Here is a 63142-nt window from a genome sequence, read left to right on the forward strand (position 1 = left end):
CCTCTTGCACTTCTTTTACAGACCGTGACCTGTCATGCACAATAGGAGATATTGCCTTGGGGTTCCCAGAGTATTTTTTTTCCTTCTCATATTATTACAGCAAGATATATCTTTCTTTTTTTCTGTCCCATGAATAGTTGTTCCAGGAATAGTTTTAAATACATTTAATTTCTCAGATCACTTTTTTTAATACCTTAGCCCTCCATCTGCAATTTGTGTTATATTACACTGCAGTATGTTAAGTATCTTTGTTTCTTTGTGTGGCTTTTATCAGAAATGGGGGAAGGGAAATATTACAAATTCATACCAGATCAAGCTGTAGCTGTCCCATGAATAGTTGTTCCAGGAATAGTTTTAAATACATTTAATTTCTCAGATCACTTTTTTTAATACCTTAGCCCTCCATCTGCAATTTGTGTTATATTACACTGCAGTATGTTAAGTATCTTTGTTTCTTTGTGTGGCTTTTATCAGAAATGGGGGAAGGGAAATATTACAAATTCATACCAGATCAAGCTGTAGAGGCCATGGGAATAGCTAATTATGCTGCTTCTGATCTATTCAACAGTTCAGGGTGTGAGTGCCTCGTGGGGCTCTGGCATCTACTGTTTCAAGGGCTGGCATGCAGTGCTGAAGTTTGGGATCGGTGGATAATTCACAGGATTTTTATTTTTTTTTTTCCTTTTTCTTTCTAGCATTGGCAGATGGACTCTCCACTTTATTATCGAGCAGGTCTGCTTTGTGAGATTAATTTACATGCAAGTCAGATGAACTTTAAAAGAGGCAGGTGTAAAGGTTATTTCAGCAGAATAAACTAACAGAATGGCAATATGCCTCGCATTCCTTTAAAATTATTGATTAAGAAACCGTCTTGAAAATGCTCCGTTTGTCTAGCCACTGTCCTTGTTACTAGTTTGCCTCGGGGACTCTCCTTTCTCTCCCACTGTGCATGTTATTGAGCTTGTTTAATTACGGGCATAGTTCTACCTTGCTGCTCTACAGTTTCTCTGAAGAGGGAGCTGGATAACCCCCAGGAGACTGACTCAAGCTACCACCCATGGCTTGGTGGCACAGCTGGAGGAGGACTTCTGTGTGGGCCTGCTGATAACAAAGGGACCCCCAGATCCTTTTAATCTGTGGGCTTTCCACTTCCTGTGAAGTGTAAAAAAACTTATTTAATGCTCTGGAAACTGGAAGGTGCTCCTATTCAGGAGGTAATGAGCAGATAAACTCTTCTCTCCCCTCTCAGTTTTATTATCTTTAGGCCTGGTTGCTCTCAGCTTAGTCACTTGTGAGTCAACCTAAGTCTTTTTGATCTTCAGTCCTCAAACAGTCTGATGATATTGTGTATAAAGGTCACTAGAAATCCTGGACATCGTGTGAAGTACACTTAATTATCTTAGTCACTGTTGCTTAACTGTTTTGGAGGTTTCGGGCTTTTCTGTGGAACATGAAAGACCTGAAACATTGTTTAAAATAGTGTTAGACAACTATTGCTGTAGTTTGGGATAAACGTTCATGGAGAGGAAGCTGTAAGTGAATCCGGGAAAGAACATCAGTCGTGATTCTGTTATGTTGCTGGACACGTTAAAAAGCAGAAACCAGTCTTCCGCTTGCTTTTGCTATTTGTTTTTTGTTAATCATTAATATTCTGGATCTTGCTGATGGTGTTTAGAGTTAGTCATGCGTGTGTCCTCACCAGTTGTTTCACCATAGCAATGGCATTACGTGGACGTTGAACCCAGCTGTGTATAGAGGATGAGCCCTTTGGTTTTTGTTGCTGTGGTGTGAATACCAAGAATTTTATTACTGAGGAGATAACATTGTTTCTGTACCAATTTCTTCTATGCCACAGTGATGCTTCTAGATCTTAATATGATGTGATCCTCTAATAGATGGCTGTGTGCAGTGCTGTTATTTGCATCTATTTTAAAAAGGAGGCTTAGGGGAACACCTCTTGCCCTTTTCTTGATTTTTTTAAAATCCTACTCTTACATCTGTATTTCATCCTTTTGCAAAGTAAAGCATATACGTTTTAAAACCAAACATGTACCGCAATTATCTCTTGTTCTGCCTGGTTCTCTTGACTACGAAATTGATTCGGGAAAACCTTTATCTGCAATGTACCTGGATTACAGTCACAGTGCCCAAACTCAAGCAAGAACATGGATGCTTTCACATTGCTGACTTGAAAGCTTCTGATGTTATTATTTTGAGATGCTCAATATCAGACATCTGGTCTGTAAAATACTAGCTGCTACGGATCAGAGTATTTAATAAAGAGAGTGGAAGCTGCAGGGAGGTTAAGCCACTTGTTAAAGGTCATGCAGTGAGTTCAGCCTGGGATTTGGGAGACCCGTAGAGTCAAATCAACTGGTACATTGCGGTACAGCAGGAGTACAAGTCTGTCACATCCAACGTAAGTATTAAATGATCTTGCTTAAAGTAATTACATTGCCTGCACCCCTACTTCTGTAGGGTTAACCGTGAACGGGGAGAGAATCTTGATGGCAGTTCATTCTGTTCCAGGCTTGAGAGCAGTCCCCAAAAGAGGTGCTTGTTCATAAATACTTTATGTGTCTGTAAAGTCAGTGCTCCTGTTTCACTGTTTAAGGCATATCTTGGATATAAGAAGCAGCATGTGGGTTAGTGTGTTGTTTTTTTTTTTTTCTTTTCTTGTTGTTGAATAAGTTAGATTTTCCTTGTCTTTTGATACTTTGTGGGGCGTAAGTGCTTAAGGAGCAGTTTAGGTCTAAGCTTAGATTACTAGTTTTCTCTATTGCAATAGAGTGTTAAATCCCATTGTTTCTTTAAATTGAAAGCTAAGGAAGAGTCTTGGGAATTGTGTATTTTTCTTACCTTCGATTTCCTTCTGTCCTTTAAAAGAGGAAAATCCATATTTTCTTAAATTTTCTTCAGCGGGTTCTTTTTTAATGCTGTCACTGTTACGCCATTTGAGCTCTATGCTGCATCAAACCACCTGTGTGGTATGGTACTCCAGCGGAGTCGCAGCCTGCGGGTCTGTGAACGTGTCGCAGCCTTGCAGCGTGCAAATAAGGAGCTGGAAGCCTACACGTAAGCACTGGTGTAGAGTATCCTTCTTGCGTTCTCAAGGTGTGGAGGCTTGGCCTTCTGCAAGGTGACTGTCCCCTTCTTGGGTTTCAGTAGCCACAAGGCTCTTCAGCAAGACACAGGGATCTCGCCTCCTCCCTGTTCCTTAGTTTTGCTGGACAAAGTTGAAGTTATGAAAATTGGCTGGGCTAGCAAATCACACAAATGCACAGGAAAGCTCTTACTCCTTATTCAGCTGTTTCTGTCATATCTGTGCACTTATAACTCAGTGGTAATTTCCTTGTTGCTTGAGAGTGGTGACTTGTCTGGTGTGCTTTTTTCTTTTTTTTTTTTTCTTTTAAGTGTGTCCAAATACTATTTTTTTTTTTTTTTAAACTCTGCTCTCCATCATACATAAATCAATGCTGCCCTGAATGCAGAACCTCACCCAGATCAGTATCTGGGCCATGCAGAGCCATTGATGGCTCCTGACCTGACTTCTCCAGGAAAGTGAAACCCATTCCTGCCATCTTTGGGCATCTCAGGGCTGGGAAAACCCTCTAAAGGGTGGGATTCCTAGAATGTATTTGAGGTTTTCTTGATCTCAACTGTGCTAAGACTGTGTGTGTGTCTTAACACAGTGAAGTGTTCAGGAAAAACTGACATAGTAGGGAATGCGACTGATTTCTGGCTGCAAAAGAGGGAGGGAGGTGTTGCTGAGTCATGAAAGGCAGGGTGTGTAGGGGCCAGGGAAAATACTCCAGAACTCCTTGGAGAATGCCATGAAGCCGTCTTGTGAAATACCAAAAATGACAAAGGGACTCTGCCACGGGTCATGTGTGAGCGGTGTTTCTCAAGAGCATTGCCTACTTACCGTGCTGCCCCATAGCCACATTATCAGTGACAGCCACACTGTGCCTTCCAGCCTTTTGAGAACAAGTTTTACTACAAGTGAGGGTTTGTGTGGGGAAGCTAAGAAAATGGAACTGCATGCTTCTTGTCTCTGCATCATTATTCCTATGCTATTGTACGTAGGTCTTGCCCACAAGGCCTTCCTGCAGTGTGGTTTCCCAGTGTTGCACAAAAACATTGTTATTTAGAGTGCTTCTCTTGCAAATAGCAGTTAGTAGGGTTGGGTTAGAGAAGAAGTTTTCTACCTCCAGGGAAGCAGAATGAGTGGCCAAATAGTAACAGGCTGAGGGGGACAATTTCTAGAGTTCTTGGGGCAAAAAAAGTTGAGGAGTCCAACATAGTATAAGGGTTGATTTGGTTAAACTCTACTCTGTTTAATTTATTTAAAATAGCTGTGGTGTCACCTCCGTGACCACCATTTCACATGAGACCATCTGCAAAGATCACTGTCGTGACTTTGCTGGTGACAACACGCAGAGCCACCCAGCACGCCTGCTGCCTTACTCTGATGAGCTGCTCTCCCTTCCTTCGCTTCTCAGCTGGTGTGCCTGCACGGAGCCTGGTATTGCCTAGAAAGAGCTCTGGGGAGTGAGCGGCGCTTAAATAAAACCTGTCAGACAGTGATCAGCTGTACAATCTGCCACCCTCCTGCAGCTTCTGTTGTAGTAGCTGAATGTTTTCTGATGAAAGTTAAAGCGTGTAGAGCTCCGCATTACAGGAGCAAAGGTTAGATCAAGCGGGGTGTGTGGTGGGCGCATGGTCTGAGTGATGGGGCGAGATTTCTCCTTCCCAGCTTTGCTGTACATCTGAATGTACATATCCCATTATAATGTGGTTGACGAAGACCATCTGACCATCCATCATTTCCAGTGTTGGAATAGACCCACCGGTACCTTTTAACTTGCAAAACAACAAAACCAATCCATCTGTTTTGGTGCAAAAGCTCAATGTGTCTTCTGTGCCAATAGAACGCGTGCTGCTGTGGCATAATATTCTTCAGTATCTGCACAGTTACTAATGACTTCCTGTGTGTTTGCAGCCCAGAAGCGGTAGGACAAACCCCCTTCTTTATGGCTTTGAATAACAACTTCAGCTGTTGTCAAATAGATACGATCACCAAGCATTGGCATTTCGTGCCGGTTGTCTTTTGCATTGCTGATGGCTATGTTGGTTGCCTGCATTGCCGTGCACAGGCTGCTCGCTGTCAGTGTGCTGGCAGTCATCTGGATCTGACAAGCGAAGGTCATTCTTTAAGGTACGCTTCTATTGCAACAGGAGTGTGTTCCCACCCAGAACCAATGGTGAATCGGAAAGAGCTACCCTTCTGCAAAGGTATGGTGTGACATTACACCTAATTAATTTAATAGTAGGATGCTGCTCAAATGGATGGTCTGTTCCTTTGGTTTTCATCCCCACCCGAAGCCACGTGTCTTTTGTAGCTTCCCCTTGAATTTAGTAAGCAGTTGGGTGACGGCTGGGAGGAAATGCTACCTACAGTAAAGGCAAAAAGCAACAAAAAGGCTTATATGGTGCAAGTGATTCACCATGTGGCTGCATAATCAGACATAATGGGGAGGATTTGAGAAGAGCATGGCTTGCCTTCGTCAGCTCACTATTTAGGTCAGCTAAGCTGTAACAGTCAGATGATGTCTTATGCTTTCCTTAACCTCCATGTTGTCTTGAGAGATGGTAATAGAGGGGAACATCTCCACCATCTTTGGATATTCTCACTCACTGTGAGGATTAAGTTGGACTACCACAAACATATTTATCCCAGTGAGATTGAGATGCTCATGCAGCAGGAGGCAAGTATATAGGAAGCCAAAGCTGACCTTGAAAGCAGTAAAGCGTGCAGACTGTGGTGCTATGTGGTCTGAAATTTTTGTTTTGGGTTTGTTTCTCTTTTGCTTGTCCTGAAGATAGATGGCTGAACGGCATGTTCTGGGGTTGCAGCGTAAAGGAGATGTCAACCTGTGGTGTGCTAGAATGCCCCTGAATTTCACATCATAGTAATGCACTTTAGAATATCAGACTGGTCAGCCCGTATCACAGAACAGCCCAAACAGTATGTCCCGTGACTTTCCCCACACTGGAATCGCCCACGTAGTTAAACATGTGTCATTGTTTTAGATGCCAGAAATGGTGTGTCCTCTGACCTACCTGTGCAGGTCATCAGCATTTTGGTTTGTCATAGGTCTGTTTCATGGAGGTAGGACACAGGTTTTGGCACCTATTTTCCCGGAGGGGTGACTAATGTGATCTAAGGAGTTGTATTTTCTAAAATGTTTGGCATTGAGCTCTGTGAAGTTGCTGGGATGGAGTAAAGCAGTGTTCTTTGCTTTTTTTCCGACTTGCTACGTGATTTGTGTTGCTATTAAATCACAAAGCTTCTCCTCTCTTGTTCTTTTTTCTTTTTTAAACTGTTTGAGATAGGCATTGGCTCACAAAAAAAAAAGTCCTCCTCTCTACTTCAATGCTCTGCCTCCCCCGTGGGCGCTCCCAGGAGCACGGCCCGCTGTTGCCAGTAAATAGAAAATAATACATTTGCTTGTCAGGCACTTGTTGCGTGATAAATGTGGATTTTACTTGCATGTTCTGGTGGGCTGAGGTCGAGTGCTTCCTAATGTGAGTGTTGATCATCTTTTTATTGGTGAGATTATTTTAAATTGGCTGGAAAAGAAGAAAATGAGTATTTTTAAACCCAGTAAAGAGTTGATATCTTAGCCAGTGGGCGGTGTGGTGTGGGTGGTATAGGTGCCAGTTTACTGTGATAGCCTGTTTTGTTTAGGTGTGGGTTGTGTTAAATATGCTTTCATCCCTGACACGGGTGTAACTTTGCTTTTCTCTGTGAAGGGTCCTGGCTCGTACAAAATCTTTCTTGATTACCAGGAAAAATACTAGGCTTTCTTTTCATTGTAAGAATATACATGCATCCTAAAGCACTATTTTGAGAGGTGTAATTCTCAAGTGCCCCAACAGGCAGCACTTAGTATGGCTTTTTATTGGCCTCTGGCCATCTAGGAGGCTAAGACAACAATAACACTTATTCCCAATGGGAGGAATGCAAAGCTCTAGAGCGGCAAGTGCAGCTTAGTTTCTTTTTTATTTTCCTTTATTTAGTTGTTTTTTTTTTTTTAAGTACAAAGACTGCCTCTGGGTTTGACGCAAGTACAGAAAATTGAGATGATTCAGGCTTAAGCTTGGGTTCATAACCCTGCTCATTATGCTTGGTTGTTGCCTTGGCTTTAGGCTCTTGTTAGGTGCAATGTGTGTTGCGATACTGAAGAATGGGAGGAAGAGCAGCTGTAAACCCCTGTGGTTATGTTGTGTGAGTTAGACTGTTATCCTTTCCCAGAACATAGTACCTATTGTAAGAATTACGTGGTTATCACTTTTTTATCTGCCTGAAAATTATTAATTGCTTTCTCCTTGTGTATCAAGTGTTATAACCCAGTGCTGAACACAGAAGATGAGGCAGAGTCTGCCTGCAGGGGCAAGCCTCCAAAGACCCCATTCTCCTTCGCTGACTCCAGGAGGAGGAGGAGCACGTTCCGAGTAGGACACCAACAGTACAAGTTCAGACACCGTGTGTAGGCTTGCTTTTCTGCCAGTCAGCTTGCAGCAGGTTTTGGTGAAATGTCCAACAGTGTAAAAGCCAAGGCTATAAGGAGCCACAAGGAAGGATCTGGGAAGAAAGGGGAAGAGTACTTTGAGGGGGAGCATGGGGGGGAACGTGTGGAGGAGAGGAGCTTCACAAACAGCAATGGGAAAAGGTCTGTGAACATGCTGCCATGCAGTACAATATGAAGAATGTGTTCAGGGTTTGTTTACCCTGAATTCCTGCAGTTGTTTAACTAAATTGGTGCAAATCCAGGTGTGGATTCAGGTCTGAGCAGAATGAGCTGTACATGATGTGTTGGCAAATATGAGCGCTCAGTAAAAGGCTGTGGTTTCCTACTGAAACCAATTTAGTTTATATATCTTAAAAAACAAACAAACCGGCCTATATCTTTTAGAACATTTTCTTCTATTTAATGCTGATGTTGCAATAGATACCCACAGTGCAAAAGTATAAGTGGCTTTAAAAGCCACACTTGATTTGAGACATTCTTGCCTTCAGCGATATGTGGTAGCTCAACCAAGGAGTGTGGAGTGCGTTGCTCCTGTGCTTAGCGTTCATCCAGGATAGTGAGCTTCATTTGCATAGACCTTTCTAGTGTCTGACTTATGGGGAGGACTTTTGCTCACTTCTTGTATATGAGAATGACTGAAAAAATTCTCAAGTTGAAAAATGTAACTTGGGTTCAAAGTAAAAGTCTTTGGAAAGATCTCTTCTTAATGACCTTATGTGTAGTACCCTACTAAGAGAGGGGGGATGTAGGTTAGGAGTCCTGTATTTATCAGTCCTGAGCTATGCCTGGCAGACTTTGCAAAACCAAAGTGGCTAAACCAAGATGATGATGATTTTCTGTAGGGTTTGGCAGGAAGATTGTAATTGCACCTTCCTCATTTGTAAGTCTGAACTGAAGCACTGAGTTCTGTCTTTGAGATTGCAGCCCATGAAGTAGGAGGGTTGCAAACCAACATCCATTAATTTCAGATGGTAACAAAGCTTGGCCGGAACTCAGACTGTTTTACTTGCAGCTCTTCAGATTCCCCTAATGATGATTCAGATGCATGCCTGCTAGTGGGATGTAATGTGGTGGTTGTGCTATAGCGTTTGCCCAGTTTAACTAGTGTATATCAAAAGCAGATGGCTTTCATTCTGTTCTCTCTACATTAAGGATAAAAGGGAGAAAAAAAAGGAAGGGGAAGGAAAAGCTTCCTCTTTGCTCTTTCCAGCTCTTTGTCCCCACCCCCCCGCAAAGTGCATGTAGATGTATGTTGTATTTTAAGTCCTGGAAAAAACTGACATTTTTACCAAAGGCGAAATACAAATACATGATAAACTTATCTTTAAAATAATCTGTAAAAGCAGAAACTAACATGCCTTTGAGAGTAAAGGCTCAGTCTTGTTTTCTCCTGTGATACAATTGAAAGGGAAAAGGGCTGTGCTTTATATAGATTGGGAATAATCTGAACAATCCCACGGTGCTTCCTACTGTACTCCACCTACCTTGCATCATAACTTCCTTTCTCATATTTATGGCCAAAAGCCAGTACAATATAAACGGAGTAGTGTGTGCAGCGGGTGAGACGGCAAGAACCTAACTCCTTGCATTTGGGTGGGGCTATAGGCAAATATTAAACTTTACTCTGCATTTCTGTTGAACCTTTATTGAACAGCTGAATATGAAAAGGATCGGTAATAGCAATCATCCCGTGTGTCTGTCTTCTAGTAAGTCTATTATAATCTTTGCTTACCTTAATCTTCAGGTACAATAAGTGAGCATGTTGCCTGCTGAAGGACTGTTTTAGGGTTCTGAGGGACTTGATGTGAAAGAATTGCTGAATTACTTTATTATTGAGATATACTTTGCATTAAATGGAGAGCTGTAACTCTGCACCAGCTCAGAATGCTGCTTATCAGGACAGGAAAATGTGCCGTTGGGGAGGCTGTCTTCTGTTGTTTAGAAAGTTGCATCAAGTCAGCAAAAATATCTATTTTCGCAGCTGATTTCTTCATGGCTATTTGGGAAGGTGCAGAATCAGTGTTCCCTCTAGGTAAGACGCAAGACTTCCATTTAAAACTCTTTGTTTGGCAGGATTTTATAGTTATCAGGAAAGACCCATTTGTGGTTAAAACTGTGGGTATCAGGTCTGTTGATGGAAGAGGTTATTTCTCATTTCTGTCATCTGTACTTGAAATTTGATAGTTAATCTCTTCATTCTAAAATTTTGCGTTGCTAGTTTTTTGGCTAACTAAAATTAACTTCTAAAAATATATTTTAGCTCAGGATGTAAATTACATTGTTGCAATTATTTTCTATCCCACGCAGTGTTTAAAAAAAGCTATTTCAGATACTTGTGAAATAAATTTTCTGTATTGATGTATATTGCTGCTGTGTAACTACACTGTGTAGAAAAGTCATTGAAGGGCATGCTATAAGCTCCTTTTTGGAGGCTTGTTTGTACAGCACATCAGGTGTACATGCTCTCCATGATGTAGGAAGATATATTGTCTGTGTTGAAACATTTGCAGCCTGATATAATAGGTATAACTCAGACAACAATAGAGATAATACTACTGCAAAACATTGCATTGTCAACCTTGAGTGACTTTTAATGCCTCCTTAAAAATGAGAGCTAAGAAAATCTGTTACGCAAGCTAAGACTGTTACTTAGCTGTGTTATGGAAATATAAAACCCCCCAACTCTACTATTGTGTGGTTCAAGGGTATTAGATTTCAGTCTAAAATGCAGAGAATATGGAATGTGCTACAGAATTATATTATTAGATCTTATGCAAGGTAATGAAATGAATCATGATTTCCTGAGGCAGTGTGCTTGTTTGGCTACCAAATAATGTTCTTGTCTCTGTCATTGCCGCCTTGTGTGCCTCAGTTTCCCTGCCTGTAAAGTAGGAAACTGCTTGCTTGTGTCACGACTTCCTGGTCATAAAATGCTTTGAAGATGAAAAATACTATGTGAATAGATGCCATAGTTTGTATTGGGTATTTCACGCTGTGCAGGAAGACTGCATGAAGTTAGGAATTCTGCAAATAGTGAAAACTGGGGTTAAGCCACGGATTTTTTTTTTTTTCTTTAAATAAATTCTCTACTTGGTTATAATATTTTTATAAGGGACTGAGTTTTGCCCTGAAATATTGTTGTCTGTTGTTGAAATCTTATGTTCCGAGTTAGATCTTTCACTAGAAACTGTTGCGGGGGGGAAAAGTATGTTAATCCTTTAAACTCAGGTAGTTTCAGGAATTAAGGAAGTCCTTGTATTTTAATATGCATCATGCACAACAGTAGAGTTTTCCCCTGAATAGCTGAATACTATTAGTATATTAATTAGAAAACGTGCAATTTGACAGCTTTTTAATACCTAAGATGTGTGATGCTGGTTTTATAGTAAGTAAGGAGTAAGAGAAGCCTGATCCTTACAGAAACACCATCAAAGCTGAAAAGTAAATCGAATTTATATTTTTCCCCCCTTTTAATCAATAATTGAGGTCTTCTGATCTAAGGAGAAATTGGTATGAGGTCTTTGATATGAAATGATGTCTTGTTGGATGGATAAAAGGCATGTGTTTGCTCAGGTTTGTATTCCAAACAGGTTTGGAAGCTGGATGTTTGTGTGGGGTGTTTTTTTGGGTTTTTTTGTTTGTTTGTTTGGGGTTTTTTTTAGTGCAACAAAGCAGGAGCCAAAACGTAGTGTGGTCATGGCCTAGCACTTTCAGTTGAAAATTTATTTGCAGATGTTGAGTCCTGTAATGTTGTACTTAATATCAGTGCAATTGTATGAAATGATACTGTTGATGGGCTTAGCAACAAATGGGTCACATTTGCAGACAAATGTAAGGCTATTTGGGACTGACGTGCAAAGGAGATGGATTATAAAGTGGGGTGTGACTTGCTTTAATTGATGCCCTCTTCTGTCCTCCTGTTTGGTTGCTTTTCTTGCTACATTCTCTTCCTGTTCCTGGGCGTGTTACAATCCAGACTTAGTGGCTGTATTTGGAAGTGATGCGTAAGTAATATGGGTTTGAACAAAATGATCTATTTCATGCTGAGAGGACTCAAAGCAGTAATTCATACCAATTTGGATTTTCTTAGATTTGCCTTAAGTGGCAGGCTTTTTTGAGGCGTAAAGTCCTTTATGTTTGGTAGTCTGCTTTGCCATTCAGTTGTTTTTAAGTCGTATGTTGTAGTCATTCCTTGCAAAAACTATTTCTCACTTTAGCTCATGTGTCCTTGGTCGTCCCTTTGATGCCCTTGGTGCATCCGATCGAACTGCCTCATTTGGTGGCTCCATAACTGCAAACTTTTATTTTCTAAGCTGTAGCAGAGTCAGCTGAAATCTGTGATGTGATTTTTAAAAGGAACTGCTTCAGTAGGTACACAGCACATCCCTGGTTTCTTGCAAGTATGCCACAGTATTGCAATGCTTTTACGTTTTAAAGCTTTTCAATACCTATAAACAGTGAGTATATCTTGGGAGTGGGGTGGGGAATGAAGGGGAAATCTATAGTTTAGGACTTATTTAGGGACTTGACTCCTCTTTAAAAGAGCTCAGCCGGTGTGCTGGGCATTCCTAAAACTGAAATCTTTAAAAGTCTAGGAGAGGAAAAAACCCTGATCTGAAGTTGTCAGATATTCCAGTATTTGCCTGGATGCTGTCTTTAAAAGAAGTGCAAGGTTTGACTGAGATCTGTCTTCCTCTCTTCTTTTAATCAAATCCTTCATTTATGCCTAGCTTGAAACTGAATTTTTGCATGTTGTTTTTTCTTTTTTCCCTCTATCTTAATTCCTGGATGCCTATATATAACTCTCTTAACATCTTTGGTTTCAGGTAGGAGCAAAAGACCACTTTACACTGTAGCTTGATGCAATCCACAGGATTCAAACTTCTGAACAAGGTGTCATGAGAGTATTCTTGTTTCCTTTATTTTTCGCTGCTGCACAGCAATCAAACAGCAATATAAACTAGCCGGTAGGGTGGTTAATAAATGTTGCATTTGAACTCTTCCCAGGGGAGGGATGATTTCTTGAGATCCCAGTGCGAGGTGATGCAAGCCACAGCAGCCACCAGGGGTTACGAGCAGTGCCAAGAAGCCACAGCAGGTTTTTGGTTCATACCAGCTTCTTCACCTTATCCAGCCCTCTCTGGGGAAAGAGACATCTCTGTGATGGATACTCTGCTCAGTACTTGCCCTAGGCTCAGACATGGCCAGGCAGACCAGGCTACTCCAGGAGACCTCGCAGGTATGCAGGCAATAGAGCAGGCAGGACTAGCTCCTTGCCTCTCCCCTGCTAGGTGATAGATGTTACAGCCATTTGGGTGGGAGAGGAGGGACACAACTGCTTAAAGGACTTCTGAATCATTTCACCATTGTCCCTGGAGCTAAAGGGAAGTGAGATGAGGCAACTGTGAAGGTCATGTCAATTTTGTAGCCTTTTAGTTGCTTTAGACTCTTAAGCCTTTGAGGTGTGTTTTTAGGGAATTTGCAGTTTGGTTGCTTTTTTTTTTTTTTTTTCCCCCTCCCAGGTCCTAGAATATATGGGATAGAGATAATGCAAACAGTACCAAGTCTCAGAAATGGCCCTCGCACCAGGTTTGAGTGCTCTTGGATTAATGTATTAGTAATTATCCTGAGTATTGTGGACAGAAATGGCAGCTCGTGATCCTTCCTGCGTAGTTGTCTGTATTGGTAAATCCTGAGGATTAACAACTGGATATAAACAGGCACACTGAAGAGTGAACAGCCCTGCTAGGGTCAAATTAGGTCTGCTTTATGTAGAATACTGTGTTTTTTATAATTTTCTTTTAATTCCATCTATGAGATCATCTTTTAAAACTAACAAATGTTACTGCAGATACACTGCTTGTGCGATTTAGTGTTGTTCTGAATGCAAGGATATACAGCATTATATGTGAAGTGTTGATGTGTTTCACATACCTCTATAACACTGCTGTAAAGCTATTTGGGAGCTGCCTTTTTATTTTATACTGTTCTGCCCCAATTTTTGAGGTTAAGTGGTATTCTCACCTGGTTGCACATGGCATCCCTCACTGTCAGCCTCCTCTAGAAACACTATATCTAAAAGATAGTGTGTTCAGTGAGAAAAGATTAAAGCCGAGCATCAAGAGTTCCTGCTTGGAAGGCTTTGTCTCTTAATTTAGGTCAGTACTTCAATACTCTGTGCTGTAAACAGCACAACACTTGCGTCCGTCTTCAGCTTACCACATACGCTTATTATATAGTGATCCTACCTGACTGCCTGCTATGCAGCTCTGGCCCACGCAAAGCATACTGGAGAGGGAGCAGCCCTAAAACAAATTCCCTGCCGCCCGTGGGTGAGCAGCTGTGACCCTGGCTGGCAGGCGGGATGCTCCCCTCCAAGAGCAGAACTGCGGAGTGAGCAGCAGCCTTGATTCCAGCTAAAATCCTCAAGTGCTGGGTGTCCCGCTCCATCTGTCTGCCTGTCCTCCACGGGATTCACCGGCTTCCGTCGGTCGGTAACCGGAGTTTTGTTGCTGCCTTTGCATTTTCCACATTCTCTCTCCTAATTCCTTGCTTTACAAGCTCCAAGTGTTTGTGGTTTACTATTTTTTGCCATAATATGACAAGGAAATGCTTGAGGGATCTGAACATTTTCTTAAGGATTACTGGCAGTTTTGAGCTCTATTTCAGCAGGCTTTTTCCACTTTGAATATTTGTAGAAGGTCTTTAGGAATTTATCAGAAACTATTGTCTTGAGGAGCTGGGCAAAACCAGAGATCAGGAGCTCTGCTTGCCCTTGATGCTGAATCTGGTGCGATCCCAGGTCCCAAAATACTATTTGCAAGTGTTTGTACTGCCACAAATGGGATGAATACTTAGACTCCATATAACAAGACATGCTGAGTGTGGAGTGTTTTCATAGAAGTTTTTAAAAGAATAAAGGCAGCTTCTCTCATAGGGGTGGAGGGGATCTTGGCACTCAAAAGAGCTGCAGAGAGGCTTTGGAGACCTCAGGGATGCCTGTGTGCACAGTTATGTCGCAGGAGAATCCCCAAGCAGGGGTTCCTAAAACTGTGAAGAAGATGGGGCTAAATTTCACCCTGCATCAAAAATACTCATTCCAGAGTATTCACACAAAATCACAGAAATAATGCCTTATGGTAAGGTTTTTTGTTTTTAAATTTAGAAGGATATTTTTACCTCTCTTCTTGCCTTGTTTGATTTTGCCTCTTTTTTTTCCTTGAACTTAGAACTGCTGTTCATAAGGATGTATACTTCTTTGCCTGTTCTCATTTTTAGAGAGTAAAAGATTTGTGTCTTTTCTTGCAAAACCAGCTTTTCCAGCTGTATGAAAAAGACTGAATTGTATAGGCTTTTGATAAGGTTTCTATTGCTTGAAATACTTAGTGGAGTAATTGGTTTCTGGAGACATTTGACTGATTACTTATTTTCTTTTTGGTGTTGCTGGAAGTCATGCGACTAGCAGCCAATTGTTACTGAAGTTGAGAATAGGTCTCAGAAGAGAATTGACATTAATTTTTAGCTAGCAGCTAAACTTTGATAGCAGTTTAATATTAATAGCATACTGTGAGGTGGTGTTCAGAGGCAGTAATTATCAATATTTTCTATCCAATATCAAATAAGGCAACTAATTTTTAAAATGCTCATTTTCTAGTTGTGGCAGGAAAGACATGAGCCAGAATAACATCTAGCTGTGTGCTGTGTTTATACAGAATAAAACCAAAGATCAAAGATCCCTCTATAGCACGAAGAGGAAGCCAAGTAAAATATCCTTGCTTTCCTGTGAATGGCATTTGTTGGGGGGGCGACCTTGTATTCAAACTGAGACTAAGGGCATAGCAAGTCGACTTGTGTTTCTGAGAAACCTTCCTATGAAATGTGTTATGGAAATGCAAATTACGTTTCTTCTTCACCGCCTAAGTAGCAACCTCCAGTCTTTTTTTTCAAACAAATGTAATTACCATTGTTTTTCGCTCTAAAGAATATTTCTGAACTCCAGATGACTGTTCCTCCTGCTGCGTCAAATGGGTGCAGTGCATATGTATAGTAAGGTGGGAGGAGTTCTGACACATCACCTTAACACAGAAGGAAGGAGCAGTAGGTCCAGATTTGAAACCAAACAATCCTCCGGCAGTGTAATTTAATTGAGCAGAGAATTACTTCCGTATTGTCTCACTTGCTTGTACCTTGAAAAGAAATTCTGCTTTGTTTTGAAATTCTGTATGCGGAGTGCTTGATTACAAATGATACAATTGTGTTGAAAATAACGCATTTAATGAGAGGCTTGTGACTCTGATGTGCAGTCTGGCTTTGTGTTAGAAAGTAACCGTGTGCTGTTGCCTTTGTCTTTTCCAGATGTTTCTGACAGTGTACCTCAGTAACAATGAGCAGCACTTCACTGAGGTGCCAGTCACCCCCGAAACAACCTGCAGAGATGTGGTGGAGCTGTGCAAGGAGCCTGGTGAGAGTGAGTGCCACCTGGCTGAAGTGTGGTGTGGCTCAGGTAGGTTAGCCTTGCACTTCGTGCTTCCAAGAAGGTAGCATGCAGAGACCTGACAGATGGGGTCCTGTCCCAGAGGGTTTCTTCCTTAGTTATGTTAATCTCTTCATCACACCTGCTGTATGGTAATGCATCTACAGTACGGCTCACGCATGCAAAAATGAGTTAAAAGTGAAAGAAGGGGGACTCAAGTATGCAATGTTCTTGTGTGTATGCAGCCCTTCTCTGGCTCAAATGAGTCTCTGAAGGGTGTAGGGGAGTTGTCTCTTCCTTCTCCTCACAGTGGGATCCCAGTGGCCTGTGTGGGGTTTTTGAAGTACTAAGTATCAGTAGTTCTGTGATGCAGAGAGAATAATTTCTTCAACCCTAGAGCTGTTTTTGCTTGCAGTGGCAAAGGAAAACTTCCTTTTTCTGATGACACCTTCATTGTTCCCGATCATGTTAATCGAGTTTGTAAGGGAAGGAGTGTTACCAGAAGTAGTAGAAGTTACCTGATGTGAAGTGTTCTAAAGAAGGTGTGTGGTGGGTGAGAGGAAGGATGTAGAAACTACTTTAGACTGTCCCCTGTCCTTTTAAGCCTGTGGAGCCTGCAGAGTTTTATGTATGTGGTCGCTTGTGGCTTTTTTTTTTCCCCTTCTTCTGTGTTCTTGCTGATTTTTGTCTTGGAAGTTCCAGTCTCCCTAGCTTGCAGTGCTCCATTGGAACTGGAGAACATGTCAACAAACAAATCGAAAGCTAAAGTGTGGCTAACTTTTTGTGGCTTAAATGAGAAAGGACTCTTGACTATCTCCTGTCTCCATGGCACTAATCAGATACTGGTAGCTATCCAGCAGCGTGAACTAGATGAATCATGGACAGGATTTTAAGTCATGAAAAATTATGATATTTGACCCAACTTTTTTGAGACACTTCAACAAAATTATAAGAGTTAGATGATGAGGGCTTAATGTTCCTGTCACCCTCTGCTGTTGGTTCAGGCTCATACCTGTTCAAAGAAGTCTTTGGTGAGCTGGATTTTTGTTTAATAGTGTGAGATACCTGAGTTGTCTCTTGATTTTTACCCCTTTCTGACAGAGATGTAATGTTTCTGGTATTTCTGAGTCTAAAAAATGTGGCAGAATTTTATTTTCTTTTTCTCCCTAGAAAAGAAAGCATTTTTTCTATATAAATGACAGTAAAATAAAATCACCAATCCAGCATGGAAAGAGATCTTTTAGGAAGGTGTTTTTATTGTATATCTTTGTCCAGCTCTGTCTAAATCAACACAATACCGAAGTCTACTGTGAAAGACAAGTAAAATAAAAGTTTAGGCAAAACCACTGAATTTATAGTCAGCCTTAGCCCCACGCCCTGTTAAAGAGCACAGGTTGTGATGGTGAAGGACAGGGTTGTCCTGTCATTACCAAAGTTGGAGCCCTGCTAGAGTGGGCAGCTCTCCTCTCCTTGTGTTTCCTGAACCTGTGTTCTTGATTGGCTTTTGAGATGTTGGTGTAGAGCATGCTAGAAAGGGCAGCGAGATTGCCCTGAAACGGAGGGAGAGCACATACACCGAGAGGTGAGTGAAGTCTGCCAGTATTTGGTGTCCTAATGGTCTTGTTAAGCTGAAAAGTGAACTTCTGGGTGAGTGGGACCATATAATACATGGAAGTTTATTTGTAAAATCAAGTTGTCAGCCTTCCTGCTACTCAAGGAGATGTAAGAAAATAATCTGGATACAGAAATATAAAGTGAGGCAGAGAATTTTTTCTGAGAGTAGTCTTTGCAAAGACGTCATGAGATACCACGAGAACAGATATCTAAATGTTACTTGCACAACTGTTGTCATAAGACCAAAAAAAAGTGTCAAGGTTTTTACTATATAAGTGGATGATAATTGTTTTGGAAACCAAATTATTATTGTTCCCTTCACTTAATGTCATATTTACAATTATTTACTTCTATATCCAAACACTGGTGTGTGTGTATTAAACTGTATACAGTTTCAAATTGTACTTGGTCACAAAAAATGCAGTAGTCTCAAATCATGTAACATTAAAAACCTGAGTACTGGATGAACTATATGCATATTCTTTTGGATAAAATATATCCTTTCTTAAACATCTGTATAACATCCAGTAGCAACTGTTTGCAAGATATATTTTTTGGGAGAAGAGGTGGGAGAAAAATACTTTTAGCTTTTACCTAATCTCATTTTAGATGTCAGCAAAGTTCGCTATCTTGTTTTGCCAAGATATGCCACGACTTCTGCTTTGTTTGCATTTTATACTGAACAAATTAAACTTTATTTTAAAACAAACATGGTGTCCGGCAGCTAACCTTCTGGGGTAGAAACAAAAGATTTATGTTGGAAAATGAATTCTCAAACTTCAATTACTGAGATCCTTCTTAGATCGCTTGTCTCTCTCTTTCTGACGCTTGCTCAGGAATTTTAGCTTCTGTTGTCAGACCTTATTAAGTGTACTTTGAAAGATTGCTGCAAGTGCGCTTGAGGCATTCTCTCCCAGAAGGGGGCAAGTTTACTACTCTCCCTGTCCTCCCAGTTTTCCCTGAAACTTGAGTATCAGGGCAAACTGTCATGGTCTTCCTATTATTGCCGGCATTCTGTTTGGCGACTGCCTTGGCCACTGTGGAAAGAAGTCAAAAGGTGTGTGCATGTGTAAACATGTTGGGGTTTTTTTTTGCTTATGAGACAGATAAGGGGAAAAAAAAAAGTCTGACTGTTTGTCCTTTCTCCTTGAGCTTTCCAAATGTAGTTTTGTTTGGTATTTGAAAATCTCTTTGACCTTCCTTTGAAGTCACTGGGTGATATTGACAGATTCCTTGTGTAAAGGGCATTTCTCTTGATTACAGAGTTTCAGTTGAAGTATTGCCGAGCTGCTAGAAATCTGTCTCATAAGCCTGCTGTATATTCTTTAAGATGGAAATCTGACAGCAGTACTGTTGGTTTTTTGTTTTTGCCTTTTTTTTCCTGGATTAAGGTTTAGCAGATGAAGAGCTTTTTTAGCTGTCTAGACAAGTAACCGCCAAGAGACTGCTTTTTCTGTAACAGTGACCTACTTGCTTATTCTGTAAAGCTAATCTCTTTTGACAGTGACTCCAGAAATTTTCCTTCCTAGATTGCTTGAGCACAGCTGCAGCATTTTCATTTAAAGAAACACTTTTATGTTGAAAAGAGCTTTTCACATGCTGAAAACATGTTAGTAGCTCCTCTTTTTATGAAACTGAAAACCTTTATACTTAACACCAACTATTTTTTCCCCTGAAATGATTATTTCATATTAAGATAGTGACTTTGAAAGACTCCATTGAATATGAATGAACTACTCTCTGATTTCTTTCTTTTTTCTTTTGTTTTTTTTTCTTTTGTTTTTTTCTTTCTCTTTTTTCTCCCCTTGCTTAAATAATGAAAGAAAACATCCAACAAAAGCAATGTCAGGAAAAATGAAACTGGTGCGAAAGTGGTGGTATTTAATTTCAGTCTTTGTCTGCTTGTCTTATTTCTCAGGCCAGGAACAATATCTTCTGTTTGTCTGCACCCAACGCAAGTGGATCCAACCTGATCATGAGTCTCAGATGTTGTCATAAGATACTATGACAGTATCCAGACTATGTATAGTTGACTGCTATGATATATTGACCACATAGTTGCCATCACTTTTAAAATAGGTGTAAAAATGTGTGGTAAAATGTCTAGAATAACACAAGAAATTGCTTTTATGTAGAGATGAGAGGCCAATAAGTACTTCTGATTATATCCTGTCTGTGAATGCCCAGCTATGAAGTGTGTAAATTTTCGAAGAACAGTAATACAGAAAGGGAGGAGTACTGGTAAAAGAAGGCAGTTAGATGTAGACTCCCACTGGATTTTTGTAATATCAAAAGGCAAGGAGTAGGGTTTAAAAATTAGAGATGTGACTGAATCCCAAACTTGGGAACAAGAGCAGGAAAGGAAATTCAGTGGAACTTGTGCATGTAACATTTAAAGAGACTTCATCTTTGCTGTCTGAAAGAAAATGGCAAGTTCTTCTTGGAGTCACTTTTCACTGTCTGATCTTTTTTCCTTTGAGCCACGAATCCAAAGTAGTTCAGCTTTTCCAGGCTTATCAGAAGTGGGGCTTTCAAAACGCATGTAATCTGATCTTCGTGAAATTTGCTGTCCAAGAGGATGAGCCAGATCTATGGCTGACAGGAGCTATAGGAGAACACTTGAAGTGACAGGAGCTGCGATGGCTTGCTGAGGATCAGGCCTCTTGGGTACTGCCTGGGAGCCTCTTCAGTGTACTGAGAGCTTCTGCCTGAGCTTGAATGCAGGGGCTGCAATCCAGCATTTGATCGCAATCCTTAGGAAGCGTTCAGTGAAGAATTCCTCTTCTCTGAGAGTTTATCCTCTCATCTTGATTCTCATTGGAATAGGAAGTAAATGAGTCTCTGGAGGAATCGGGGCAGAGGAGCCCTTAAGGAGGGGGTGGGAATGACTGAGAAGTAACTTTGAGGTACTGCAGAACTGGAGCAAAAGGTATGCCAGCACATTTTCTGCGGTGGTGAGTGGGTAAGGTGATTTGCAAATATAAATCTTAAGGCACGAGAGCCAAAAGCTCTAAATTGCCTGTTTGCTTCCCCTTAGGCTGCGACAGTGCCTCAGCTTCTGCCTTCGGGGGTGGACTTATAAAGGGCTGTATCTGCTTTTCAGAGGTGTTGGTTTAATTTCAGAAGTAAGGAGTGGTACAGTGCTTTCCTAAGGGAAAGGTAGAAATGCCTTGCGTGAGGGCAAGGGTTAGATGCACACACTGCACCTGAGTAATAATAGGTGTTCAAGTGAAAGATGGTGGACTGATATCTTTTGTTTTGGTTTGATATGTGCACAAGCTATATAGGGATGTAATAGTCAACTGGATTTTTACCTTTTCAGAACGTCCCATAGCCGATAATGAACGGATGCTGGATATTTTGCAGCGCTTTGGGATGCAGAGAAGTGAGGTTCGTTTCTTTCTTCGGCATGAACGCTCTCCCTGCCGGGAAGCAGGTAGGTGTTGGTCTCAGATGGTTAATTTGTCTAAGTTTCATTTCATTCCTCAGGGTTAAGGAAACAGCTTGCGTATGTTACCTATTAATGTTGGTAGTCAGTATGGTGTTGCAACCCTTTTTGGTCTGACCATTTTCTTATGAGTAGAGAATGCTAGTAACAGAAAAGTTTGTTTTAGTAAATACTTCATCCTCCCTTGCCAGATCTGGGGATGTTAAATCCAGATTGAAACTTTTGCAGGTTTTTTTAGAGCTGGTCATCACTGAAGCATCCAAGCACATCCTGTGTTAAATAATTAGCCACAGCTAAATATCTAGAGGTCTACAATAGTCTCTTCTTTTAAATCTAGTAACCAAACTGTTGCCCAGTAACATAATGTATTATTTGGGCTTAGGATATTTCACCTAGATAATACTTTACCAGAGTGATAAACTTAGCATAGTTGGCAAAAGATAGAGTTCTTTGATGTTTCTCCCACAATCTTCACAATCGTGTTAGTTTCAGGAATAGCATTAAATGAATAGCCTAGTCCATTTCTCTGAGAATGTAATATCTGTGTAGCAAATCTAAATGTGAAACTTATAAAGAAATGACTTTTTGCTTTTCAAGGTTTTTCTGTGCATCTCATATTAATTTCTTCAGTAGAATCCGTAAGGCTTTTACCTTTAAATCAGTCTTCTCCCTCCCTTTTTTCTCTTTTCATCCTTGGTAATCTTCCTCAGTATTGGATATACTGCATTTGGGTTGTCACATTGTACCCCACATATTTTAAAATGGCTAAATGCATCTTGATGTTTGAAGTGTGTAATGATGATAGAATGAGTACATGAAAAATTAAAGCTATGCCATCTCTACCTACTAAGGATCTTACAGTGCAGTTTAGTTGTCAGGATGTAATTTTTCAAGGCCAGGGTGCTCATAGTATAAGTATTATTTGCTACAGCATTGCTAAGCAGTATGTCTGAGGAAGAGCAAATGAATAGATAGGAGCTGTGCAGTTAGTCTTGAAGGAATATGTTCTTGAAGTGTAGGTATCAAGTGGGCAAGAAGCTAACAGAGCTAACTTCATCCTGTAGTACACGTATGACCTACAGGGAAATGAGTGAGCTTGGTATTTGGCTTTTGAACACCATTTGTACTTAATTTGATGGAAACATTAAAGTAGGTTTCTAGTTATGTAGCATCTTTACTGTCACAATGACTGCAAGGAAGAAGAAACTTTGTGCTTTTAAAGTTTGTTGTGTGCAAATAATCAGCTGTAGATTAAATGGTGCATCTTTCATGACAGGTGACTAACCTTTAACTATTTTTTATTCATATTCTCTCTGAGAGAGTTGACAAAGGCACATCAGAAGATCTAGATGCTGGTTTTAAGACGTTGTGGTCCAAATGCCTCTCTGTGAATTAACCAGATATTTTTGTGTCATTCACAGAGCGGAACAGGTTTTTGTGACTCTTCATCCGTAAGGCAGACTTAATAAGGGCCTGTTCACCACAGGAGAAATATTGAAATAGCATACTGTTGGTTAAGCTTTTTTGTTTGTCTGTTTTTAAACAGTCTTATATTTTAAAATAAATGTTGATGTTGAACAGCAGCCTCTTCATGAAATATCTTGTGTCACCCGTTAAGTTTGTCTTCGTGGTAACAGCATGGGAAGAATAGTTGTTCAGATTCTGAGCCAAAATGATTGTACCATTTCTCCTTTTGTACTGCATGCTATGTCTAAAGGGATAAGAAAAATCCCAAAATACCTTACCATCTTTGACTATCCTGTATTTCTATCTAGGGACTGGACAAAGGTGTCAAGATCCAGCCTTAAAAAGAAATGGTGTGAAAGTGCCTGGTGATCGAAGAATAGAGAATGGAGTAAGTGTTTGATGCAATGGCCAGTCTAGTGAAAATGGAGGCTTCCCTTCTCTTGAGATACTGGTGCAAATCCTACTTTGGAAACTAAGAGTCTATTTTGGAGAGATTGCTAAATGACTGCTCTAAAGTAGACACAAAGCCTCTAGCAATTACCATCCTTGCTTTCAGTTTTTAAGATGTTTCTGAGATCTGTTTGCTGCCATATCTGTGTTTGTGCAGGTGATCTCAGAGCAGCAAATTCAGCATACTTTCCCTCTCTACTCCCATCAAAAAATTTCTCTCGTTTTGCTTCGGTTCATTGATTATCTTCACGTTCAGTTTTGTCAGAAATCCCTTAGTTCCAGATTTCAAGTTGAGAACAGTTAGCGTTTCAGCATTGAATCCATTTTCTGTCATTTATTCTTGCTCCAGAAGTTATAATTATGGATATAAGATTGACTCTAGATTCAGGAAACATGTGAACAGATAACTAATGTAATAATTGTGCTATCTTTGAGGGTAGTGAGGTTGTGTCATGTCCACCCTCACCCCCCCCCTTTAAACTTTCAGTTTTCTTCAACTTATGTTGAAGTGCTTTGAATTGCAACGATACACCTACGACCACAGATCCATTCTGCCATGAGCTGAGCATTCTGGGCTCAGTCAGTCAAAGCTGATTCATGCTGGGCTTAATTGTAAAGGGCTCCAAAACGCCTCTTTAAAATGCTGCTAGGATTTTGCTAGATATATTAATGTTTCAAGAGATGTCAGCTTATGTGTGTTGCTGGATTGGGCTATGCATGTGTATGAGCTTATAACTATTTATTCTTTTACCATGGAAATACACCATTTCTTTCTAATTATTTTATTGGATACTCAGTTGTTGTTATTTTTAAAGACCTTTATCATACTTCTCTGCAATATCTCTATTGAGTTATATGTTAGCCAAATTAAAAATTCTAGGTTTAGCATGCTTTGGGTTTCCTTTGACAGGTCAGTGCTCCAAGGATGGATATGACACTGGCTGAACTTCAGGAAATGGCATCACGCCAGCAGCAACAAATTGAGGCTCAACAGCAAATGCTGGCTAACAAGGTGAGTTTGGAATGAGATTGTTTATAACCAGGAAGAAAGGTATTAAGAGTCACATGAGGTGGAGGGAGGGTTGGGGATTTGTTGTGGGTGGGTTTTTTTTTTTCCCCACCTCTTATAAACAGAGGGACCCCTTTCTTTGGCTCGTTCTTTTTAAATTTTAAAGTCAACCTATGCAAATATCCAGTAGTAAAACATTTAAATAATGCCAGTGATAGAAGTGACCATATAGCTTACTAAAAGGATAGAACCTATAATGCTAATATATTGTCATTCATCCTTGTAGCTCTGCCACCCTATTTGTGTTCCATGTGGTGACCAGCCATTCACTGGTTTGATCACTGAACAATGCTTTTGTCTCTGGATATAAAGCTGTCCTGTAACAATATCTTGCTTTCCCCTGATAGGGCTCAATGTGTGCCTGGTTTCCTGGGGCAGCTGTCTAGAAAAGATGGCATGTATGTGATAACAGTAACTAGGAGAGTGATTTATAAAATGCTTGCTGAACAATAACAGAAAAGCTAATGAAAGCACACAGGGTGCTCCTGAATTGTTAGGGGAAAAATACTCTGAATGCATCTGTAGAATGGTGGCATGGATTTCGTATTTGACTAAAGTGTTGTTGGTACACACTACTCTCGAAATCACCATGGAAAATGCTGCTTTTGGCAGAGAATCATTAAATGTGAGCCCATCCTGAAGAGCGCTTGGCTGTCTGGGTGGATGACTTCCCATGCATTTCAGAATGTGCTCTACTGGGGAAGAGGGCTCCTCTGGGATTCTTGTCTCGCTGCTCTTCCTCTGTCAGAAGTCCTGTCTCCCTCACCTTTTGAGACCAGCTGGGTTTTTCTCCCCCTATATGTTTAGCATCTTGTTTAGTTCCCTTGGCTTTCAATAACTGTATCTCGGGGAAGTGCTTAAAACCATGGCTTTCTAATGGTCTGCAGCATCTTCAAAGTGATACTGTGGTCCATCAAAATAACCAATATAACTATTTCAATTTTATGGTGGGAACTAATATGAAGAAGGTGTAACTGTAAGTGTAAGAAATCAGTTAATCAACCAAGTGATTAGAGTTTTCACTTCAAGTTTAGCAGCACAGTTAGTATCTATTCTGCCCTGCTTAATTTGCCAAGGCAGAATGTTGCCTTCTTCTCAGTTACAGCTGAGATGTGTTAAATATAAGAGAAGCCTAAACTTTCATAACTTCTGTCTGTTTCACTCACAGGTGATGGTAATAGACCATGGTCTTATAAATAACGCTGTCCTCACTATATATATATGTATGAAACCAGAAATAGGAACATTATATATATTTACTTAAAGGGAGTCATAAAAGATTAAAAAAAAAATAATTATGAGTTTGAGTCTGGATAGCTACCCATCAGGTAGGTGTCTGCTGCCTGTGGTTTGGAGAAGAGTAGCCTTATGGGTGTCCCACTGGAGAATTCTTCATTTAACATGCCTGTGGAATAAACCTGCTTTCCTAGACGCCCTTTCAAAGAGAGGCTTTCCATTGCCTCTTTCCTGCCTTCTGAAATCAGATGCAATACTAAAAATAGATTCTGAGGGGGAAAAATACACTTTCTTTTTAGACACGAGCTGTAATATCTATTTTTTGACATTTTCCTGCGTGGGATTGACTAAACTAGTGCATACACTGCAGGTGCTGCCTGGTTTTCTTTGGGAGGCAAGCTCACTTTTTGCTTTTCCTTTTTTATTCAAAGTGAGCAAGAGTCCCTCTTTCTAAATATGACTGGTGACTTTTTTTTTTTTTTTTTTGGAGGAAGCGTTGAGTTCTAATGTTAGTAAGCAGTGGTAGACTTGGCTGTTATTGGGTGCTTGGGAAAGTCTTAGTAGTTCTCCTGCCTCTGGAACAACCTATCATCTCCAGAACTGGAAGCCGTGTATAATGGCCAGTGACTTAAAGGAAGTCTCTGTAGGTGATCTGGTGGTTTCTTTTAGCTCTGAACTACAGACATCTGTACACAGAAACTGATAGCAAATCATCCTACTCTTGTGCTCTTGGAGAGGCAAAAGGATCTTCTCTGCTGAGGTGATGTCTGTCGTATAAATGGGCGCCGGGTCAAGGAGGTTTTCCCGTGTCTTGAATTCTCCTGTCTTGTGGCAGTGGTTATTGCTACCAGGATATGGTAAATCTACAGAGCTTCGGTGTGCAGTGATCCTCCATCTGAAGGAGGTTCTAGCAGAACTAGAAAAAGTCCAGAGTGATGAAAATGATCAATAATTTATGGAATATCTTCTGTATAATGAATGTCTAATATTTTCCAGCGTGACTTATAGTTGTTTGAAATGTGATGTATGATAGAGATCTATAAAGTACAATCAGCATGGAGACAAGGTAGAGAGGAAATAATCATTACCTCTTACATCTCAAGAGCCAAGTAGTGATTAAATGAAATTGGCAAGTGTCATGGAACATGAATGCTAAAATTTTTTCTTAGGCTTCAAAGGATTTTGAGCAATTTCATGGAAGAAAAATTTACCAAGGGTGATTAGACATGGATACCACCTCTGTTTCTGTAGGTTCTTGTACTACAGAATGGTGGTACCTGGAGGATTGTATTGGGACAGTATTTGTATATGTTTGCTCTGCTCTCTTCCCTTCACACTCTGGGAAGTCAGGATATGGGGTTAAAGCTGATCTAAGCTGCTGTGGCAATTTGTTTTTAAGTTTTGAGACTGTTTCTGTCAGTACCTTACCATAAGTACATTTAAACAAAAAATAATAAATCCTTTCTCTTGACTGCAGGAACAGCGTCTGAAATTCCTGAAACAGCAAGATCAGCGACAGCAACAGCAAGCTGCTGAACAGGAAAAACTGAAGCGATTAAAGGAAATTGCTGAGAATCAGGAAGCCAAACTTAAGAAAGTGAGAGCACTGAAAGGCCATGTGGAGCAAAAAAGACTCAGCAATGGGAAATTAGGTGAGTTGCTGCTTGGGGAAAGTAGCTTGTGATTTTTTTCATGAAGGGTCCTTCTTGGAACTCTAACATTTATGGTGATTTCAGTGATTCAGAGGAGGTATTTACAGCGTTCCAGGAAATGTTAATCTTAACGATTTCACACCTTATATTTACCAGGAAAATTCCCGAATGACCTAGAACAAAATATATTTTCTTACTTTATTTTAAAATATCCCACTGGGGCATTTCCACTCTGTGTTTTGAGCCTGGTATATCTGTTCTTTAATTACAGTGTAGGTTGTTTCCTTACTCAAATACCTTTGCGTACTGCAGTAACTTTTTCCATCCTTGATGTTAATACCCCACATATTTAGAGTCTTATTTTCTTCTTGGCCTATAACAAAGCTTGGCATGATACCCGAATTGCCTGTTATGCAAGAGGTAACTTAACGGCCAAAGTGGCTGAGTATTTTCTTTTTAATTATGGAAATCAGCCTAGCGTCTGGCTTGCTGCAGTACTAGTTGGGTGCTTGCAGTTCAGCATGTTGATGCAACATTAAATATTTATTTCAGTCTTCACATCAGCACTCATTCTTCTGCCTACCTTTTCATCCTCCCTGTCCTACATATTGTACAGAACTTGTCATTTCCAGCTGGACTCAAAGGAAAATATATTGGTTTATTAAGGTAAAATATAAATATATTGGTTTATTAAGATGCATGGTGCTTTACAGATAAAGCAAAAGTGTTTTTCTATGGGGAGAATGCGTTTTCTGTTTGGGTTCTGTTGCATAAAATAAATGTCAGTTTAAAGGAATGGAAGGATGGTAGAATAATAGAAGATCTCAGAGCATGTGTATGTGTTTCAGTGCACCCTCCTCAGCAGGTCTGGTCTTGGTACTTGCTTGAACTCATACTGATTCCTTAAACTTTATTCTATAATGCAACAATTTCGGCAGTGGGAACAGCTGATGACAACCATTTGTAATAGACCCTAAAAGCCCTCTGAGTCTTTGTATGATATAACAGCTCGAGAGTTTTGTCATTGAGTTCTTGTGACCTAAATTCAGAATTTTAAATATTATAAATATGCCTTGTGGTTGAGTGAGTGTCTTCCTGCAGAATTTGGCATGGAGTGAATTTAGGCTTTTACAGGTGAAATTCAGTCTGATAATGTGTTTTTATTTGTTTCCATACTTCAGAAAGTAATAAAAAATGTGCTCCAAGTAGACAGAATTTACATAATCTTGCTAGTGTGTTTGCTTTTACAAATACTTGGAGGAAGAGCTGGTTTGACAGGGAGGGTGAGTTTGGGGCAGCCGGCTGCAGCCTGTGTGCAGCACTGCTCCGGAGGCCGGCAGGGCGCTCTCTGTCCCCTTAACCGCCGCTGGGAAGCAGCCCACGCTCGGCTGTTTCTCAGGGCAGCTATTGTGCTCTCTCGTCCTCTCCAGTGGAGGAGATTGAACAGATGAACAGCCTGTTCCAGCAAAAGCAGCGCGAGCTGGTGCTGGCGGTGTCAAAGGTAGAGGAACTCACCAGGCAACTGGAGATGCTGAAGAACGGCCGAATTGATGGTTACCACGACAACCAGTCAGCTGTAGCTGAGCTCGACCGCCTGTACAAGGAGCTGCAGGTAAGGCAAAGCTGGCTCGTGAACCGCAACTCTAAGGGCCAAAAGTTGGTTGGGTCGTTTCTTGCCTCGCCAGAAAGAAATGCCATTGCTCCTGTCCCTGGCAGAGCTGCGTGGTTGCCTGCACGCTGAGGATGGGGGTTAGTTGTACTGGGTTCGAGGTAAACAGGGGAAGGAGCAGGCGGTGTATATACCTTTCCTTTCTGCAAAATTTGGAGACTAACCGACATTTTTTCCGGAGAAAATAATCTGAGTTTACCAGCGTGACTTGACTTTTTAGAAGGCTTTTCTCTTTGTAACTGTTTCCTGTCCCCAGTCCTGGAAGTTAATTTGTTTTGATTTTTGTTGTTTTCCCCTCCTCCCCCCACCCCGGCTTTGTGAATTTATTCAGTTGAGGAACAAACTGAACCAGGAGCAGAATGCCAAGCTGCAGCAACAGAGGGAGTGTTTGAACAAGCGCAACTCGGAGGTGGCAGTCATGGATAAGCGTGTTAATGAGCTGCGAGAGCGCCTGTGGAAGAAAAAGGCAGCTCTGCAACAGAAAGAGAATGTACCAGTAAGTATGGGATATTTAATAACAAAAAAAAAAAAAAAAAAGAATTTCATTTGTGGCCCATAAAGTCTTAAGGAAAAACTTGCTTGTAGGGAAGGCTGTTCAGATGCCAGGCTTGTTTTTATCCATATGTGATGGAAGTCTTGTATTATTAAAGTACTTTTCATGGTACATTGGTGTTAACCTACTTACTCTATGGACAAGAACTCTTATGCTGTCATGGATATTTTTTTTTTTTTTACATAACTCTTTTTTTGCTATTACTATCTCATGTTTATATCTCTTGTAGTTTTTTTAAAAAACATTCTTAATATTGGAGTATCATTTTCTACTTGTTTTATCCCTTTTGACTTCTATTTCAAACTCTGATGGGTGGATACTGCAAGATACCTTTTTTTTTTTTTTTTTTTTTGCAAAGGTTTCTTCAGATGGGAATGTACCCCAGCCAGTGGCTTCTGCACCAAGTCGAGTGGCAGCAGTAGGTCCTTATATCCAGTCCTCTACTATGCCACGTATTGCTTCCAGACCTGAACTTTTGGTGAAACCAGCATTTTCAGATGCGACACAAGCTTTGCAGGTACCTGATGGTCCACTAAAAACACAGACTCTGCCTAACATGAGAGCTGGAAGCAGTTCACAAGCTAAAGCTCCTGCAGGTAATAGCTTATGATTAATATTTCTTCTTAAAAAATGTTTTGTTTTCGTATGTACCAACTCTGTCTTTTTTTTTTTTAAAGCAAAGTATTATCTGAGATGTCATTCTTGCTACTTTCAGTTTTCCTGCCCCAGTGAATATACCTTATAAACACTGAGGTTATACTAGTCAATGTGTTATAAATTAAGTAATTCTCTTAGTGAGCAGTCTGAGTTGTTATATGTAGGAGGATCTTTCTGCAGACTGGTGATTTATTTATTTCAAAATACTAAAAACTATACAACAGTGTTTGTTTGAGTTTCTACAGGTAGTTTTAGGACATACATGGTAACAATGTGGTGCCTGGACTTAAATCTAGCAAAGCCAAGTTTTCTGATCATGTATTTTGGAAATGACACATGTAAAGGATTAATCAAAATTACAGGAAATATTATAAAGGAGGCAGTTGATTGTAGCATAGAAATAGCAATAAACTTGCTGACATGTTGATGACGTAGGAATATAGAGAGACATAAACCCAACCCCGACACAAGGCTTGGCCTCTCCTGCTAGGAGTGTTAATGGAGATTTGCTGGGCTTTGCTCTCTCTGTGGCTTTCTCCTACAAGATACAGTTCAGCTCTGGGAGTAGAAGTCTGGAGAAACTCGATAGTTGCAAATCTCTTCCGTGCTATCTTGGGAGCAGAAGATTTGCTTTTCAGCTGGGAAATAAGAGAAACTCTGATCTTCCCAAAAGGAAAAAATGGAAGCAGAGCTTGTAGAATAGTTCTGTTTACTTTTTTTTTAATCTCTGTCCCTCCATCTCCAGTTCTGGCAGATAGTATTAAAGTAGCCATCACAGAAAAGCAGCCCAAGTGTCTCTTGCTGTATTAGAGAATGGAGAACTGTTACACTTTATCTGGTTTGCAGATGCTAAAACTGCTGGAATTCTTGCTCCAGTCCATACAAAACTCGAATTTTTGCTATAGGAATGCCTGGTGGTGTGCTATTTGAACTAAAATATCACTCCTTGTTTTTTAGTATTTGGGCAAAACGACTCCTTTCCTAGAGATAGTGTCTGATACTTTGTCAGAATGAAACTCTTCTCCTGCTGCTTATCATTACAATTTGAATTTTATATCACTTATTGTACTAGATAATTTAGTAGAGAAAATTTGGTGAAATATTTAAACTAATAGCAAGTAGCAAACGTTTTCTTAGTTATTTTTGAAGGAGTCTGCATGCCTGCTCCAGTGAATGTAAGATCAGCTTTAATGCAGTGCCTATATGCACATTGAACATACAGATGACTTTTCTGCTGTTTTGGCTTGGATCTATTTATGCTCTAAAGCATCGTGTTTTTCTTCGCACAGTATCTCTTTCTCCTCCCTTCTTACCATCCTGTCACTTTTGCCTTACTGTAAATATTCAAGGAAAGTTTCTTACTAACTGGAAAAGTTTCTTGTCTGAATTCTGCAAGTGCAGATGTGTGCCAGGGCAAATAGCTTTGCTGCTGCCTTAATATTTGTTTCTGAGCTTGGTTTTGCAGTTTTTTAAAAACGAACAAATGAGCAAAAACCTGAAGTGATAGGATTTATAGCAGCTAACCTGTTATATGATACTTGTACACTGTCTAGACCCACCTCTCACAAAAAAAAATACCTGTAATAAGTAAGTCAATAAAAGCATTATTTTAGCTTAATCTGTTCCACTTGTTCTCTCCTAGGTTCTGTTGTCCCCAGTGCAAAACCTTCCCCATCTGCCACTGACTGGAGTAGTTCAAATGCAGACAGTCATATTAGTCAAGGGTCAGCCTTGACTTCAGGAAAAGGAATTGTGACTAGTGAAGGACAAGGTATGTTCTTATATGCTTGGCTAATGTTAAAATATGGAGAATCTAGTTAATGGTTCAGTAAGTGTGTAGAATTCATTTGAGAGCACAAAAACCCCCAGAGAATATTGCTGTATAAGCTTCAGTATGGTGTTGCAGGGATTTAAAAAAACAAAAACAAAAAAAAAAAAACCCAAAAAAAAAAAAAACCCAAAAAAAAAAAAAACCCAAAAAAAAAAAAAACCCAAAAAAAAAAAAAACCCAAAAAAAAAAAAAACCCAAAAAAAAAAAAAACCCAAAAAAAAAAAAAACCCAAAAAAAAAAAAAACCCAAAAAAAAAAAAAACCCAAAAAAAAAACCAACCACCCAACCAAACTTGTTTTAGGTGGTGAAGTAGATACTAATGCCTTCATACATACTCCTGTTCAATTTGCAAGACACAGCATTTGGCAGGCCCTTGGGCCCTTAGCGCAGAGGTAGGATGGATACAAAAAGCATCCCTTGCATACACGGTCTTGAATATTGCGCAGAACAGGACTCTTATTCCTACAGTTGTGTTGTCCCTTTTAAAAGTTTGCCTCTCTCTAACAACAGCTGAAGGAGAAACTTTTTTACGAGACAAAGAGAAGAAAGTTCGTCCATTCTCAATGTTTGATTCTGTGGACCAGTCTGCTGGGCTGGGCACGCTCAGAAAGAATCAGAGCAGCGAAGATCTCCTTCGAGAAGCACAGGTATGCAGGAAACTCGAACTACTGCATTCCATCTGATAGGGATTACTACACAGCTTTTCAAATACTGCTGTCAGGAAGCTCTTTGAAAAGTACCTAGGCCTACTTTTAAAGGACTCTTTCTGAGGAAAAAAAGTCTTTAAGGCTGTTAATGGCAGTTGGTAACTCAAAATCATTCCCTACAGGCATGGTGGTGAAAATCTACATTTTGACTGAATACATAAAAATGGCTGCATTACTTGTACTAGTGTGTATGCTTTTTTTTTTTCCAACGATGATAGGCACAGAGGCATTTGCATGGGTTTTTTAAAGTCATTTAGACACTTGTTTCACTGTTTAATGCAGCAGTGTCCTTCAGATGTTTGACTGCAGCAAGACTTCCCACCTGAATCTTGGCACAATAGCATGATTTGATCAGGTGGGGTTAAATAACATAGAGGACCTGAGGATGCCAAGTGCTCTGTTGAAGAACAGGTTTTGTGCCTAAAGCTGCTGCGAAGTGCCTTTGCTACTGCTAGAAAAATTACTTTATCCTGCCATTGCTTGAAGTTTTAAACATAGCTGCTACAGAAAGAATTAAAGAGAATGGATTCAAAGTATAAACAACTATGACGATAAAATGTTTCAAGAGGTCTCTTCATGTTTCCACTGATGTTGTAAACAGTATTGCAGCAGCAGTAGAAATACTAGATACTGTGTCCTTCTTTGAGGCTCTTTGGTCCTTCACAGCAGAACGCCTAAAACATGTTTCACTATTTAATCTTGATAAACTTTTTTTTGTCTTTCAGACAGCCAATAAAAATGTAACAAAGGTACCACCACCTGTCCCCACTAAACCAAAGCAGATAAACTTGCCTTACTTTGGTCAAGCCAGTCATCTGCAACCTTCTGATACTAAGCTGGATGGAAATCTGCAGAAGCTGCCTTTGGCTATTGTAACTATGGGGAACAAACAAAAAACAGTGGCACAGCAGCCTTCCCATCCTTCTCAGCAGATACAGCAAAGAATTTCTGTACCTCCTGCAGGTTCTTCCTCTAGCCAGGACCAAATTCTTCCCTCCTCCAAACAGGAGAGTCCCCCAGCAGCAGCCGTGAGACCTTTTACCCCTCAGCCGTCCAAAGAGACCTCACTCCCACCGTTTCGAAAGCCTCAAACTGTGGCTGCAAGTTCAATTTATAGCATGTACACGCAACAGCAGACTCCTGGGAAGAACTTCCAGCAAGCAGTGCAGAGTGCTTTGACAAGGGCGCAGACCAGAGGACCGCACTTCCCAAGCGGTAAGCGTGTGGCTCTCTGCCTCTCTTCTGCTTCATAAACCTCAGATAAGATGTACTTTCCACCTGGTCTGTGGGTATAAAGCTGTTCCTCAGGGGAATTAAGCAGGTTAGTACAGCTATAAGAATCTTAGACGGCTCTTACATGCTGTATATGAGCATTAGCAAAAAGTGCAGAGTATCTGTCTTGCATTTGCAAGATAACTAATGGTAAACCTGGTTGCCAGATTAATTCTGTTTAGTGGATCATATTATCTTGCTTCTTTGCCCTATGTAGGTGAATCAGGTTGTGTGTTCTTTTTAGGTTTGTTGATCAAATGTTCACGCTTGTTTTTTTTCCCCCCACCCCTCTCTGAACTCCTCCACAGTGTATGGCAAGCCTGTGATGGCAGGAGCTGGTGTACAGAATCAGCTGCCGCAGACGGAGAACGTCTACTCAAACCTCCAAGGCAAGCCAGGCAGTCCGGAGCCTGAAATGGAAACAATAGCCTCTGCTCATGAGAATCATGAAACAGAGCGAATACCCCGTCCCCTTAGCCCAACCAAATTGCTGCCTTTCCTATCCAATCCGTATCGCAACCAGAGTGATGCTGATCTGGAAGCACTGCGGAAGAAGCTGTCCAATGCACCCAGACCACTGAAGAAACGTAGCTCCATTACTGAGCCGGAAGGACCTAATGGCCCCAATATTCAGAAGCTGTTGTATCAGAGGACCACTCTGGCTGCAATGGAGACTATCTCAGCTCCATCACATCCCTCCAAGCAGACAGCATCAGCTGCCAGTCCTGAAAGCCCAGCAGAAATCCCAAATCCTTATCTAAGTGCAGAATCGGAAAAAGAAACAGCTGTTTCTGTGCCAGAACCGGCCATTGCTGAGGAAGCAGAAAACACACCAGCAGATCAGAGCGAAGCTGTTCTTCCCTCCGTAGCTTTGGACACTGTACCTGAGGCAGTATCGGATGGTGATGAACTCACACAGCCAAAAATGGAAGAACCAAGCCTAGAAGCTTCCCTACCACTGGAGGTATACATGGAGGAATACCCTCCGTACCCTCCACCTCCCTATCCATCAGGGGAACCGGAGAGTTTGGGAGAGGACTCCTTCAATATGAGGCCTCCGGAAGTTACTGGACAGTTTTCCTTGCCTCCTGTAAGTATTAGTTAGCCTACAACTTGGGTGCCCTGTCAACAAGTCATCTCAAGCTCTGCCATAAATCCTGTGTGGTCTATTGCAGAGCTTAGGCAGATGTGGGAGAACAGTCCCACAAATAGTCTAGAAGTCTCTCTGTGGGTATCTGTTCTATTTGTGCGATGCTCTTATCTCCAGAGTGAATGACAGTAATGAAAAGTCTCTGTTGTCTCTAGAATTAACAACATGATGAAAAGTTTAAAATGGAATTTGATACACAAATAGTAAAACTCTTTTGGGCTGTAAAGAACATTTTTTATAGAAGTCTGCCTATTACATCCAAACTATACTTCCTTCTTAAAGAGAAATTAAAATTCATTCTTTTGAGGCACAGTTGCGGATTTCACAAACATTTCCCACTATTGCTGATATGAAATGGAAACTAATTATCCTACTCCCAGATTGCATTTGTTTATCTGAAAGTGCCTTGCTTGAAAAATATGGAGAAACAGACTACTTCAGTTTCTCCTTTAAAAACCAATTTGCAGACATCAACTGCTTGCATTTCTTCTACTGAAATGTTTTTCTGAATTTTTCTTTGGAACCTGATTTAATATCAGTCAGTTCTTAAGTTGCATCAAAATGGAGTCTCTTTGGGCTAAGGGTCGGCAGCATTTTACCATCTTGTTTGTTTTGGAAGTTTGTATCTGTGTGTGTGGTGTGGTGTTATCTCACTGTTGTAGAACAGAAATGCGTACTGCTTTCAGTTCCTCAAAGAGTTTCTTTTAAAACTTATCATGAATAGAATTTTAATAACTTAATACATGAAAGTGGTGTTTTCCTCCATCGCTTCGGTGCAGAGGAGCATTTAAAAGGTTTAAATGTGCTTTTTAACCTTGTAATTTGTGTATGGAATAGTCAATGCATGTTTTCGTGCTTAAAAGGCTTTGTCCTTGCTCCCTTTTACAAGGAAACTTGAGTGGTAGGATTTCCTAAATTGTAGGAACTCGTTTCTGGTTGGTTTTGTAATAATTTTGTGATGGTGAGAATAAACCGGCCCGACTTCTTGATTTCATATTTAAATTCTTGGGTTGTGCTGACAGGCTCTTTCTTTAAAAAGCCAGTACTTTTGATATCATGTATAAATCAACAGGCAAAAGAGTATTTTCTGGGAATCTCTTCCTAATGTATCTTATCTTTACATGTTTGCTCTTGCAAAACATGAGTCATTTCTATTCATCTTTGCTTGGACATCTGTCAGAAATTTACATACCCTTATGAATAGTGTTTATTGCTGCTGCACAGCCAGCTGGGGAGAGCGCTGAGCTAACGCATGCCTATTCTCTTCAAGGAAAGAGTACAAACTCGGCTATAGAAATACTTGGTTCCCAGTGTCACTGTGAGCATGTAAAGTGTTTCTATGCTTGGTCCTATATTCTTTGCAAAACCGCTTTCCGTAACTGCTTATGTTCCTGCTAACATCTGCTAAATTTAGGAAAATATTAGGAACTTAATGTCAGCACTTAAAGTAGTGCACTTCATGGAGTGTACTGCTTGGTTTGTGTAACAGCTTTGATTTGAGAGCTAATACTAAAATGTTCTGAATGAATAAAAAAAATTGCATTCTTTCCTGATCTTCAGGGATTTGGGAGTTTTATTATTTTGTTGGTGTGTTTGAGCTGAATAGCGACCTTGTCTAGAGATAAAGGCAGAGATCTTTCATAACATGTGTAACCTACTATATTCATAATATGCTGGGGAACTGGTAGAAAACAGTCTAGATCTCATATTAAACACTGACTTAGATTGGTCGTTTCTGTTGTCATTCCCAAATAAGCAATTCTGTGTTCTTGTTCTTCTCAGGGAAAAAAAAGTCTGTAACTTGTTTTACCTTTTCACAGGGGAAGAGGACGAACTTGCGCAAAACTGGCTCCGAGAGAATTGGGCATGGAATGAGAGTGAAATTCAATCCCCTCGCATTGCTTCTGGATTCATCTTTAGAGGGGGAGTTTGACCTCGTGCAGAGAATAATTTATGAGGTACAAACACTAACTTGAAAGAGAAGGAATAGCAATCCTGGTTCAAACTGGGTAGTCGCAGCTTTTCTGGACTGGGGAAGCTAAAATAACAGTGCACAACCTAGATCTGCCCTTGAGGAGATAAGTCCTAACAGGACATGGCCACTTGGAAGCTGATTTTAAGTGTGTTAAATCCACACTGGGTATTTAGCACCAATATTGTAAATTTGCAAGATGACATTTTCCTCATTTCTTATGTAGTGTTTCATCCCCTATCTGGCATGTTATCAGATAATTTTGATAAGCAAAATCCACGTGAATTTTGCTTACAGTTAAATGGGCAAATAGCAGAAATTTGTTATAAATGCTTTTACTAAGTTATCAGGATACTATTTCTCTGAACCACTTTAGGTTCTCACTGCCAAAATGAAGCTGCAAGCTTATATGTGAGTCAAAATGTGAATTTTTGAGATTGGTTACTGCTGTAGTTTTCTGCCTGTTGCTCATGTCCTTTGTAGAAATATGGCTCAAAATTGTATTTCAGAATAAGACAGCTCATTTTTATATGTGAAGAGATGTTTATTGTAGAGAGTTTTATCAGAATGTGAACGGCTCCTTTTCTGGCTGAATAGGTTGAAGATCCTAGCATGCCCAACGATGAAGGGATTACTGCGCTGCACAACGCCGTGTGTGCTGGACACACGGAAATCGTGAAGTTCCTGGTACAATTTGGTGTGAATGTGAACGCTGCAGATAGCGATGGATGGTAAGGCTTTCTTCAAGTGTTACCTTACAAATGCTCTCCAGAAGAGAGCTGCAGCCTGGGGACTGCTACAGGTCCCTCAGAAGGTCACTCAGTTTGCTCCTGCAGAGCTGGCAATAACTTTTCCGCAGTAGAGCAACAGCAGTTCTCTGTGGGGCATCATGTGAGAATGGGCAGAGGAGAAAATAGGCAAATTATATTAATATTCCCTCTATGCAAAAAGTGTGTCCGAGGCCCAGTAGGGTGGATCCAGTTGTCGGGAATTTGACCTCTTTCTTTGAGATATTGAAGACAGCTTATGCATAATGAGATGTTTGCTGAAATTCCTGGTGTCCTCCTCTCTGTGAAACAGCTTGTGTGTAGCTTACACACGCTCTGGGCAGTATCCAGCCCTGCAAACTATCGTCAGTGCTTTGTCCAGTACTCGGACAACTTAAAACCAAAACAAAGCTGAAAACCACAATGTACAAACTAGGCTTGTAACTGATAATGGGTTACAAATACTCCTTAAGGTTGCTAGGGAACTTATTTATAAAAGGCCAAGGGGAAGGGGGCAGTGATTTTACTATTATTTCTGCCTGTAACAAAAGTGTCTAAGGCCTACAACTGAATAAAGATGCTGCTTGTCCCTCAGCCTCAGTAGTTACCACAATTACCTGCACTTGTCACCAAATCAGGTCTGGAAGTAATTAGCTAGATTGTAAGAGGCATGATGTCAGGAGGATTTCAGAGTGTTTTTTTAATATTGATTTTTTTTTTTTTTTAATTTATATTGCTTTAATCGATGTTCTCAAAATGTTAATGGATTATAAAAAGGTAGCATAACTAAAGATCCATATGGAAACCCAGCTTTAGGGCTCAAGCAGCTCTTGGTAACTCCTGTTATCTGTGAAAAGCAATTGCTCTTGACATCCTGGGTTAAGAGCTTCTGGTGGGAAGCCTTCAGCGATGCAGTATGGATTGCTGGAGGTCACACACAAAAGTGGTTTGCCCCTAGGAGGCTGTAAGCACTGCTGTAAGCAATAAAAGTAATGTCATCTTTTGTTTCTTGGCTTGCAGGACCCCCTTACACTGTGCGGCATCTTGCAATAACGTGCAGGTGTGCAAGTTCCTGGTGGAGTCAGGTGCAGCTGTATTTGCGATGACCTACAGTGACATGCAGACGGCTGCAGACAAGTGTGAGGAAATGGAGGAAGGCTACACACAGTGCTCCCAGTTCTTATATGGTAAGTGATGACAACTGAGTTTTGGAGCATGCTAGGGACTCACCTGGCGCTTCTTGGTATGTTTTTGGATGAGGAGAGGTAAGCTGCGTGCTTAGGTTGCGTGCCCATGCCTCGAGTTTCTCTTGGAAAGAGAGAGGTTTTAGCCAGCTTTTTGTTACAGACTGAGGTCTGTCGAGACCTACTTTATAATGTTGAAGCTATAGAGATGATGTGAGTAACAAAATGTTCTCCTACATTAAAAACCTTGAAATGAGTTAAAAGCGTGCATTGACAAATACATTAGTGTGAGGTGACAGTTAGGTGAATCTTATCACACAAGTACTTTTTTTACATAAAATGAAAAGTGGTGTGGATATCTCAGCAGGCAGTTCCTATCTGCTGCCTAGTGTCTTTAAATGAGGAATAGTTCCTAACGTGCCCTTCAGAACTAAGAAAGGTATTGCCGAGTTTCTGCCTTAACGGAGGTTAGTAAGCACTGAATTTGACTTTCTTTCTGGCGGCCGCCTTCTCTTGCATTTAAAAGAAATCCCTTATTAAATTTAGATTTTATTCAAATAGTAAGATTACAGGGAAGCTATCTTTTTAACGGAGAGGATGAATTGTCCCTAGAGTGTGATGAGTATTAGTCAATGAGGTTTTAAATTACTGTATGTTTTGTATGTAATCGGGTTTTAAATTACTTTTCTGTATGTTTTGTATGTGGTTCTTGTCCCCTAGCACTTACCAGCTGAAGTATTATCTATCTGGAAGAGGTTAGAGTAATGGCAATGTGATACAACATAAAAAGCTGTAATAGACCTTTCTGGTTTTGTGGAACATGTGAGATCTGACTTTCTGTAAGCTACTCAGCCAGCATATTTCAAAACAGCCTGTCCAGCTGTCCTCACTAAGGTTGAAAACTGTGTCTCTTGGTGCCGAATAGATACTTTTCCCTATGAAGGGAGGAAACTTATTTAACTAGCCTCAAAATCTGTAGGCCAAGCAAAATTCCGTTTAGATTTGTATCCAGACTCCAATGGTGGTCATCAACAGCAAATGTCCAAGGAAGATCGTAGGACTAGATTAAAAATAATACCACTTGTCCAATATTTCTTCTTGGGTTTGACTCCGATGTGAGTTAAGAGAATGGTATCTTTGTGTAGAATAGGTCTTGAGAGATTTCTTTCAGGAATTTGCCTAATTCTTAAAATTCAGATAAACAGCCCGCAAGATCCTGTGGGAGGGAGATTCATGGCTTTATTATATATAGCATGAAGAAACACATTCTTCTTGTTTGTGGGGTTTTTTTGTGTTACAAGATACTTCCCAATGGGTCCTGAATGGTCTGTAAGGCTTTGGCTTATTGCCAGCTTTTCCAAATTGAAGCCACTGAAAATAAGATATGTCTTGATACGCTGGCTGTTCAGCTGTCAAATTTCTATGTTTTTCCATTAAGAATTAATCCTATTGATAAGACTGTTTCTAGTCGCCTATAGTTATAATCAGAAATTCATTCACTGGCTAAATCTGTTTCTTGCTGTAAAAGAAGTTTGGGGATGTGTATCTGTGTGTTTCCAGAACAGATACAGCATTAAAACCCGTCAGGTGAGAAACCTTGGTGTAATTCATTGATTCACCTAATCCCTTTTTGTTGTAAATGATGCACAATATTGAATATCATCAAGAAGTACGGGTATGTTGAAATAAAACCGCTAGTCCTTTAGCATCGATTAAATGACAAGTCTCATGCTGCTTAGGTATGTAATTTTTGACTTTCTAAGTTTTAATGCATGTTTGCGCTGCTACCATGGCATGACTGTTAACACTTTTTTTTAGAAGACAAGATCTGTTGCGCAAATCTTTTTTGTCTGCTTTGATGTGTAGTGCTCAGTCTTACCTTCCATATGGGTGCAGAGCACAGCTTTTGCCAAACCTTTAATCATACCAAATGCAAAGCAAGGGAAGAGTCTCTCTGAGCAGAACTAAGCATGTATTGGAAGTAAATTAATTTTACGTGAGCTGGTATGCAGAAATTAAGAACTTGATTTGTTTCCTTTAGTAGACGTAGATAAGAATCCTATACAATAAATTGTAATAGGTAAGAGAAGGAAAGGGAAATGACAAGTTTTGTGATACGATGTGCAATGTACTTTTTGCTTCTGGCAATACCAATAGGAAACAAAAAATCCAGTAGGGTTCAATATTTCAAAATGGAATAATTACCGAGGAGAAAATTTGTACAGCAGTTGATTAAGATACCTGTTCCGGTTTGCTGCTTATAAGCTGAGGAATGTGTACAGAAAGAATAGTATTTCATCTTTGGCTACAGCTGTAAAATGAGCAAATTCTAAATAACATCTGCAAGGCGTGTGCACGTACCCCAAAACACCTTGGCCCAGAAGCAATTTAACAGAACTGTGTTTCTGAAGTCAGTGTTTAAAAAAACCGTAATTAAAATAGTGGCAGAAATTAAGAACTGCTCAGATAAGTATTTAAGGTAACTGAAAGCAGCTGGTGGGTAGCAGACAAATCTTTCAGGTATAGGTCTGAGATGCAACTTGTTTTAAAGTTCAGAGATAATGTGGCTCGGATGGCAAATGACACCTCAAGCATCAAAATAGCAATGGTGGTCAACAAAAGCAGGTATTGCTATCGCCCTTTGACAGAAAGAGATTACTGATGAACTAAGAGTACAAACACCTGTTTCTTGCTCATCACTTAGGTGATGAACTTAGCTGAAAAAAACCCAGGATGTAGTGTAGGAAGTATGAGCACTAGCATGAAAATAAAACCTTTTGCCAATCAGTGCTCCTCTCCCCATTGACCTCGTATTTTTTGAACACATGTAAGGAAGGAATCTCTCTGCCACGTGCAAGGGCTAACTTCACAATGCCACCTATTCTAGGACTGACTTTCAGTAGGCTGATGACAACAAGGTGCTAAGTGTGATAAGAATCTGTGTCCTGTGTTTTTAATGTTGCAGGAGTCCAGGAGAAAATGGGGATAATGAACAAAGGAGTGATTTATGGACTCTGGGATTATGAGGCTCAGAATGATGATGAGCTCTCAATGAAAGAAGGAGACTGCATGACAATCCTGCGTCGGGAAGATGAAGATGAAATTGAGTGGTGGTGGGCACGGCTGAATGACAAAGAAGGCTATGTTCCCCGCAACCTGCTAGGGGTGAGTCCTTGATGTTTCCAGAATCAAAAAACCCCACCCCACTACGTGGAGTATGCACAGCATTATTCTCATGGGTCTAAGTTAGGTGCCGTTTCAAAAGTCAAGAGGAGGGAGTTGGCATTCTCCATTTATTCATCTGGGAAGTTGAATACCTTAATAGAGAGTGGGTTAACACCCTCTGTTTAGATACCTAACACAGATTACATTAATGGGTACATAAAAGAACATATATCGCCACCCTGCTATACATAGCAGGTTCTAATACTAAGCTTGTCTCACCATCTTAGAGGAAAAAAAAAAAAAAAGCTTTTACCTGAACATGACGTGTGCATAAGATTTTGCTCAGCGTGTGAACAGAACTGGGTTTCCCCTCTTATAGAAAGTGATACACTGGCACAAAGGGCCTTAAGAACAGAAAGTTGTATGAAGAATGAGTCGTAAGTCTTTCCCTGTCTGGGTCTACACAGTGCACCTTGTGATTTGAGATGGTTTCACAGAGTTTTAAGAGAAACACTGCAAAATTCTACGTTTGTTTTTTTTTTTTTTTCTAGTGTTGAAAGAGAGATCACATTGCCAAATAAAGGCAGATCTTTGTTTTCTCCTATGTTCTTTTTAAGTAATATTTAATCATATGTCAAAGGCCTTACATTAACGGCTTCTCATCATCATCTTCTGTATTGCCTCTTTTATTAAAAGCAACCGTATACAAATAATAGATATTTTCAATTATGTCCCCAATGCTTCTCCTCATGGCTGAGTTGTTAGTAAACTATGGCAGATGGACACACATATAAAAATTCTATTAAGCTTTTTTCTACATATCCTCTTGCCCTGCTGCTGGAGATAAGAGGTTCTGCCAATGCTAAAGATTAACTGCTGTGAATTTTAGCTGATTGATGTATGATGCTTGAAAGAGGCTGAACCTCCTTCCTCATGCAGATAATCCTTACTGTTAAACTGGTTAGATTTTTTGTGGAGTAACTATACCTAATGCAAAATCAGTTTTCATTTCTGCATCACTTTCAGGTCAGGCCTACCCACAATGTCACGTAAAACATAGTACTATCTATCCCTAATGTAGTACTGCTGCTTGTTTTTTTTCCCCTTCCAAATGTAAGCATTTCTAAATTGAGAGCAGCCATCAGGCCTGCAAAACAAGGTCAAGAAAGGTCAGAAATAGCAGCTTTTCTTTTTTTTTTTCCGTGCCCCAGGGTGAATTGTGCACGTGCTACTTCTTCATAAGCTTGTGCACTCGGCCTGAGCACAGGTGTGTAAGAACACAAGGAGCATCTGTGCTTCTGTAATAAAAAGCACAAGGCAATCCAGTGTAGACTGGGGATCACGACTCATCCTTCTAAGCACAACACCATCCGAACAGAACCTTTGGAGAAAACTACCCAAGTTACACTCTTGTGTGTGTTCAGTTGTGCTAGTACTGTTATCGAAGGATTCTCTGGTTATTCTCAAAAGCAATTACTGGACTCTTAATATAGCAGCTGAAATCTGGGATAAGATATTCAGCACAGAGGAAAACATTTGGTAGTTTGATACATTCTTATATTAAGTAAGTTGTATTTTTATCACAGCTGCTTTATCCTTTTGCAGTTAGGTGCACTGAATAGAAACAAGGATGAAATTATCTGCAAAAGCGCTCAACCCTTCTTAGTGACTCACTAGCTCCCTAAGCTGTGCGAGAGCTCTAAAACTGAATGCAAACGAAATAATACTGTCAAAAGACTGACTTCTTCATTCCAAACAACATCTTTTGAACACTATCAGGTGTTACGCTACTGTGACTGACTGACTGACTTCATCTTTGCTAGTGGTGAAGTCATAGCAGGCTGAGACGAACCTTGTGGGTGAAGTTGTTGGTCTTCTCTTTATCATTAGCTGACCATGAAAAAGAAGAAAAAGCCAGAAACTGGCTGAAGAGAAAAGAGGGTATCTTTAAGGAGAACTTAGCTGAAAAAAACCCAGGATGTGGTGTAGACATGCAGTGGAATTCAGAGCGTGGAGGATTCATCTTTCCTAATTGTTTGAAATGTATCCTTCTATTTTTTTATATGCCAGTAGTCATGCTTTGCAGAACAGGAGTTGTTCCCAGAGCCCTTTTCAAGTGGGAGCCAAGAACTTCCCAAGCATCTCAGCATTGCTGTGGTGAGCTGTGTCCCATCAATTGTCACCCTGCATCTGAGGCAGTCGCTGTACCTCTGTGTGTGTAGCCACAATGTGTGAATAGCACACAGTTCAAGGGCCAGAGTGTGGCAGCTACTGATTTACTGCTGGCCAGTTAAATGAATTTAACTGGCCACCCACTATCCACTAAAACACAGCTCCTACAATTCCACGGTCCTTATGCAGCCATATGTTTCCAGCTTGCCCAAAGCTATAGATCTGTAAAGGCTGATAGGCATTGAGAGAGAAAAGGCAAAACAGACTTTAATACCTCTCCATTTCCTTTATAAAACAGGGAAAAATCCCACAGTTCACTAAACACAAAAGTCTCTTGACTTACAAAGCCACATGCTTTTTGTAGCCCACCCATCTGGGTAGAGCTGAAGGTACTGAATTATGTGCTTTACAATGCCTTCTTTTTGTACTGTCATGGTTAGTATTTTTTAAACTTGCCTAAGAATGCTAAATTTATATTTGTTAGTGCTCTGGGTGTGTTTTATAACCATGCTTTTGCTATTAGAGATTACATTAGAATTGTAGCATCAAAGAGAGGTTTTTCTTTCCTTTAAAAAAAAAAAAGTAACCTTTTAAAGCACTAAAATTTTAAATCTCATTTCTGTTTTACCCTCAGCTGTATCCAAGGATTAAACCTAGACAAAGAAGCTTGGCATGAAATAGTACAGAAGCCAGATTCTTGAAGTACTAATCACGGATGACTTACAAAAAAAAAATTCATTTTGTGTTGGTTCCAATATCATGAGACTTATTTCAATGACAATGTAATTTGAAAGCTATGAAGAATGTGCTTTGAAAACAAATGAAGGATTGATGCATTAGCAAATGGATGAGGGCATTCTACAAGATGAAATAATGCTTACAAGCAAATGAAATTCTGCTGCCTTTGGTCTAAGCAAGCCATTATGTTCAAGTACCCACTCTGATTTCTTCAAAAGTGGCAGAAAGGAATTTCACATTTTTCTGCATTAAATCCAAGGACCTTTTCAATTTACAACTGAAGGGAATCATCATGAAACAGACATTTTGGCTTTGTCCAAACTTACCCCGAGGCTTTTTCCAGATGGGAGAAACTAAAATAAATTACGTGCACAGCACCCAAATGCTTACTGCTGGAAGCAGAACGTTTGTTAAAGAAGCTAAATCGAAGTGCATCTGAACAGTGACAACCACATGATAGTTAAGCAATAACTTTAAAAAATGTTGTAGCATCTTAGGAATTCCATGTATCCAAAATATTATGTGCTGTAACAGACAATGTAGTTTTAGATTCCTCTTTTTACAGAGCCTCATGTATTTATTGTATTTTGTACTTTGAAAACTAAGCGTAGAAACTTTCCATAGTCCTTGACAACTTACTTGTTTTTACTTGACTGTGATACCATTAAACTTTTTTGTCTCCTCTTCGGGTTTAACTCTGGGTATTTTTTAGTGTAAAGTTTTTATTAGACCATCTGAAAATGTTAACAGTGAGACACACTGCAGTTCTACATTATGTTAACATTCATCTACTTTCTGTATTAAATTGAACCCTTCCCCCCCAGTTTGTTCAAGAGTCTTTCTGCACTTAAAATTAACCCAAATCTGTTAGTTGCATATAACCTTTGTTAACCGTAAAAGCTAAGGGACATACTTCAGAAAAAAACTCGGTACAAGTTTTGTCCAAACAAAGCCTTTCCCATAGAATTATCTTTTTATATCTATCAATTTGGGAATAATCATCTGACAATGAACACTATTAAATAGTGAGGATCAACTCTTTCCTTAAGGGTATTTGTGAAGTGCCTCACCCTTCAGGCTTATGTTTTCCTACTAGGTAAGTCCTTACTGCTTTCTGAAAAGGTGCCCGTAAATCCAGGAAATTATTTGTAGGAAGGAGGACACAATTCCTCAGGTGGGTAAACTTACGTCAGCAGTAGTAAGAACTCCTGGAAGCAGCAATCTGCTCATGTTCACAGCCTCATCATTTTAATAGGTTGGGTGTATGGGATATATAGTATCAGTCACCTTTCTTGGAAGCCTTTAGCTTTTCAAGCATTAATCTTTTAAAGTATCAGACTATCTAGCATTTCATTAGCACATCCAGGGTTTCCATCAGTCCCCATCAGCTCCAGAATGCTGTTTTTCCCCTTTAAAAGGCAACATACTCTGTTCCTGACACTGAAAGCTCTACATATGCTCTGTGATGATCTATCTCTAAGAAAAAATGGAAGGAATTAACAGTCTTGCAAACTTTATTTCTACTGTTTTTATTTAAATGCTTTCTTATGTTTCAAAGGAAGATAAATAAGATTCCGGAAATCAAGATTCCACCTGAGAGCATGGGCTTTCTCTTGGGAGAGTCTGGTTATCACAGCCTCTTGCCAGAGGCACATCAAGGGCCAGAATGGGAAGACTCGCCTTCAGTTTGGTCAAACATGTACTTGCTAATCAAAGTCTTCAAAAAAAAACCTATTTAACCAGAACAATGCTGGGGCTTGACAGAAAGCACACAAGGGACTGTATTTAGGGATATGCAATACCATCCCTTTTACAGTTTCAGTTACCCAGAATGGAGTGGAGCTGTTATTCAAAATGCACTTATTAAACCAAACTGTCAAGCTATAATGAGCTTTCTGCCAGAAGTCATGTAAAACACCTTAAATACAAAGCTATTAGCAAAGCCATATTTTTAAAAGTTGTACTGAGGATTTATACTAAATCAAAGCTTTTGTACAGAGGATATATAGTAGTAGATAAAGCCTGTCAGACCCATAAAAATGAGGTTGCAGAGTCTTCTGTTGAAGTAGACTGCTTTCCTTCTTAGAACTGTGTGCAAAATTTGCCATGCATAAGTTAAGGCACATCCATGTTAGAATATTACTTGTATGATTGCTTGATTATCTTCACCTGGTCTTGCTCTTTTTGAGGTGGCTTGAGCTGATGCCAGCGGCTCAAATGACAGTAAAGCACAGCCACTATAACAAGAGAAAGGAGGAGAGGAAAATGGGCCAAGGTTAAGTTTAGTAAGAACACCTGTAGCAAGTATGTACGTTCCCATTTCTAGCCTGATGAGGAAGGTCTATTGTTACAGAAGTAATTTTAGGATCTTTCCTGAACAATTTAAATTTATATCTCATCTAAGTCAGAAGAGTTTTGGGATGATTTGCACATTCCTCATTTAAGTCCAGAAATAAGCTGAGTTCAGGTAATAAGCAAGTCGAACATGTGTAGGAGGGGAGTTTTCTCCTAACTTAGTCCTTTCTGCAGGGCAGACATGGTCAATACCATGAGTCATTACTGCACCTATATTTTACCCCGTTGTTGACAAAAATGGCAGGGAAGAAGCCTGCATACATATCAGCCAAAATTACTGCCAGTAAGGGATGAGTGACATCAGATTCCAGTAATGTTGTCTGTTAGACAATACAATGTGATGTAGGTACATCTTAAAAAAAGGATAACCTTTCTTAAGGCTGCTTATAAACACACAAGCTATACAAATCCAGCATATGTAAATACATATAAGCAGCCATAAGCAGTCAGAATGGAGCAGGACAGTCTCTACTGTTAAACCCTCCCCCCCCCCGCAAAAAAAAAAGACAAAACAAATGTTTTAGAGCTAAATGAACTTACATTAACAAGGTTCAATTCTATTGTTCCAGTTTTCTCAGTATCCAGTTTTCTAAACATTTCTGTGGTAGGAGAGAGATGACAGACAAAGATGAGTATAGGTACTGATGGGAAAGCCTTCCCCTTTCTCACGCTTCAGGATCAAAAAGGAATTTAGTCCCAGAGTCTAAAATTCAACAACAGTCTACATCCCAAACCAGAAGGGCCACACTAAAGTCATTGCATGCTCATGTGCAAGAACGAGACTGAACATTTTAAATAGCTGTCAATATATAAGCACTTAGCTTGATTTTTGGTTTTAAATCAACATTTAGTTGTTTCCATGAAAGACTGACTGGCTCCAGTTCAGCAGCCTGGCCTAAAAGGCTGATTATTCCTAGACTTAGGAGGAACGCGCAGACTGGGTTTGCCGGATTTATAGCTCGGCTTTGAAGTTGCTTTGGTTCCAGTACAAAAGTTTTCTGAATAACTTATCCTGGACTTGAAAACACAAAGCAACAGAGTCTGTCTGGTTATTAAGCATGTACTCACTGAACAACGTTTCCAGCCGAATCAAACACCGGACAAAGTTATCAAAGTCAATGATGAGGTCTTCATCAGCAAAACGAGCCACAATGACTTGATGTAACTGGCAGTTCAATTTGAACCCTAAAGATGCAATGTCAAGGATTCAAAATAGAAGAAAAACAATGCAAAAAGCTGCAACCAACAAAGAACCCCAACCTTACACACTGCCAGAAATTCAAGTAGCAAAATTTGTGAATTTAATCAAAAGTAAAGAGTATTTAGTCCATTTTGGGAACTCCCACCCAGCCCTTCTGTACTTGGAGTGATTTAGAGCTGTGACTAGTCCCACACGTGTACTCCCGTTTCCCAGGGGACACAGCCAATTGCTCCAGCTCGTGGTCCTTCCCTGGGCGATGAGGTGGCTGCCAGACTTGGGCCCCTGAGACCTGAGATGAAGCAGTGGCTTTCTGTGGGCAAATGGGCCTATATTTCCACAGAGCACCTAAAATTTGGGGCAAAAAGAAATGCTACCTCATCTTACGCGGTGACAGAAGGGGGAAGCTCCAGAGAGCACGAACGCCACCATTAAGGTGGCCCCAGAAGAGCAGTAAGTTAACTGGAGATCATATGGCTCTGTGATCACTGTCATAACTCAGCTACTCGCTTTTCAGTGGTTGCAGTAGCAAACTGACTCTTCATTTAGCTCTCTTCTGAGCATCACCCCTTGGTCAAGCCACTTCCATTCCCTGGGTCACAGCATCCCTCTTTTCACAGGCTTATGCCAAACCCACATTTACCCAGAGAGACTCATTGACGATGACAGTACGCTGTCACAAGACCAGATTGTAGCAGTTATATGTGCTTCAAAAGCTGGTCACCAAAGAAAATAACTGCAAACCTATCACTCCTTTGAGATGCTTTTAGTGTGCCTGCATGGCAAGACACTGCTACAGAAAGACAAAAGCCCAGGCTGAGCATCTGGATTAAACGGAGGCCTTTCATCAGGTCTGGGAACACAGGATTTTGCAGCTTACAAGTGACACACAGGAGACTAGTGAGCATCTATCAACCCACCTTGAAACTGATATAATCCTAAAAAGAGCCAGACCACTACCAATACCTGCTCTTTCCAGCGCTCTCCTCATCTCATATGAATTCATGGTACCAGATCGATCCACATCAATTTCTCTGTAAATTTTCTGCGGAACACAAACCCCAAAGTTAAAACTTGTCAATAACTCAGAGCATGGTTTGGCTTTCGTCAGAAGTCAAACATTTCGAAATGCAGCCTGCACATTCCTTAGGAGTGTTTGCAACATAGGTCTGAAGGACTAGGTACTTATCCCCAGGTTCATCTAAAAGCAGCTTTGGAAAGTATTTTTAGTGCAGCAGCCAGAGCCAGATAAAGACTTTGGGGAACTCCTTGAACGCCTGTGCAAAACGGCACTATCGCTACTAAAGCAAGCAGCAATACTGACGTTAAACTCACACTGGGGCTCCAAGGACAGAAACGCATCATGAGCTGAAGCAGGAGTTGCTGCTTTAGGCAGTGATTGTACACGTTGTCTGAGGCAAACTAGTCTACAGCCACCTCTACATTTGATTGCACGTTCACCCAAAAAGGCTGCGTCTTACCTGGTATTTCTGAATCTTTGTCCAGAGGGTGTGGAATTCCTTCAGTCCCAGTTTACCACTCCCGTCATTCTTCTTTGAGTTAAGGTAAGCTCTTTGGAAGAAAGGAAAAGGGTTTCCTCTCCCTGTGCTGGGTTTATTTACGTGGGCAGTTGTGACTTAGTAAAAAGATTGCAATTAAGAAAAGGATGCAAGTCCTCTCTGAAGGACTCGCCCTGTTGAATACACAATTGTTGTCTGAGATGTCTTTCTAAATCAACAAGGTGATCGATGCATTTAAACTGTGATCAGTTCACAAGCTCTTCTGCTCCTGCTTTGGCAACTCTCTCTCTTTTCAAAACAGCCGAGATAATGCAATTTTGTTCTGCATCATTGGTTCAACACCTGCAGTTATAGCAGCATGAGCCCTAAGTCTGCATTATAAACAGAAAAAGCCACAACCAAGCCTGCTATTTGGAGAATTTAAGTTCTTGCACAAACAGCTAACAAAAGAACCTGGTCATGGCATTGCTCCCAAAAACCACTAAGGAGTCCCTACCGCCTGCCATATTTTACACCAAATTATAGCAGAGCACCACTCTGTTTTGGTAATTTTCCCTTTTTTCTGCCTATGCAATTCAACGCCCACTGCAGAGAGAAGCTGAACACAACTATTCTTAGACTTAAATCCTTCATCCTACACTTTTATTCTTAGGAGTAAAAGCTCCTAAAATCCAGCATAGTCTCTGGTTCCTGTATTTGTTTCCCTCATCTTCTGTTTGCCAAGTCCTCAAGGCTTCACAATGCCTGTACCAACTCCAGCCAGATAACAGAGCAGTGACATGCCCCCAGATGCGTGCGTTCAAACTCTATCAGCCAGGGCAATCCACACCGTGCCAAGAGCCAAGTGCCTTTTCCCAGCACAAATATCGCTTTGTCCCCAGCTAAACCAGAACATCCAACAGCCAGAAACACTTCAAAGCAGATCGTCATGTCTGAAATGGATCTTCCCCACTGCCTGGGAGAATTCATGTGCCACGGTCAGCAGCAATAGCAAGGGCTACCATCTTTATTCAGGGTAAAAGCAGCTTCTCCACCTCAGGAGTCACTAGCACATCAGTATGGACCCCTCACTGCACAGGCAGCAGCTCACCTGCTCCAGCACAGGCAGAAGAACATCATCCAGGAACAGCCTTAAAGGATACATCTAACAGGTCAACCATTATTTTGCATGTCTCAATACTAAAGCCATCAGATTTAATATCTTGGCCTGTCAAGAAAGAGCAAAAGACAGGATTATCATTGCACGCTGTACCACAGCACCTTCCTAAATCACCCGGGAGCTCTGTAACCAGTGTATACGCCTCAGCCCTTATTTGTTTCTGTGTCATTGGTGGCTTCCTCTGCAATTGGCAAGATGACCTTTTCATTTTGGTGTGGGTTTGTTTTTTTTTTTTTGCTTCTATGTAACACATGCTTAGTGCTCTACCTTGTTTGTGATAGACACCTACTAGTTACTCAATGGCCATCCGCTGCCTACTTCAAATCCTCCCCTGGCAATAGGTGTCCAGCTGTGTCACTGCCAATCATCCAGGAACAGCCTTAAAGGATACATCTAACAGGTCAACCATTATTTTGCATGTCTCAATACTAAAGCCATCAGATTTAATATCTTGGCCTGTCAAGAAAGAGCAAAAGACAGGATTATCATTGCACGCTGTACCACAGCACCTTCCTAAATCACCCGGGAGCTATGTAACCAGCGTATACGCCTCAGCCCTTATTTGTTTCTGTGTCATTGGTGGCTTCCTCTGCAATTGGCAAGATGACCTTTTCATTTTGGTGTGGGTTTGTTTTTTTTTTTTTGCTTCTATGTAACACATGCTTAGTGCTCTACCTTGTTTGTGATAGACACCTACTAGTTACTCAATGGCCATCCGCTGCCTACTTCAAATCCTCCCCTGGCAATAGGTTGAGAGCTGTGTCACTGCCACAGTCTGGGCCGGAAGAGCGAGCAGCAGGGGATGCCTCCCTCCTGTTCTGGGAATTGTTAATTGTCATCCTAAACCTTTGGAATTTTCCAAGTACCTAATGCAGTGCTGACAGTGGAGGGTGTGGTGCCTGTAGAGCTGTAGTCAGGATACCTGCGTACAGATAATCCTGCAGTTCCCTCAAACGCTGGATGGGGAACCATTGCCTGATGTTGCTGAGGTACCTCCTCCGAGGCAACTTATGACCTCTGACAACTCCTTTGCATCCGGCAGAGCAGGAGGCACTGCTCACTTAGAGGTGTGGTCAGTGGGGTCAGGACCTGCCAGCGAGGAAGAGCTTAAGGTGGGAGGACACACGAGCATGAATTACACAGCTCTTGGCAAATGGTCATAGGATGGTCCTTGTTTTGCATAAGAGAGATGCAGCACTGAAGCAGGCAAATGGATACTGATAAGCAGCCCTCTTTGATTTTCTGATGAAGAGACGAAGGGTGAAAGTTAGCTGTGATGTTTCCCCAAGCAAACAGCCCAGTTAGTCTGGTTTGTAGGTGTGCTACAGAAGCAAGAGGCAGAGAGAAAGCTTTCCTGTCCTTATTGTCTGCCTGCAAAGATAAGGGTGGGCTTTTGTGGACCATGTGGGCTTCATGCAAGGGAAGAACATCAAATCAAGCTTGGTAACCAGCAATACGCCATTGCTAACTGGCTGCTGCACACAGATATACAACACAGTTCTGGCTACCTGGCTAAGACTTCACTTTGGAAATTAAAGAGACACTTATTTCTCAAGCACTGTTTAATGGAAAGGAAAAGAATGCGGAGCCAAGCTCTGAATCACTTCACAGAAAAAGCAGCCCAGAGTTTCAAAGTGTCTCCTCCTCCCCTCTGGGACACCTCAGACCATTGGCTGGGCTACTGTTTGAATCCCAAGTGACTCCATACTAAAGTAGCAGCAATGCCTTCTCTTGATTGTTATCAAGCATTAATCAAATCTGTCCATCTTCCTGGCAGCCAATTCCCAGTGGCAGATGCTGGGATAAAAAGCACCTATACGTGCCCTGCCAAAGCACGCATCCTGTGTGCACAGCCCTGGTGCTTCTGCAGCCCCGTGAAGGAACAGAACACGTGGCGGTGGCCACAGGGAGAGCCACATGGCAGGTCTGGGGCAGAGCCCGGGGCTTTGACGCTGCCCAGGTCAGTGGTGCGCTCTGTGCTCCCATGGTCGTGCTGGAAACCTGCTGGTGGCCAGCTGAAGCCACAGCTGGAGGAAAGTACTTACGTTTAGCCATGATTTTATTCAAGATGTTTCGCAGTTCAAAGGCGGAGATCTCTGCATCCTGCGGAAAAGAGGAAAACAGGTTTTTCTCTGTGAGCTGCAGACACCATCTCATGAGCAGCCTCTGACTGCTTTGGGAGACATCCCTTGGAGTTCAAGTTTTCCTTGGATGGATGCACAAGTGGTAAGCTCTCCCTGCCACCTGGAGCACCAGCAAGTCCCAGTAGCACAGCCTTGCCCTGTGTGTTAGCAGACAGGGCCCCGGGGTTTGCTTGAGCCCTGGGGCAGGCGAGAGCAACGTGGGGAGAAGGTACAGCCCAATCCTCATCACCTCCCGGAGGAACCCATGCGCCCACAACAAATGCTCTGCCCAAAGGACAGAATTAGGGACCTGCAGAGATAAAAGTCAAACCTGCAGTTCAAAGAGAAAGCAGATTGTTTGCCAGCAGCACTCCCAAATCCGTTGTGTAAGCAGACTGGTAACTACACAGATTTTTGCATGCACAATTATGCACATGCTCAAGATCTGACTCAGCACAGGAATTAAACTCCATGCTGGGGGGACGCGCCTCTCTTACCTACTCACCCATGCTACCAGTAAGTCCTCAAAAAAAACCAAAAAGAAAAAAATACTCACGCTTCCTGCTAGCTGTCCAAAAAGCTTCTTAAAGCTGGGTTCGATGTCATCTTCACTGATCTCGGTCTAGAAGAAAGAAACGGAGAATATGGAAGGGAGGAACTTTTCTGCCTGAGAAGGACTTAATGCATTTTCTTGCCCCTAGTAAAACACAATTTAAATGGGAAAGTTGAAGGTACAGAGTGCTATTACTTTGATTTTATTCAGTTTTATTTTCAGAGGCGCCTCATAATACTGGCACTGCAAACACTGCAGGAATTAAGAACTTTTGCAATGGCTTTTACTAAAAAAAAAAAAAAACAACAAACCCCACTTTTAAAAATCCTTTATTTTATGAAAAAAAAAAAAAAAATCACACCCAAATTCAGAGCTTCATCGTTGCTGCTGCTGCTACTACTACTGTTGGACTAGCTGTCTTCATTTAAAGACAAGAGAGCAAAACTAAGTTCTCATCTTGGAAAAAAAAAAAAAGAAAAAAAAAAATCAAGTCACAGAGTGGTAGACGCATTAGTAGGCAAAACATCTCCAGCAAGACTAAGCATATGGTGAGGCACTACTTACTCATGGAAACAACATCGCATGCAAAAACACCCCTATAGCTACAGAGCACTCAGATTCCTGGAGAGCACAGGGAATTTCCCATGGCTCCAGTTACCTCTGCAGTGAATACCTGATCTCCTCTACCTGGAAAGCCCAAGTTCACCACTCTGGATTAAGGACAACGCGTGTTTCCATTATTGCTTATGATGTTTCCGTTTGTTGGACATTTAACTATGGATATTGAAAGATCTGTTTCCAAAAGTGGGACAACAGTTCTTGATCATGCCTATAGCAAAACACTGCCCTGCACAGGGAACAGAGCACTCCAACCCCCCTTATTTATGACAAAATTATCTCCATTTAAAACATTTAAGTTGAGACATACCTCTTCAAAATTGGCCTCAATTTCATCATCTATAACCCTAGAAAAATAAAGAAATCAATATTGAACTCAAAACAAGTCACTTTTCTGATAGCCCTGCTTCAAGCAATTCTTTAAATTATGGGAATAATGACGAGTGTTCAAAGCTCAGGCGTTACTGGATTAAATCAGCCACAGACACTGCATATCGTCAGTGAAAGCAGTGTTCTGCCAGCTATGGCAACAAGAATTTCAAAACATATTACAAACTATGCAACGTCCTGCAGAGTCACAGACAGGATTTTGGGCCAGACATAACCCTTTGGGTCACTTAGTGCCACTGCCTACAGACCTCAGCCCAGGACCAGGCTCTCAGGTGCAAACCAAACTTCTACCTAATAATTCTTTTTTCCTTTTTTTCCTTTAGAACAGCAAAAGTGAAAGACAAAGTCATTCGGATGTGCCAGAGTGGGAGAAGTGTTTCATGTTGTCCCCCAGCTGCTGTAAGAGCATCGCACCCACAGACGGTGCACAAGCACCGCTAAGGGCCCATCAAAAGCTGTACGTGCCTTCATACAACTGACATCCCAGTTTTCTCACTGCTGCAGAAACACGCAACAAAAGATTACAGAGTAGTAAGAAGGTTTTTGCTTGATTTGAATTACAGAACTCGATACGAAAGATCCCACACCCCTTCCCAAGGCCTTAGCCTCGCTTCTCTTTAAGATGGGACACGTCTCATGTTTGTTCAGGGCTTCACAGTGTGGTTTGAGCCTGTTCCTTTAAAACCCGTTTTAGTTTTATCAAAGGTATCATTTGGTTGAGCAAGTATCTTGAATTTTTTTCCAGTCTGATCCCGACGGTGTGGTATCAATTGTCGCAATCGGTTTGTTCCCAGACAGCGGAAAGCACGCGCATTTCTGTCTCCCAAGTGGAGAGCCCAGCCTGCCGCGCTCTGGGGCTCTCTCCCCTCCACAGACCAACCTCAGCTGTGCCACCCAGCTGCCTACAGCCCAATAACTAAAAATGTCTGCCCAGACAAATTATAATAATAATTTGTAATAGTTACACTATTTTATTATCGTATCACCATTCCTTCCTGCTAAGTTTACTCAAACTTTCCTCAGTTGCACACGGGGAATTGGGAGACAAACAAGAACTGCTGGCACCCCATCCACGCAGGGCAGTCGTGCATCCCCCCCCTTCACAGTCCCTGCGGGATGTACCCCAGGCCCTGGGCTGCTCCATCCTTCCACACCCGTCAGAGGGACCAGAGGCCACCCGCGTGCCCATACCGCTCTTACATGGTTACAAAAAAGCTACGTACGTGGAGTTTGCATTTTTTTCAGAGAAGACTCGCAGACAGAAATCCCCATTCTTGTTGGGTTCGAAGGTCGACGGCACGATGATGTATTCTCCTGCAGGGAGCTTGAACCGGTTCCGCACTTCTCTGAGGTTGATGAAGGTGTTCGATTTTTCTCTTGCTTTGTTGGTCAGGAAAAAGTTTTTGCTCAGATGAATATTCGTCTGGCCAGAAAACTTATGAAAAGCAAAGAAAGAAGGAAAAAACACCCACAGTTTGCATGTATTTGCATTTACAAATTAAAAATATAATAAATATGACAATTAGCTATGTATGGGAAAAAAAATAATAATATGTCCATTCAACAGAACCAGAAGAGAGAAGATGCAGGGGTTGAGTACATCCCACCACAGTACTCCTGAGCTGTGAGTGCAAGCATATTTTGCAGAATATCTCAATAAATCATTCAGGTCATGCTTATGTTTTGCAGTTGATGAACAGTTTGTGAAGACATCTGGCAAACTATTGCACCGACCATTTTTCTTTAAAATGAGGTGGATTATGACCCATGTCCCTCTGGTCTCCAGAGCTGGTGCCACCAGGGGACCACAGCTCAGCTCTGCCCTTGAGGCCAGGCTGCCTCAAGGCAGAGATTCTGCTTATGGGGGCCTCCGAAAATAAAATAAACATTATGCCTGATAAAAGCATATTTGGAGTGTAACATCTTCCAGAAGAAACTGCTCTGCACAGGGTCTTACAGGTGGGCTGGCTCAGATCTAGAAGCAAACCTCAGAAACTGTGCACGCTTCAGAAACCTGCCCCTTCCTGTCCTCCCAGATTTTTAAGAATGCAAAACCTGTCAGACCCGCCGCTGTGGTGGGAGATAAAATTCCACCTTTGGCGGGGGGGAAAAAAAGTCACGGGACTGTAGCTAGAGTCTCTTTTATGGAAATCAGGCTTTTGAACCACTAGGGTGAGAACTGAACGGCCGACCGAGTACTGCTAAAGCATTCAAAAGGTACGTAAGAAATTTCATTAACTGGTCGCACCATTTCCTTTCCTGATGAAACCACGATTTTACGTAAGAGCAGCTGGTTTGAACGTAGCCTCAGGAGCCGTGAGGTGCCCCGGCTGCTTTGCGTGCACCCTCACAGGTACAGCAAGCCCCGTAATGAGGTTACCCGGGCATTTTGCTCAACCTCACTCGTTCCCCTGAGGAGCAACCGCTCAGAGGCATCTACAGCCCGGCCTCGTATTGCATAGACATCACCGCATGGCACACCCCCCTCTGATCTCCAGGGTGTGCTATTAGCTACCTGCAGGTAGAAACAGAGAGAAACCAATAAAGACGGTGCTTAGGGAAATGAAAATAAACACCTCCTTGGAATATGAGTTGCGTGTCAAACACGAAGTCTGCGCAAACCTGAGAAAAGCAGCTGTGCTCCGGGGGAGCAGGTGTGGGTTTGGGCTGGGAGAAGACCCGTGGAAGAGCAGCTTTGGAGAGTTTATGCAGTACAGAGAGCTCTTATCCCAACCCAAGACACTCTGAAAACACAACACAGGCTCAAGCCCTCTTCCAGAATAAACAACCTCTAACATTAGACTCTACACAGTCAGTATTGTCCTGCAGTGAAGGACAATCCTCTTCCCAAAGGCCATTCAGCCCCAACTCTGCATCTTGACCACCAACGCATGCTACGTACCTCTGGGGGCACCTGCAAGGAGAAAAAGAGAGAGTTATTAGCTTGTTGAATGGCAGCTCCAGGGCTGCTACTTTTCCCAGCTGGTTAGTATGTACATTCACATTCTTGGGAGTCAGCTCAAGGGTGAAGGTGAGCCCTAAGCCCACGTCACCAAACGCTGACCGCTGGCTCTGCTCCCAAGTCCATCCTGGAGGCAGCTGGGGCTCGCCCAGGGCAGCGTGGGCAGCCTGGTGCAGATGCAGCCAGACTGGTCGTGGCTTCCTGCTGGCCCTCTACCCTGCTGCCCCCTGTGATATTTTTAGTAGACTCAGTTTCTCTACTATTTCTTTCCAACCTCCTCTTTCACCCTCTCCCCTCTCCACCACCAGGAGAGGAGGCAGGGACTGAGCAAGACAATGACGCGTTTTTTTTATTTCCTTATGGGTTCAGGGGACCTAGCTTTTGCTTTAAGCCTTATTTGCCTCCAGGGACCAGATTCTTTGACAAGCTTTTCCAAAGCTGGGATGTTGAGAAAGCAAGCAGTTGGACATATTGCCTATGGTTACAGAGCAACCTGCAGGAGAGACCATTATTCCTGTTTTCACTGCCAGTTAACCAATGCTGCTTTGCAGCTCTGAACAAAATCTCCTGCGTAAGGAATTACCATAGACACGTCTCTGACCCTTTATTCAGCAGAAGGAGTCTTAACAGGTGTCGTGGCTGGTTCTGCTGCTGGGTTCACGCTCCCCCAGCTAGCACAGGTGTCCCAGTTACAGTCACATTCCTACCACAGTTGCTCTCATCCTGCTGCTTTTCACCACAGCCTGACAAGCAATGGTCAGACTGGATTTCTAAGCTTTTGTTTTATTTCATTTTATTTTTAAATAATTTTTCTTCTCCTCCATCTAGAAGCATAGAATATTGCAGGTGGGAAGGGGCCTCTGTAGGTCATCTGGTCGCAGCCCCTACTCAAAGCAAGGCCAACATCAAAGTTAAGGATGTTGCTCAGGACCTTGCCCAGACTAGGTCTGAACATTTCCAGGAACGCAGATTCCATCATCTCTCTGGGTACCCATCCCTGTGTTTGACTGCTGTTTCGGTGGAGGGTAGCTTTCTAAACATCTAAGTGGAATTTTCCTTGCTGCAGGCTGGTGTCCGACTCAACCCAGCTGAGTTTTGATAGAAAGCCCAGTCTGAGGACTGCCCTAGCCCATTTATAGGGTGAGCTTTCCTTTTCCTCCCATGCACCTCTACTGCCTTACTTGCCTCATAAATCGCAAAGCCGATGGTGTGCATGTCCTCTCCCATCTTCCTCTGCTTCCGCCGATGCTTCTGAATGAGGCCAATGAGGAAAGTGCAGCCCCCCTCAGGATCATCAGGATCCTCATCTTCTTCCTCCAGCTTGATTAAATACTGTGGATTCGTCCAGAAAGTGTCTGGGAATTGGATTTATGCAAACTCAGAGATATATACCGATATATACATGTCAGCTGGGACAGATGCAAGACTGATTTCTAAAATGAGCTGTGAGAAGGAAATCTATCACTCCCACCCCAGCCCCTACAACCACAACTAGACCCTCACTGGGGAACCACATTTCCCAAACCCTTGCACTTTTTGGACCTCAGTGCCAGATATCCCAGGTACATCCTCCTCCTCCTCCTCCACAAGCCACCCCTAACCAGCTCCCAGGAAAAGCTCGTAGAGAAAGTACAAGTGGACGAGTATAAAGGGTTCCTCCATCAGAGTGGTGTCTGCATGCTCTTACTTGGGTAATTCCTGCAGCCCCCTGCAGTGGCTCCTCGCCTCCAGTTCCCATCCAGCTTCAGCAGGCTCCACTTCTTGTACCTGTCACTTGCCAGGGTGTCTGGAGTCAGGTTGCAGATCTCCAGGCGGGAGTAATGCCTCAAGAAGTCGTTGAACGCCATCCTGTGGGAGGCAATGCCACAGACAATGTCTCCTTAGAATGGACAGGTTTTCTAAACAACCACCTTGTCTATCCTCCCTCCTTCCTGCTGCAATTTAGCGCTAGGATTTGGGGTGAATTTGTTCACTTACCCTGGACACTGTACCAGTGTACTGGGAGAGATCACTTTGTGTGGGAAAAAAAAGCAGAGAAGACATTCCCTTCAGCCTGAATGGAAACCCAGCGGTACTTACCAAAATTCCCCATCTTCATGCCTCCTGGTCAGCCGCTCCCGCACCTCAGGGTCAATGCCACTCCAGTTCGGGCAGCTGAAACACAACCCCACATCAGCTACAGGGTATGGTAAAGGTTAAACCCTAATGTAGCTGTTCTGGCACAACAATTTTACTTTCTTACAGCTCCATGCAATTGCAATAGTCCACAGTATCTAGCTGATAGCAGTTCCAGGGCTCTCAGACCATAGCAGGATTAAAATACAGGGACCTGGGATATTCAGTACCTCACTTTGTAAATATCCAAAGTAAGGATCAGAAACAGAGTTTTATTTGCAGAAAGTGCTAATACCTTGGCTGAGACGGAGCTTTATTTTAGAAAAAGCAAGACCCAGAATAAATACTGCCCAGCCACAGAAGTGAGTAAAATCCAGCTTTTGTTGCTAACAACAGAAACAGATTTTTAAAGCCCTTTTAGAAAGTATGTTTTCAGAAGCTCACCAATGAACGTGGGCTGTTAAAGAAGCAGAAACTACAGAGAGGCTTGTAGGAACCATCAACCAAATCACTGCACCTTACATGAGGGCAGGTGTTTGCTTGTATGTAGGGCACCACATGCTGTGGCGCCTACGTGGGAGATGACAGTGGTGGGATGCTTCTTTTAAACAGCTCAGAGCACATCCAGATGTGGCTTAGAGAGGACTTTGAGGTAGGGAAAAGAGAGACGACAGCAGAAACACAATCATACCCCTGCAGTAAAAGCCTACAGGCAACACGCAAGCCAACGACTCACTTGTCGTTCCACTTTCCGGTCCACTCCACTTCCCCCCAGGGATTTCGGATTCTGATCAGCTTCTGCAGCGTTCCTCGGAAGTTCACCTGGTGGGATCAGAAGTGTATGGAGAGTTACCCAGGGACTCAGCACTGAGCTCCCTTCCACCTTTTCTATGGGAATTAAAGGACATGACAGAGTACCTCAGTGTTTCACAAACACTAAAGTGTATACGCACAAATACACACTTATCTGGTCCAAAAGACATGAAGTCAAACTTATTTTGAATGAGCTCTGCACACCCAAGCTTGTCTAGAGAAGGTTTTTGTACAATCAAAGCTCATGGTAACCAAAATGTCTGTTTTGTGCTGCTAAAAAAAGTTACCTCTGATAGCATTTCAAGCAAAGGGAATGTAAAGGTGCTACAGGACTTCCAAAAAGCAGGTACAAGGGGATATTTTCCTAATTTTTCATCTATATATAAACTGCCCTTTCACGTTCAAATTAATTTCTTCTCCCTCTCTATATATAATCTCAACCACACACATTAAAAGAGATGGGATACTCAGTCTGGCCACAGCCCCTTTGACCACACAAATGCTCCTCAGTGCAGCGGCATCAGCCCTGCCATGACAGCACCTCCTCCCACCGTGCCGAGGCCCTGGCTCGTTATCTGCCAATCTCTGTGTGCACAGAGGCCAGCCCCAGCAAAGCTGTACAGAGTTTCAGTGGGAACACGCGGTATTTATGGGGAACACAGGGCATTAAGCTGAGGAAGGAGCTGGCGCACCTCTAGAGCCTGAAGCCAAGAAAACTGCACAGAGCATCAGCAGCACACAGTACAGAAATGATTCTCCAGCGCCCAAGATGAACTATCCTTACAAAGCCTGTACGTACGTCCAACGGAAAAGCCTGGCTAAGTCATGCCTGTTTGCAAATTAAGGTCAACAAACTCCCTCTTCGCTGCTTTTGCTGTGAGAGGAGGACCAAACGCACACAGATAGACCTGCCCATTAGCAGTGTCCACCTCAGTGCAGCATGGCAACGGCTCTCTACCTGTCACTCTGAAGTTTCAGAGGTATTTCAGAAACAATTATTGGTGAAGCAGCAGAAAGTCCATTACACACCTGGAAGGACGCCATGATCTGCTTCTTTTGTTTGCACTGGCCTTACCTTCGCCAGTCACCTGCTCTTGGACAGGCACCTTACGTTCCAACACCGTGCCCGGCCCAAAGGCGCTATTCAGCAGGCATTTAAGGGACAATATTTTTGGTTGTTTTTTTTTTTTGGCCTGGCACACATCTCTTGCACATGTTGCTGTGCATTTAAGGTACAATGCTGCCTGCTAGAGAGACATGTGTTGAAGGGCCTGGTGACCAGCAGAGGGTAGTGTGCCCTCTGCACAGGGCTTCTCTCCGCACCCCTCATTGGGAAAAAGCAGCACTTATGGATAAAAAGGGGTTGGGTTTTTTTTCGGTCAAACCCCCAAGAAATTATCCGAAACATGCCAACTAATTCAATATTTCTTCGGAAAGAAGGGACTCAAAACCTGATTCAACAAAACGGATGACACTGAGGAATTTGCCAAGTTGAAGATGAAGTTGTGATTGCCGCAGCCTGGGGATGGCTACACACAAAGCTTGCTGCCTTTCACCCCTTTGGGGAAGCGTACCTACCTCCTCTGCTCCGGTGACCGAGTACGCGTGTCCCTTCACCAGCTTCTGGGAAGTGACTGCCTCTGTCTCTGCCGCGCTGGTGATCTGGAGAAGCAAAGAAAGTCGGTGAGCGTGATTCCCCACATGGAAGGGGATCCAACAGAGCAAAGCTTCCCCCTCCGACAGAGCTTTAACCTCACTGGGAGGCTACAGGGGTGGCTTAGCTGCTGCACAGAGGCAACGAGGGATCTGTGTGACAGAGCAGGGAGAGGGGACAGCAGCACATGTGGTGGCGCTGGAGCCTCTGGGGCCCAAGTTCGTGGCATGGGGTGCACACCAGAAGTCCTGCACTGCAGCAGAGATCCCTCCTGGCTCCAAAACACTTGGAGCAGCCCATCCCCTCTCGGGTATCTCCAAACACTGTACAAAGGGAATACACATAATGAACTCCATGATCTCAAGAGACCAGGAGGAAGACAGGGGATGACTGGCCTGAGGCTGCCCAGGCATCACCAGGGATCACACCCAGGTCCAGCAAGCCCCAGTGCTTTGCTTTGGCATCAAAACACCCCCTTTGGCACCCTTTTGAAGTGGTAGGTTCCCCTTCCTTTCCCCAGCACCGCCACCCTAGGACCTGCCATGCAGGGCAGCAAGGGAAAAGGCTGTGTTTCCGATGCTGTTCATACCTGAAGGCATATCACCCTCTCACTTTTTCATGGCCATTACAATACTGGGGCAGTCAGGCCTATAAACACTGCAGGGAAAAATCACTTCCTAGAAAGTGACTGCTCGACATCTTGCTCTAAAGACAGTTAAGCCTCTATGAAACATATGTTTGCCATTGCCTTCCCACCATTTCAGAAAGTGTGTGATCTTTAAACAAGCAAATCTGAAGCTTAAAAAAAAGGGAGGGTGGGATCAAGCGGGCAGGATTCCTG

General features: G+C 41.8%; 3 protein-coding genes across 4 annotated transcripts in view; 1 reads left to right on the plus strand and 2 right to left on the minus strand.

Moving 5' to 3' along the window:
* The window catches only part of FBXO28 (F-box protein 28), a 34077-nt gene extending 28933 nt beyond the window's left edge, over positions 1 to 5144 (minus strand). Inside the window, exon 1 of the mRNA XM_009894334.1 lies at positions 5024 to 5144. Coding sequence (XP_009892636.1) covers positions 5024 to 5144 — 121 coding nt within the window. The remainder of the gene's footprint in view (positions 1 to 5023) is intronic.
* A 10806-nt stretch (positions 5145 to 15950) lies between these two features.
* TP53BP2 (tumor protein p53 binding protein 2) lies at positions 15951 to 45417 on the plus strand. Of its 2 annotated transcripts, XM_009894295.1 has the most exons (18): positions 15963 to 16098; positions 21005 to 21118; positions 22449 to 22451; positions 22906 to 22985; positions 23958 to 24059; positions 26830 to 27004; positions 28435 to 28616; positions 29005 to 29169; positions 29585 to 29822; positions 31526 to 31654; positions 32225 to 32361; positions 33147 to 33636; positions 34002 to 34783; positions 36664 to 36801; positions 37413 to 37546; positions 38603 to 38769; positions 41732 to 41931; positions 44738 to 45417. In XM_009894295.1, exons 2-18 carry the CDS (start codon positions 21031 to 21033, stop codon positions 44777 to 44779), a joined length of 3252 nt encoding a protein of 1083 aa, XP_009892597.1. In that variant the 5' UTR covers positions 15963 to 16098; positions 21005 to 21030; the 3' UTR covers positions 44780 to 45417. The 2 variants fall into 2 exon arrangements, with proteins under 2 accessions (XP_009892596.1, XP_009892597.1); XM_009894294.1 differs by lacking the exon at positions 22449 to 22451 and having other exon boundaries at positions 15951 to 16098.
* A 1567-nt stretch (positions 45418 to 46984) lies between these two features.
* Positions 46985 to 63142, minus strand: part of CAPN2 (calpain 2, (m/II) large subunit) — a 28953-nt gene continuing 12795 nt past the window's right edge. The window contains exons 6-21 of the mRNA XM_009894336.1: positions 62226 to 62309; positions 60571 to 60656; positions 59799 to 59873; positions 59407 to 59567; positions 58905 to 59074; positions 57660 to 57671; positions 55981 to 56192; positions 54678 to 54714; positions 53753 to 53818; positions 53119 to 53176; positions 51465 to 51529; positions 49876 to 49944; positions 49361 to 49439; positions 48265 to 48381; positions 47737 to 47795; positions 46985 to 47078 (exon numbers count right to left, since the gene is read on the minus strand). Coding sequence (XP_009892638.1) covers positions 47055 to 47078; positions 47737 to 47795; positions 48265 to 48381; positions 49361 to 49439; positions 49876 to 49944; positions 51465 to 51529; positions 53119 to 53176; positions 53753 to 53818; positions 54678 to 54714; positions 55981 to 56192; positions 57660 to 57671; positions 58905 to 59074; positions 59407 to 59567; positions 59799 to 59873; positions 60571 to 60656; positions 62226 to 62309 — 1374 coding nt within the window. The 3' untranslated portion in view covers positions 46985 to 47054. The remainder of the gene's footprint in view (positions 47079 to 47736; positions 47796 to 48264; positions 48382 to 49360; positions 49440 to 49875; positions 49945 to 51464; positions 51530 to 53118; positions 53177 to 53752; positions 53819 to 54677; positions 54715 to 55980; positions 56193 to 57659; positions 57672 to 58904; positions 59075 to 59406; positions 59568 to 59798; positions 59874 to 60570; positions 60657 to 62225; positions 62310 to 63142) is intronic.

This window comes from Charadrius vociferus, unplaced genomic scaffold (genome assembly GCF_000708025.1).
Source record: "Charadrius vociferus isolate BGI_N301 unplaced genomic scaffold, ASM70802v2 scaffold261, whole genome shotgun sequence".
Lineage (NCBI taxonomy): Eukaryota > Metazoa > Chordata > Aves > Charadriiformes > Charadriidae > Charadrius > Charadrius vociferus.

Bases quoted from the DNA above. Each gene is read 5' to 3' on its own strand.
- TP53BP2 (XM_009894294.1), top strand. From the start codon at position 15,951: ATGTTTCTGACAGTGTACCTCAGTAACAATGAGCAGCACTTCACTGAG. The intron at 33,637-34,001 runs GTAAGCGTGTGG...ACTCCTCCACAG, and splicing joins AGGACCGCACTTCCCAAGCG to TGTATGGCAAGCCTGTGATG. The intron at 38,770-41,731 runs GTAAGTGATGAC...TTAATGTTGCAG, and splicing joins GTGCTCCCAGTTCTTATATG to GAGTCCAGGAGAAAATGGGG.